This window comes from Heptranchias perlo, unplaced genomic scaffold, assembly GCF_035084215.1.
Source record: "Heptranchias perlo isolate sHepPer1 unplaced genomic scaffold, sHepPer1.hap1 HAP1_SCAFFOLD_112, whole genome shotgun sequence".
NCBI classification, from domain to species: Eukaryota; Metazoa; Chordata; class Chondrichthyes; order Hexanchiformes; family Hexanchidae; genus Heptranchias; species Heptranchias perlo.
The window spans coordinates 1,662,625-1,734,713 of NW_027138341.1; positions in this window are offsets into that span (position 1 = coordinate 1,662,625).

A 72,089-nucleotide genomic window follows, 5' to 3' on the forward strand; every position below is an offset into this window, starting at 1 on the left:
CTCTTTATTTACCTGCTCCTCTCCTCACTCTTTATTTATCTGCTCCACTCCTCACTCTTTATTGACCTGCTCTGCTCCTCACTCTTTATATATCTGCTCCTCTCCACGCTCTTTATTTACCTGCTCCTCTCCTCACTCTTTATTAAACTGCTCTCGTCCTCACTATTTATTTAACTGCTCATCTCCACGCTCTTTCTTTATCTGCTCCTCTCCTCACTCTTTATTTACCTGCTCCTCTCCTCGCTCTTTATTTATCTGCTCCGCTCCTCACTCTTTTTTTTGCTTGCACCTCTCCTCGTTCTTAATTTATCTGCTCGTCTCCTCGCTCTTTATTTACCTGCTCCTCTCCTCGCTCTTAATTTGCCTGCTCCTCTCCTCGCTCTTTATTTAACTGCTCTGCTCCTCACTCTTTATTAACGTGCTCCAATCCTCGCTCTTTTTTGATCTGATCCGCTCCTAACTCTATAATTACCAACTCCACGATGTGCTCTTAAATACCTGCTCCGCTCCTTGCACTTTATTTACCTGCTCCACTCCTCGCTCTTTATTTTCCTGCTCCTCTCCTCGCTCTTTATTTACCTGCTCCTCTCCTCGCTCTTTATGTATCTGGTCCTCTCCTCACTCTTTATTTACCTGCTCTGCTCCCCACTCTTTATATATCTGCTCCTCTCCACGCTCTTTATTTACCTGCTCGTCTCCTCACTCTGTATTTAACTGCTCTAGTCCTCACTCTTTATTGACCTACTCTGCTCCTCGCTCTTTATTTATCTGCTCCACTCCTCACTCTTTATTTACCTGCTCCTCTCCTCACTCTTTATTTGTCTGCTCCACTCCTCACTCTTTATTTACCTGCTCTGCTCCTCACTCTTTATATATCTGCTCCTCTCCAAGCTCTTTATTTACCTGCTCCTCTCCTCACTCTTTATTTAACTGCTCTAGTCCTCACTCTTTCTTTACCTGCTCCTCTCCTCGCTCTTTATTTATCTGCTCCTCTCCTCTCTCTTTATTTATCTGCTTCTCTCCTCACTCTTTATTTTCCTGCTCCTCTCCTCACTCTTAATTTATCTGCTCCACTCCTCACTCTTTATTTACCTGCTCCTCTCCTCACTCTTTATTTAACTGCTCGACTCCTAGCTCTTTATTTACTGCTCCTCTCCTCGCTCTTTATTTATCTGCTCCTCTCCTCGCTCTTTATTTATCTGCTCCTCTCCTCACTCTTTATTTGCCTGCTCCTCTCCTCGTTCTTTATTTATCTGCTCCTCTCCTCACTCTTTATTTACATGCTCCACTCCTCGCTCTTTATTTACCTGCTCCACTCCTCACTCTTCATTTACCTGCACCGCTCCTCACTTTATTTACCTGCTCCACTCCTCACTCATTATTTACCTGCTCCATCCTCACTCTTAATTTTCCTGCTCCGCTCCTCGCTCTTGATTTACCTGCTCTACTCCTCGCTCTTTAATTACCTGCTCGACTCCTCACTGTTTATTTACCTGCTCCATCCTCACTCTTCATTTATCTGCTCCGCTCCTCACTCTTTATTTACCTTCTCCGCTCCTCACTCTTCATTTACCTGCTCTGCTCCTCACACTTTATTTACCTGCTCCTCTCCTCACTCTTTATTTACCTGCTCCTCTCCTCACTCTTTATTTCCCTGCTCCTCTCCTCACTCTTTATTTATCTGCTCCTCTCCTCACTCTTTATTTACCTGCTCCGCTCCTCGCTCTTTATTTTCCTGCTCCCAGAGAGCAGCCAGTGATCTCAGAGTGCACCCAGGCACCCCACAATGATCCCAGTGTGCACAGTCACCCTAGAGCGACCCACAGAGCGGCTAGGGATCCCAGAGTGCACGAATCACCAAACAATGATACCAAATGCACCCAGTCACCCCACAATGATCCCAGAGTGCAGCCAGGGATCCCAGAGTGCACCCGATCACCCCACAATGATCCCAGAGTACACCCAGTCACCCCAGAGAGCAGCCAGGGATCCCAGAGTGCACTCGGTCACCCCACAATGATCCCAGAGTGCACCCAGGGATCCCAGACTACACACAGTCAACCCAGAGCGACCCACATAGCAGCTTGGGATCCAGAGTGCACGAACCACCCAACAATGATCCCAAATGCACCCAGTCACCCCACAATGATCCCAGAGTGCACCCAGGGTTCCCAGAGTGTACCCGGTCACCCCACAATGATCCCAGAGTGCACCCAGGGTTCCCAGAGTGTACCCAGTCACCCCACATTATCCCAGACTGCACCCAGGGTTCCCAGAGTGTACCCAGTCACCCCACATTATCCCAGAGTGCACCCAGGGTTCCCAGAGTGTACCCGGTCACCCCACAATGATCCCAGAGTGCACCCAGGGTTCCCAGAGTGTACCCAGTCACCCCACATTATCCCAGAGTGCACCCAGGGTTCCCAGAGTGTACCCAGTCACCCCACAATGATCCCAGAGTGCACCCAGGGTTCCCAGAGTGCATCAAGTCACCCCAGAGCGACCCAGAGTCCACCCAGGGATCGCAGAGTGCACCCAGTCACCCCAGGCGACCCAGATTGCAGCCACGGATCCCAGAGTGCACCTCATCACCCCACATTATCGCAGAGTGCAGCCAGGGATCCCAGAATATATTCAGTCAACCCAGAGCGACCCAGAGTGCAGCCAGGAATCCTCGAGTGCACCCAGTCACCCCACACTGATCCCAGAGTTCACCCAGTCACCCCAGAGTGCACACAGGGATTCTAGAGTGCACCCAGTCACCCCAGAGCGACCCAGAGTGCACACAGGGATTCTAGAGTGCACCCAGTCACCCAAGAGCGACCCAGATTGCAGCCACGGATCCCAGAGTGCACCTAGTCACCCCACATTATCCCAGAATGCACCCAGTCACCCCACAATGATCCCAGAGTGCACCCAGGGATCCCAGAGTGCACCCTGTCACCCCAGAGCGACCTAGAGTGCACCCAGGGATCCCGGAGTGCACCCAGTCACCCCACAATTATCCCAGAGTGCACCCAGGGATCCCAGAGTGCACCCAGTCACCCCACAATTATCCCAGTGTGCAGCCAGGGATCCCAGAGTGCACCCTGTCAGCCCACAATGATCCCAGAGTGCACCCAGGGATCCCGGAGTGCACCCAGTCACCCCACAATTATCCCAGTGTGCAGCCAGGGATCCCAGAGTGCACCTAGTCACCCCACAGTAACCCAGAGTGCACCCAGTCACCCCACAATGATCCCAGAGTGCACCCAGTCACCCCCCAATGATCCCAGAGTGCACCCAGCGATCCCAGAGTGCACCCTGTCACCCCACAATGATCCCAGAATGCAGCCAGGGATCCCAGAGTGCACCCAGTCACCCCAGATTGATCCCAGAGTGCAGCCAGGGATCCCGGAGTGCACCCAGTCACCCCAGAGCGACCCAGAGTGCACACAGGGATCCCAGAGTGCACCCCGTCACCCCACAATGATCCCAGAGTGCAGCCAGGGATCCCAGAGTGCACCCAGTCACCCCAGAGCGACCCAGAGTGCACACAGGGATCCCAGAGTGCACCCCGTCACCCCACAATGATCCCAGAATGCAGCCAGGGATCCCAGAGTGCACCCAGTCACCTCAGATTGATCCCAGAGTGCAGCCAGGGATCCCGAAGTGCACCCAGTCACCCCACAATGATCCCAGAGTGCAGCCATGGATCCCAGAGTGCACCCAGTCACCCCAGAGCGACCTAGACTGCACCCAGGGATCCCATAGTGCACCCAGTCACCCCACAATGATCCCAGAGTGCAGCCAGGGATCCCAGAGTGCACCCAGTCACCCCAGAGCGAACTAGAGTGCACCCAGCGTTCCCAGAGTGCACCCAGTAACCCCAGAGCGACCTAGAGTGCACCCAGGGGTGCCAGAGTACACCCAGTCACCCCAGAGGGACCCAGAGTGCACCCAGGGATCCCAGAATACACCCAGTCACCCCAGAGCGACCCAGATTGCAGCCACGGACCCCAGAGTGCAGCGATTCACCCCACATTAATCCAGAGTGCACCCAGGGATTCCAGATCGCACCCAGTCACTCCAGATTGATCCCAGAGTGCAGCTAGGAATCCCAGAGTGCAACCAGTCACCCCACAATGATCCCAGAGTGCACACACCCCACAATTATCCCAGAGAGCAGCCAGGGATCCCAGAGTGCATCCTGTCACCCCACAATGATCCCAGAGTGCACCCAGTGATCCCAGAGTGCACCCAGTCACCCCACAATGATCCCAGAGTGCAGCCATGGATCCCAGAGTGCACTCAGTCACGCCAGAGTGATCACAGATTGCAGCCAGGGATCCCAGAGTGCACTCAGGCACGCCAGAGTGATCACAGATTGCAGCCAGGGATCCCAGAGTGCACTCAGTCACTCCAAAGCGATACAGAGTGCAGCCACGGATCCCAGATTGCACCCAGTCACTCCAGATTGATCCCAGAGTGGCATTGAGACCACCACAATTATTACAACAACAGCAACTTGTATTTATAATATATTTCTCTCGAAATGTGTGTATCTGCACACGGACAGAATGGCGGCAAGTACGGCAGCCGGTTGGACAACATAGAGGCAATTGCGGTCGACATCTTGGACAAAATCGTGGCATCCAAGGCGGCCACCGTGGACAAAATGGCGGTAGGTACCCCACGGCGTGTCCCCAGCAACATCCTGGGGGTCACCATTGACCAGAAACTTAACTGGACCAGCCATATAAATACTGTGGCTACGAGAGCAGGTCAGAGGCTGGATATTCTGCAGCGAGTGACTCACCTCCTGATTCCCCAAAGCCTTCCCACCATCTACAAGGCACAAGTCAGGAGTGTGATGGAATACTCTCCACTTGCCTGGATGAGTGCAGCTCCAACAACACTCAAGAAGCTCGACACCATCCAGGACAAAACAGCCCGCTTGATTGGCACCCCATCCACCACCCTAAACATTCACTCCCTTCCCCACCAGTGCACTGTGGCTGCAGTGTGTACCATCCACAGGATGCACTGCAGCAGCTTGCCAAGGCTTCTTCGACAGCACCTCCCAAACCCGCGACCTCTACCACCTGGAAGGACAAGAGCAGAAGGCACATGGGAACAACACCACCTGCACGTTCCCCTCCAAGTCAAATATCATCCTGACTTGGAAATATAAAGGGATCCTAGAGGGGATGGCACTGCAGATCGGCTTGATGAGCTTCAGGGAAGCACTCCTGCTCCTTCGGGCCCACAAGCAGTGCAACAAAGGCACTTCCCTGCAGATCCGGGCCTTCTCACCTCCTCTGATGTGGCATTAATCTGAAGGCCTGGGAACCCAGGCCCCCAGGAGTTAAAAATAATAAAGCTGTAAAAATGGAGGCCGGCAGCCTCCTTATATGTAGTTGGTGCCGACCCTCCTCCTGATAGCGCGTTGGTCGCCCGACCCCACCCCCCGCAGACCCACACCCATTAAAACCGGAAGTGGGCGGGTTGGAGGCCAGTTGGGGTCGGATTTTAGTTTTTGACAAGATTTACCCAACATCCCATTTGTGGAATTAAAATTTAGACCTAAAAGGATCAGGAGTGTAGCGAGAGCGGGGATATAAAGTGTGGAGGCAGCGGAGAGCTGAGGTTAGAAGGAGTGGGAATATGATGTGCGGAGGGCCAAGACCAGACGGAGCGGGAGCCGAGACTGGACGGAGCGGGAGCCGAGATCAACTCAAACACAGGCAGAAATTTGAAAGATTAACGTCAGGGTGAGGTCAGAATCAGCGCAGAGAGGAAGGAGAGGCAGAACCCGAGGGAAGTAAGGTAATTATGGGGGAGAAGAATTGAGGTAAAGATCGAAGGTAAAGAAGTGGAATAATTAAACCGAGTTTAATATGGGTGAGATTTTACCAAAAGCGTTCATTCGGCTGGGTCAAGATCTTCCAGACCCGGTGAAGTCACAGGACATGAGGTTGGTGATTAATATATATTTTATATTCTCTAAGCTCAGGGAGTGGTTTCAACTAGGAACCTATAACTTGCTAATACTAAAAATAAATCAAGTGAATTAACGACATAAAATTATTTAAATAAATAAAACAAGGTTAGATAGAGATGGCAGTGCAGATTGTGTGTTGTGACTGCATCATGTGGGAGTTTGTGGAGACCAGTGTGGTCCTGAACCATCACATCTGCAGTAAGTGTCTGCAACTGGAGGAATTTCGGCTCAGAGTTGTTGAGCTGGCGTCCGATCTGCCGACATTGCGATGCATCATGTAGGGGGGAGAGTTATCTGGACACTTTGATCCAGAAGGCAATCATATCTCTTAGGTTAGGTAGTAGTTTAGATTTGGTTAGTGGCCCAGGGACAGGAGGATTTGCCTGCAAGTCAGGCAGGTATGGGGACCCCAGATGCAGTGGTGGAGGAGGCACAGTCTTTGCCCTTGTCCAACAGATACGAGGTTCTTACTACCTGTGTGGATGGGAACAAAAACTGCAGGGAGGATGGATAAACTGACCACAGAACCCTACTACAGGAGGCCATTCGAGTGGGGGGAGTACAAAGGAATGTGGTAGAGGTAGGTTACAGTGTGGTCAGGTGGATAGATATTATTCTCTTCATCCACGACCGGGATTCCCAAAGACTGTGTTGCCTGCCCAGTGCCAGGGTTAAGGACATCTTCTCATGGCTGGAGAAGAGCTTGGAGCATGAGGGAGAGGATCCAGTTGTCGTGGTCCACGTAGGAACCAATGTCATAAGTAGAACTAGGAATGGGGTTCTGCTACGGGCGTTCGAGGAGCGAGGCTCCAAATTAAAAATCAGAACCTCAAAGGTGATAACCTCTGAATTACTACCCGAACCACTTGCAAATTGGCATAGGGTGAAACAGATTAAATGGTGAAATGCATGGCTGAAAGGGTGAAGTGGGAGGCGGCGGTTCCAACTTCTTCCAGTTCAGACGAAAGGTCAAGGGCCTGAAACGTTAACTCTGCTTCTTTCTCCAGAGGCTGCCTGATTTGCTGAGTATTTCCAACATTTTCTGTTTTTATTGCAGGGGTTTCGATTCATGGGTCACTGGCACTGGTACTGGGGATCGAGGGAGCTGTTCTGTTGGGACGGGGCCCGCTTAAACCAGGCTGGGACCAGTGTCCTGGTGAATCGAATAACTAATAAATCTTTTCTGCACCCTCTGTAAGGCCTTCGCATCTTAGATAATGTGAGAGGAAACTAGTAAGAAACATAAAAACAGATTGTACGAGCTTCTAAAACGTAAAAATGTAAGGAATCTTACAACACCAGGTTACAGTCCAACAGTTTTATTTGAAAATCTCCACATCACAAGTACGTAAAAAGGAAGAGATTAGCGAAAGTAAACGCGGGTCCCTTAGAGGCAGAGACAAGAGAAATTATAATGGAAGATAAAGAAATGGCAGAGACGGTAAAAACATTTTTTGTATCTGTCTCCACAGCAGAAGACACACAATATATGCCGGAAATAATGGGGAACCAATGGTCCGATGAGAGTGAGGAACTTAAAGTAATTAATATCAGTAAAGGAAAAGTACTGGAGAAATTAATGGGACTAAAAGCCGATAAATACCCTGGACCTGATGGCCGACATCCGAGGGTTCTCAAAGAGGTGGCTGCAGAGATAGTGGATGCATTGGTTCTAGATTCTAGAACAGTCCACGTGGATTGGATGTCAGCAAATGCAAATCTGCTATTCAAAAAAAGAGGGAGGGAGAAAACAGGGAACAACAGGCCAGTTAGCCTGATATCAGTCATTGGGAAAATGCTGGAATCCATTATGAAGGAAGAAAATCATAATATGATTAGGCAGAGTCAACATGGTTTTTTGAAAAGGAAACCGTGTTTGACAAATTTATTAGAGTTATTTGAGGATGAAACGAGCAGGGTACATAAAGGGGAACCAGTGGATGGAGTATATTTGGATTTTCAAAAGGCATTCGATAAGGTGCCACATAAAAGGTTGCTCAAGCAGAGGAGATAGAGGGGCATTCTGGGAGAAGTCGGCTCAGTCACCTCCACTGAACAGTGGGTAGCAGAAGAAGCCCTTCAGTGACGACCAGGAGGAAAATCATCCAGCAGAGGGGCATTCTGGAAGAATTCGGCTCAGTCTCCTCCACTGAAGACTGGGTAGCAGAAGAAACCCGACAGTGACGATCAGGAGGAAAAGCATCCGGCGGAGGAGCATTCTGGGAGAAGTCGGCTCAGTCACCTCCACTGAACAGTGGGTAGCAGAAGAAGCCCTTCAGTGACAACGAGGAGAAAAGGCATCCGACAGAGGAGCATTTTGGTAGGAGTCGGCTCAGTCACCTCCACTGAACAGTGGGTAGCAGAAGAAGCCCTTCTGTGACGACCAGGAGGAAAAGCATCCAGCAGAGGCGCATTCTGGGAGAAGTCAGCTCAATCATCTCCACTGATCAGTGGGTAGCAGAAAACGACCTGCGGTGACTACCAGGAGGAAAAGCATCCAGCAGAGGAGATAGACGGGAATTCTGGGAGAAGTCGGCACGGTCACCTCCACTGAACAGTGGGTAGCAGAAGATGCCCTTCAGTGACAACCAGGAAAAAAGGCTCCCAGCAATGGAGACAGAGGGGCATTCTGGGAGAAGTCGGCTCAGTCATCTCCACTGAACAGAAAAAGCTCTTCAGTGACGACCAGGAAGCAAACCATCCAGCAGAGAAGACAGAGGGGCATTCTGAGAGAAGTCGGCTCAGTCACCTCCACTGAACAGCGGGTAGCAGAAGGTTTGCTTATTCGTGACTACGAGGAGGAAAAGTATCCAGCAAAGTGGCATTCTGGGCAATGTCTGCTCAGTCATCAACACTGAACAGTGGGTAGCAGAAGAAGCCCTTCAGTGACTACCAGAAGGAAAAGCATCCAGCAGAGGAGCATTCTGTGAGAAGTCGGCTCAGCCACCTCCACTGAACATGGGTACCAGAAGACGCCCTTTCGTGACGACCAGGAGGAAAAGCATCCAGCAGAGGAGATAGAGGGGCATTCTGGGAGAAGTCGGCTTAGTCACCTCCACTGAACAGTGGGTAGCTGAAGATGCCCTTAAGTGACAACCAGGAAAAAAGGCTCCCAGCAATGCAGATAGTGGGGCATTCTGGGAGAAGTCGGCTCAGTCACCTCCACTGAACAGTGGGTAGCAGAAGATGCCCTTCAGTGACAACCAGGAGAAAAGGCATCCGACAGAGGAGCATTTTGGGAGGAGTCGGCTCAGTCATCTCCACTGAATCGTGGGAGCAGAAGAAGCCCTTCAGTGACGATCAAGAGGAAAAGCATCCCGCAGCTGGGCATTCTGGGAGAAGTCGGTTAAGTCACCTCCAGTGAACAGTGGGTATCAGAAGAAGCCCTTCTGTGACGACCAGGAGGAAAAGCATCCAGCAGAGGGGCATTTTGGGAGAAGTCAGCTCAATCATCTCCACTGAACAGTGGGTAGCAGAAAACGACCTGCGGTGACTACCAGGAGGAAAAGCATCCAGCAGAGGAGATAGAGCGGCATTCTGGGAGAAGTCGGCTCGGTCACCTCCACTGAACAGTGGTCAGCAGAAAAACCGGTGTCGAGGAGCAGTTCAATCAGATAAAAATTACTGAAGGGGTTAGTGAATGGGTGACCAACAGACAAAGAAAGAGTTCGAAGGCAGTGCAGGGGTTCCCTGCGGCGATCTCCTTCCAAAACAGGTATACCATATTGGATAATTTTGGGGGAGATGGCTCACATGGGGAAGGAGACAGACGGGCATTCTGGGAGAAGTCGGCTCAGTCACCTCCTCCGAAGAGTGGGTAGCAGAAGAAGCCCTTCAGTGACTACGAGGAAGAAAAGCATCCAGCAGAGGGCCATTCTGGGAGAAGTCGGCTCAGTCACCTCCACTGAACAGTGGATAGCAGCAGAAGCCTTTCGGTGACTACCAGGAGGAAAAGCATCCAGCAGAGGGGCAATCTGGGAGAAGTCGGCTCAGTCACGCCGATTGAACAGTGGGTAGCAGAAGGAGCCCTTTTGTGACTACCAGGAGAAAAAGCAACCAGCAGAGCGGCATCCTGGGAGAAGTCGGCTCAGTCACCTCCACTGAACAGCGGGTAGCAGATGAAGCCCTTCAGTGATTACCAGGAGGAAATGCATCCAGCAGAGGAGACAGAGGGGCATTCTGGGAGAAGTCGGCTCAGTCACATCCACTGAACAGTGGGTAGCAGAAGATGCCCTTCAGTGACAACCAGGAAAAAAGGCTCCCAGCAATGGAGACAGAGGGGCATTCTGGGAGAAGTCGGCTCAGTCATCTCCACTGAACAGTGGGCAGCAGAAAAAGCCCTTCAGTGACTAAAAGGAGGAAAAGCATCCAGCAGAGAATCATTCTGGTTGAAGTTGGCTCAGTCGTCTCCACTGAACAGTGGGTAGCTGACGAAGTACTTCAGTGACTACCAGGAGGAAAGGCATCCAGCAGAGGGGCATTCTGGCAGAAGTCGGCTCAATCACCTCCACTGAACATTGGGGAGCAGAAGAAACCCTTCAATGACTCACAGGAGGAAAAGCATCCAGCAGAGGGGAATTCTGGGAGAAGTCGGCTCAGTCACCTCCACTGAACAGTGGTCAGCAGAAGAACTGGTGTCGAGGAGCAGTTCAATCAGATAAAAGTTACTGAAGGGGTTAGTGAATGGGTGACCAACAGACAGAGAAAGAGTTCGAAGGCAGTGCAGGGGTTCCCTGCGGCGATCTCCTTCCAAAACAGGTATACCATATTGGATAATTTTGGGGGAGATGGCTCACATGGGGAAGGAGACAGACGGGCATTCTGGGAGAAGTCGGCTCAGTCACCTCCACTGAACAGCGGGTAGCAGATGAAGCCCTTCAGTGATTACCAGGAGGAAATGCATCCAGCAGAGGAGACAGAGGGGCATTCTGGGAGAAGTCGGCTCAGTCACATCCACTGAACAGTGGGTAGCAGAAGATGCCCTTTAGTGACAACCAGGAAAAAAGGCTCCCAGCAATGGAGACAGTGGGGCATTCTGGGAGAAGTCGGCTCGGTCATCTCCACTGAACAGAAAAAGCTCTTCAGTGACGACCAGGAAGCAAACCATCCAGCAGAGAAGACAGAGGGGCATTCTGAGAGAAGTCGGCTCAGTCACCTCCACTGAACAGCGGGTAGCAGAAGGTAGCTTATTAGTGACTACGAGGAGGAAAAGTATCCAGCAAAGTGGCATTCTGGGCAATGTCTGCTCAGTCATCAACACTGAACAGTGGGTAGTAGAAGAAGCCCTTCAGTGACTACCAGAAGGAAAAGCATCCAGCAGAGGAGCATTCTGTGAGAAGTCGGCTCAGCCACCTCCACTGAACATGGGTCGCAGAAGACGCGCTTTAGTGACGACCAGGAGGAAAAGCATCCAGCAGAGGAGATAGAGGGGCATTCTGGGAGAAGTCGGCTCGGTCACCTCCACTGAACAGTGGGTAGCAGAAGATGCCCTTCAGTGACAACCAGGAAAAAAGCCTCCCAGCAATGGAGACAGTGGGGCATTCTGGGAGAAGTCGGCTCAGTCATCTCCACTGAACAGAAAAAGCTCTTCAGTGATGACCAGGAAGCAAAGCATCCAGCAGAGAAGACAGAGGGGCAGTCTGAGAGAAGTCGGCTCAGTCACCTCCACTGAACAGCGGGTAGCAGAAGGTAACCCTTCAGTGACTACGAGGAGGAAAAGCATCCAGCAAAGTGGCATTCTGGGCCATGTCTGCTCAGTCATCAACACTGAACAGTGGGTAGCAGAAGAAGCCCTTCAGTGACTACCAGAAGGAAAAGCATCCAGCAGAGGAGCATTCTGTGAGAATTCGGCTCAGCCACCTCCACTGAACATGGGTAGCAGAACACGCCCTTTAGTGACGACCAGGAGGAAAAGCATCCAACAAAGTAGACAGAGGGGCATTATGGGAGAATTCGGCTCAGTCACCTCCACTGAACAGAAGAAGCCCTTCTGTGACTACCAGGAAGCAAAGCATCCAGCAGAGGAGACAGAGGGGCATTCTGAGAGAAGTCGGCTCAGTCATCTCCACTGAACAGTGGGCAGCAGAAAAAGCCCTTCAGTGACTAAAAGGAGGAAAAGCATCCAGCAGAGAATCATTCTGGTTGAAGTCGGCTCAGTCGTCTCCACTGAACAGTGGGTAGCTGACGAAGTACTTCAGTGACTACCAGGAGGAAAGGCATCCAGCAGAGGGGCATTCTGGCAGAAGTCGGCTCAATCACCTCCACTGAACATTGGGGAGCAGAAGAAACCCTTCAATGACTCACAGGAGGAAAAGCATCCAGCAGAGGGGAATTCTGGGAGAAGTCGGCTCAGTCACCTCCACTGAACAGTGGTCAGCAGAAGAACTGGTGTCGATGAGCAGTTCAATCAGATAAAAATTACTGAAGGGGTTAGTGAATGGGTGACCAACAGACAGAGAAAGAGTTCGAAGGCAGTGCAGGGGTTCCCTGCGGCGATCTCCTTCCAAAACAGGTATACCATATTGGATAATTTTGGGGGAGATGGCTCACATGGGGAAGGAGACAGACGGGCATTCTGGGAGAAGTCGGCTCAGTCACCTCCTCCGAAGAGTGGGTAGCAGAAGAAGCCCTTCAGTGACTACGAGGAAGAAAAGCATCCAGCAGAGGGCCATTCTGGGAGAAGTCGGCTCAGTCACCTCCACTGAAGAGTGGATAGCAGCAGAAGCCTTTCGGTGACTACCAGGAGGAAAAGCATCCAGCAGAGGGGCAATCTGGGAGAAGTCGGCTCAGTCACGCCGATTGAACAGTGGATAGCAGAAGGAGCCCTTTTGTGACTACCAGGAGAAAAAGCAACCAGCAGAGCGGCATCCTGGGAGAAGTCGGCTCAGTCACCTCCACTGAACAGCGGGTAGCAGATGAAGCCCTTCAGTGATAACCAGGAGGAAATGCATCCAGCAGAGGAGACAGAGGGGCATTCTGGGAGAAGTCGGCTCAGTCACATCCACTGAACAGTGGGGAGCAGAAGATGCCCTTCAGTGACAACCAGGAAAAATGGCTCCCAGCAATGGAGACAGTGGGGCATTCTGGGAGAAGTCGGCTCAGTCATCTCCACTGAACAGAAAAAGCTCTTCAGTGACGACCAGGAAGCAAACCATCCAGCAGAGAAGACAGAGGGGCAGTCTGAGAGAAGTCGGCTCAGTCACCTCCACTGAACAGCGGGTAGCAGAAGGTAACCCTTCAGTGACTACGAGGAGGAAAAGCATCCAGCAAAGTGGCATTCTGGGCCATGTCTGCTCAGTCATCAACACTGAACAGTGGGTAGCAGAAGAAGCCCTTCAGTGACTACCAGAAGGAAAAGCATCCAGCAGAGGAGCATTCTGTGAGAAGTCGGCTCAGCCACCTCCACTGAACATGGGTCGCAGAAGACGCGCTTTAGTGACGACCAGGAGGAAAAGCATCCAGCAGAGGAGATAGAGGGGCATTCTGGGAGAAGTCGGCTCGGTCACCTCCACTGAACAGTGGGTAGCAGAAGATGCCCTTCAGTGACAACCAGGAAAAATGGCTCCCAGCAATGGAGACAGTGGGGCATTCTGGGAGAAGTCGGCTCAGTCATCTCCACTGAACAGAAAAAGCTCTTCAGTGACGACCAGGAAGCAAACCATCCAGCAGAGAAGACAGAGGGGCATTCTGAGAGAAGTCGGCTCAGTCACCTCCACTGAACAGCGGGTAGCAGAAGGTAGCTTATCAGTGACTACGAGGAGGAAAAGTATCCAGCAAAGTGGCATTCTGGGCAATGTCTGCTCAGTCATCAACACTGAACAGTGGGTCGGAGAAGAAGCCCTTCAGTGACTACCAGAAGTAAAAGCATGCAGCAGAGGGGCAATCTGGGAGAAGTCGGCTCAATCATCTCCACTGAACAGTGGGTAGCAGAAAACGACCTGCGGTGACTACCAGGAGGAAAAGCAACCAGCAGAGGAGATAGACGGGCATTCTGGGAGAAGTCGGCTCGGTCACCTCCACTGAACAGTGGGTAGCAGAAGATGCCCTTCAGTGACAACCAGGAAAAAAGGCTCCCAGCAATGGAGACAGAGGGGCATTCTGGGAGAAGTCGGCTCAGTCATCTCCACTGAACAGAAAAAGCTCTTCAGTGACGACCAGGAAGCAAACCATCCAGCAGAGAAGACAGAGGGGCAGTCTGAGAGAAGTCGGCTCAGTCACCTCCACTGAACAGCGGGTAGCAGAAGGTAGCCCTTCAGTGACTACGAGGAGGAAAAGCATCCAGCAAAGTGGCATTCTGGGCAATGTCTGCTCAGTCATCAACACTGAACAGCGGGTAGCAGAAGAAGCCCTTCAGTGACTACCAGAAGGAAAAGCATCCAGCAGAGGGATGCTTTTCCGGAACAGCAGACAGAGGGATCCGCGGTACAGCAACCGAAGAGGAAAGAGTCAAACTGGACTCCTCCGGAGGGTCGCTGCCCTCAGCTGGACATGTGTGCTCAAGCTGTCAGGAAATGCGTCAATGCCAGATTCATCAGCCGCACTCAGAAGACAGTCCAGAATGTCACCCGAGCACAACGCAACGCCATCAACGCTCTCAAGACCAACCGCAACATCGTCATCAAACCAGCGGACAAAGGAGGAGCCATAGTCATACAGAACAGAACAGACTATTGCAAAGAAGCATACCGACAACTGGACAACCAGGAACACTACAGACGGTTACCCGCAGATCCGACCAAAGAACACACCCACCAGCTCAACAAACTGATCAAGACCTTCGATCCAGACCTTCAAAGCATCCTACGCATTCTCATCCCACGTAATCCCCGCGTGGGAGACTTCTACTGCCTCCCAAAGATACACAAAGCCAACACACCCGGACGTCCCATCGTATCAGGCAACGGAACCCTGTGTGAGAACCTCTCTGGATACATCGAGGGCATCCTGAAACCCATCGTACAGGGAACCCCCAGCTTCTGTCGTGACACTACAGACTTCCTACAAAAACTCAGTACCCACGGACCAGTTGAACCAGGAACACTTCTCACCACGATGGACGTCTCGGCACTATACACCAGTATCCCCCACGATGACGGCATCGCTGCGACAGCATCAATACTCAACACCAACAACAGCCAATCTCCGGAAGCCATCCTACAACTCATCCGCTTCATCCTGGATCACAATGTCTTCACCTTCGATAACCAGTTCTTTACCCAAACACACGGAACAGCCATGGGGACCAAATTCGCACCCCAATACGCCAACATTTTCATGCTCAAGTTCGAGCAGGACTTCTTCACTGCACAAGACCTCCAACCAACGCTATACACCAGATACATCGACGACATTTTCTTTCTATGGACCCACGGCAAGGAATCACTAAAGAGACTACACGATAACATCAACAAGTTCCATCCCACCATCAAGCTCACCATGGACTACTCCTCAGAATCAGTTTCTTTCTTGGACACACGAATCTCCATCAAAGACGGGCACCTCAGCACCTCACTCTACCGCAAGCCCACGGACAATCTCACGATGCTCCACTTTTCCAGCTTCCACCCGAACCACGTCAAAGAGGCCATCCCCTATGGACAGGCCCTGCGAATACACAGGGTCTGCTCAGACGAGGAGGAACGCGATGGACACCTACAGACGCTGAAAGACGCCCTAGTAAGAACGGGATATGACGCTCGACTCATCGATCGACAGTTCCGACGGGCCACAGCAAAAAATCGCATAGACCTCCTCAGGAGACTAACACGGGACGCAACCAACAGAGTACCCTTTGTCGTCCAGTACTTCCCCGGAGCGGAGAAACTACGCCATGTTCTCCGCAGCCTTCAACATGTCATCAATGAGGACAAACACCTCGCTATGGCCATCCCCACACCTCCACTACTCGCCTTTAAACAGCCACCCAACCTCAAACAGACCATCGTTCGCAGCAAACTACCTAGCTTTCAAGAGAACAGCGTCCACGACGCCACACAACCCTGCCACGGTAACCTCTGCAAGACATGCCAGATCATCGACACAGATACCACCATCACACGAGAGGACACCACCCACCAGGTGCATGGTTCATACTCCTGTGACTCGGCCAACGTTGTCTACCTCATACGTTGCAGGAAAGGATGCCCCAGAGCATGGTACATTGGCGAGACCATGCAGACGCTGCGACAACGGATGAACGGACACCGCGCAACAATCGCCAAACAGGAGGGTTCCCTCCCAGTCGGGGAACACTTCAGCAGTCATGGACATTCATCCACCGACCTTCGGGTAAGCGTACTCCAAGGCGGCCTTCGAGACACACGACAACGCAAAATCGTCGAGCAGAAATTGATAGCCAAGTTCCGCACCCATGAGGACGGCCTCAACCGGGATCTTGGGTTCATGTCACGCTACACGTTACCCCACCATCGAACAAATGTTATCTGTTTTTAATATAATGGGTCATTTGCTGGCTCTCTCTGCCTTCCGGATGTTTCTGCCTCTCTCTGTGTTTTTTTTTCTCTGTATTTTTTCCCTGTTTGTTTTTTTGTTGAATGTGTATTCGGGGGTTCTGCAGGTGACACCTCTCTGTCTGAACACGGTGATTGCCTTGGCAACGGGCAGTTGCAGGGGCAGTCTGTAAACACCATGTATTGTTCTATATGTATAAATGCGTAGGCTTCAAGGAGCTCTTGAAACATTTGCCTGAGGAAGGAGAAAATCTCCGAAAGCTTGTGAATTTAAAATAAAATTGCTGGACTATAACTTGGTGTTGTAAAATTGTTTACAATTGTCAACCCCAGTCCATCACCGGCATCTCCACATCATGACTACCATCGACACCACAAACTGCCGGCTCACAGTGGAAAGGATATCCAAGAAGATCGCGCATTTAGACACAGACATCAAGTTTTTACAGAGCTGCAAGAAAGCAGACAAGATCCCGAAAGGACTCCAGATCACGAACCCACTCAAGTCCACATACAACTCGGATTACGCTGAGAGACTCTGCCGCCGTACCTCTCGCACACTCCGCAACCATCTCATACACCAACTCTACAGCAGACGCCACAACCTCAAAACCAAGATAGAGTCCATACTCTCAACCTGTACTCAGGACACAGCAGACCAGCTACGTTATACCGCCAAACAGACGAGGCAACGGAACTACGCTGCCTACATGAAAACCAAGAGCAGGAAGCTTGAGAAACTCGGCATCACCACCAGCAACGACCAAGCTTCCCCTGGTACCACGGTTGCAACCACAGGGAAGTCTATTGTCAATTTATCCGACCACACCCTTCAACCAGACGAAATCGAAGTTCTCAGCCGAGGGCTCAATTTCTGCCCCACTACCAAAATGGACCCCACTAGTCTCGCGGCGGACACAGAGGAATTCATCAGGAGAATGAGGCTCCGGGAATTCTACCACAAACCCCAAGATTTCAGCAGCGAACCCAATGAGACAATCGACGATCCGGAACAGCAGACAGAGGGATCCGCGGTACAGCAACCGAAGAGGAAAGAGTCAAACTGGACTCCTCCGGAGGGTCGCTGCCCTCAGCTGGACATGTATGCTCAAGCTGTCAGGAAATGCGTCAATGCCAGATTCATCAGCCGCACTCAGAAGACAGTCCAGAATGTCACCCGAGCACAACGCAACGCCATCAACGCTCTCAAGACCAACCGCAACATCGTCATCAAACCAGCGGACAAAGGAGGAGCCATAGTCATACAGAACAGAACAGACTATTGCAAAGAAGCATACCGACAACTGGACAACCAGGAACACTACAGACGGTTACCCGCAGATCCGACCAAAGAACACACCCACCAGCTCAACAAACTGATCAAGACCTTCGATCCAGACCTTCAAAGCATCCTACGCATTCTCATCCCACGTAATCCCCGCGTGGGAGACTTCTACTGCCTCCCAAAGATACACAAAGCCAACACACCCGGACGTCCCATCGTATCAGGCAACGGAACCCTGTGTGAGAACCTCTCTGGATACATCGAGGGCATCCTGAAACCCATCGTACAGGGAACCCCCAGCTTCTGTCGTGACACTACAGACTTCCTACAAAAACTCAGTACCCACGGACCAGTTGAACCAGGAACACTTCTCACCACGATGGACGTCTCGGCACTATACACCAGTATCCCCCACGATGACGGCATCGCTGCGACAGCATCAATACTCAACACCAACAACAGCCAATCTCCGGAAGCCATCCTACAACTCATCCGCTTCATCCTGGATCACAATGACTTCACCTTCGATAACCAGTTCTTTACCCAAACACACGGAACAGCCATGGGGACCAAATTCGCACCCCAATACGCCAACATTTTCATGCACAAGTTCGAGCAGGACTTCTTCACTGCACAAGACCTCCAACCAACACTATACACCAGATACATCGACGACATTTTCTTTCTATGGACCCACGGCAAGGAATCACTAAAGAGACTACACGATAACATCAACAAGTTCCATCCCACCATCAAGCTCACCATGGACTACTCCTCAGAATCAGTTTCTTTCTTGGACACACGAATCTCCATCAAAGACGGGCACCTCAGCACCTCACTCTACCGCAAGCCCACGGACAACCTCACGATGCTCCACTTTTCCAGCTTCCACCCTAACCACGTCAAAGAGGCCATCCCCTATGGACAGGCCCTGCGAATACACAGGGTCTGCTCAGACGAGGAGGAACGCGATGGACACCTACAGACGCTGAAAGACGCCCTAGTAAGAACGGGATATGACGCTCGACTCATCGATCGACAGTTCCGACGGGCCACAGCAAAAAATCGCATAGACCTCCTCAGGAGACTAACACGGGACGCAACCAACAGAGTACCCTTTGTCGTCCAGTACTTCCCCGGAGCGGAGAAACTACGCCATGTTCTCCGCAGCCTTCAACATGTCATCAATGAGGACAAACACCTCGCTATGGCCATCCCCACACCTCCACTACTCGCCTTTAAACAGCCACCCAACCTCAAACAGACCATCGTTCGCAGCAAACTACCTAGCTTTCAAGAGAACAGCGTCCACGACGCCACACAACCCTGCCACGGTAACCTCTGCAAGACATGCCAGATCATCGACACAGATACCACCATCACACGAGAGGACACCACCCACCAGGTGCATGGTTCATACTCCTGTGACTCGGCCAACGTTGTCTACCTCATACGTTGCAGGAAAGGATGCCCCAGAGCATGGTACATTGGCGAGACCATGCAGACGCTGCGACAACGGATGAACGGACACCGCGCAACAATCGCCAAACAGGAGGGTTCCCTCCCAGTCGGGGAACACTTCAGCAGTCATGGACATTCATCCACCGACCTTCGGGTAAGCGTACTCCAAGGCGGCCTTCGAGACACACGACAACGCAAAATCGTCGAGCAGAAATTGATAGCCAAGTTCCACACCCATGAGGACGGCCTCAACCGGGATCTTGGGTTCATGTCACGCTACACGTTACCCCACCATCGAACAAATGTTATCTGTTTTTAATATAATGAGTCATTTGCTGGCTCTCTCTGCCTTCCGGATGTTTCTGCCTCTCTCTGTTTTTTTTTCTCTGTTTTTTTTCCCTGTTTGTTTTTTTGTTGAATGTGTATTCGGGGGTTCTGCAGGTGACACCTCTCTGTCTGAACACGGTGATTGCCTTGGCAACGGGCAGTTGCAGGGGCAGTCTGTAAACACCATGTATTGTTCTATATGTATAAATGCGTAGGCTTCAAGGAGCTCTTGAAACATTTGCCTGAGGAAGGAGAAAATCTCCGAAAGCTTGTGAATTTAAAATAAAATTGCTGGACTATAACTTGGTGTTGTAAAATTGTTTACAATTGTCAACCCCAGTCCATCACCGGCATCTCCACATCATGACTACCATCGACACCACAAACTGCCGGCTCACAGTGGAAAGGATATCCAAGAAGATCGCGCATTTAGACACAGACATCAAGTTTTTACAGAGCTGCAAGAAAGCAGACAAGATCCCGAAAGGACTCCAGATCACGAACCCACTCAAGTCCACATACAACTCGGATTACGCTGAGAGACTCTGCCGCCGTACCTCTCGCACACTCCGCAACCATCTCATACACCAACTCTACAGCAGACGCCACAACCTCAAAACCAAGATAGAGTCCATACTCTCAACCTGTACTCAGGACACAGCAGACCAGCTACGTTATACCGCCAAACAGACGAGGCAACGGAACTACGCTGCCTACATGAAAACCAAGAGCAGGAAGCTTGAGAAACTCGGCATCACCACCAGCAACGACCAAGCTTCCCCTGGTACCACGGTTGCAACCACAGGGAAGTCTATTGTCAATTTATCCGACCACACCCTTCAACCAGACGAAATCGAAGTTCTCAGCCGAGGGCTCAATTTCTGCCCCACTACCAAAATGGACCCCACTAGTCTCGCGGCGGACACAGAGGAATTCATCAGGAGAATGAGGCTCCGGGAATTCTACCACAAACCCCAAGATTTCAGCAGCGAACCCAATGAGACAATCGACGATCCGGAACAGCAGACAGAGGGATCCGCGGTACAGCAACCGAAGAGGAAAGAGTCAAACTGGACTCCTCCGGAGGGTCGCTGCCCTCAGCTGGACATGTATGCTCAAGCTGTCAGGAAATGCGTCAATGCCAGATTCATCAGCCGCACTCAGAAGACAGTCCAGAATGTCACCCGAGCACAACGCAACGCCATCAACGCTCTCAAGACCAACCGCAACATCGTCATCAAACCAGCGGACAAAGGAGGAGCCATAGTCATACAGAACAGAACAGACTATTGCAAAGAAGCATACCGACAACTGGACAACCAGGAACACTACAGACGGTTACCCGCAGATCCGACCAAAGAACACACCCACCAGCTCAACAAACTGATCAAGACCTTCGATCCAGACCTTCAAAGCATCCTACGCATTCTCATCCCACGTAATCCCCGCGTGGGAGACTTCTACTGCCTCCCAAAGATACACAAAGCCAACACACCCGGACGTCCCATCGTATCAGGCAACGGAACCCTGTGTGAGAACCTCTCTGGATACATCGAGGGCATCCTGAAACCCATCGTACAGGGAACCCCCAGCTTCTGTCGTGACACTACAGACTTCCTACAAAAACTCAGTACCCACGGACCAGTTGAACCAGGAACACTTCTCACCACGATGGACGTCTCGGCACTATACACCAGTATCCCCCACGATGACGGCATCGCTGCGACAGCATCAATACTCAACACCAACAACAGCCAATCTCCGGAAGCCATCCTACAACTCATCCGCTTCATCCTGGATCACAATGTCTTCACCTTCGATAACCAGTTCTTTACCCAAACACACGGAACAGCCATGGGGACCAAATTCGCACCCCAATACGCCAACATTTTCATGCACAAGTTCGAGCAGGACTTCTTCACTGCACAAGACCTCCAACCAACACTATACACCAGATACATCGACGACATTTTCTTTCTATGGACCCACGGCAAGGAATCACTAAAGAGACTACACGATAACATCAACAAGTTCCATCCCACCATCAAGCTCACCATGGACTACTCCTCAGAATCAGTTTCTTTCTTGGACACACGAATCTCCATCAAAGACGGGCACCTCAGCACCTCACTCTACCGCAAGCCCACGGACAACCTCACGATGCTCCACTTTTCCAGCTTCCACCCTAACCACGTCAAAGAGGCCATCCCCTATGGACAGGCCCTGCGAATACACAGGGTCTGCTCAGACGAGGAGGAACGCGATGGACACCTACAGACGCTGAAAGACGCCCTAGTAAGAACGGGATATGACGCTCGACTCATCGATCGACAGTTCCGACGGGCCACAGCAAAAAATCGCATAGACCTCCTCAGGAGACTAACACGGGACGCAACCAACAGAGTACCCTTTGTCGTCCAGTACTTCCCCGGAGCGGAGAAACTACGCCATGTTCTCCGCAGCCTTCAACATGTCATCAATGAGGACAAACACCTCGCTATGGCCATCCCCACACCTCCACTACTCGCCTTTAAACAGCCACCCAACCTCAAACAGACCATCGTTCGCAGCAAACTACCTAGCTTTCAAGAGAACAGCGTCCACGACGCCACACAACCCTGCCACGGTAACCTCTGCAAGACATGCCAGATCATCGACACAGATACCACCATCACACGAGAGGACACCACCCACCAGGTGCATGGTTCATACTCCTGTGACTCGGCCAACGTTGTCTACCTCATACGTTGCAGGAAAGGATGCCCCAGAGCATGGTACATTGGCGAGACCATGCAGACGCTGCGACAACGGATGAACGGACACCGCGCAACAATCGCCAAACAGGAGGGTTCCCTCCCAGTCGGGGAACACTTCAGCAGTCATGGACATTCATCCACCGACCTTCGGGTAAGCGTACTCCAAGGCGGCCTTCGAGACACACGACAACGCAAAATCGTCGAGCAGAAATTGATAGCCAAGTTCCGCATCCATGAGGACGGCCTCAACCGGGATCTTGGGTTCATGTCACGCTACACGTTACCCCACCATCGAACAAATGTTATCTGTTTTTAATATAATGGGTCATTTGCTGGCTCTCTCTGCCTTCCGGATGTTTCTGCCTCTCTCTGTGTTTTTTTTTCTCTGTTTTTTTTCCCTGTTTGTTTTTTTGTTGAATGTGTATTCGGGGGTTCTGCAGGTGACACCTCTCTGTGTGAACACGGTGATTGCCTTGGCAACGGGCAGTTGCAGGGGCAGTCTGTAAACACCATGTATTGTTCTATATGTATAAATGCGTAGGCTTCAAGGAGCTCTTGAAACATTTGCCTGAGGAAGGAGAAAATCTCCGAAAGCTTGTGAATTTAAAATAAAATTGCTGGACTATAACTTGGTGTTGTAAAATTGTTTACAATTGTCAACCCCAGTCCATCACCGGCATCTCCACATCATCCAGCAGAGGAGCATTCTGTGAGAAGTCGGCTCAGCCACCTCCACTGAACATGGGGAGCAGAAGACGCCCTTTAGTGACGACCAGGAGGAAAAGCATCCAACAAAGGAGACAGAGGGGCATTATGGGAGAATTCGGCTCAGTCACCTCCACTGAACAGAAGAAGCCCTTCTGTGACTACCAGGAAACAAAGCATCCAGCAGAGGAGACAGAGGGGCATTCTGAGAGAAGTCGGCTCAGTCATCTCCACTGAACAGTGGGCAGCAGAAAAAGCCCTTCAGTGACTAAAAGGAGGAAAAGCATCCAGCAGAGAAACATTCTGGTTGAAATCGGCTCAGTCGTCTCCACTGAACAGTGGGTAGCTGACGAACTACTTCAGTGACTACCAGGAGGAAAGGCATCCAGCAGAGGGGCATTCTGGCAGAAGTCGGCTCAGTCACCTCCACTGTACAGTGGGTGGCAGAAGAAGCCTTTCAGTGAGTACTGGGAGGAAATGTATCCAGCAGAGGATACATAGGAGCATTTTGAGAGAGGTCGGCTCAATCACCTCCACTGAACATTGGGGAGCAGAAGAAACCCTTCAATGACTCACAGGAGGAAAAGCATCCAGCAGAGGGGAATTCTGGGAGAAGTCGGCTCAGTCACCTCCACTGAACAGTGGTCAGCAGAAGAACTGGTGTCGAAGAGCAGTTCAATCAGATAAAAATTATTGAAGGGGTTAGTGAATGGGTGACCAACAGACAAAGAGTTCGAAGGCAGTGCAGGGGTTCCCTGCGGCGATCTCCTTCCAAAACAGGTATACCATATTGGATAATTTTGGGGGAGATGGCTCACATGGGGAAGGAGACAGACGGGCATTCTGGGAGAAGTCGGCTCAGTCACCTCCTCCGAAGAGTGGGTAGCAGAAGAAGCCCTTCAGTGACTACGAGGAAGAAAAGCATCCAGCAGAGGGCCATTCTGGGAGAAGTCGGCTCAGTCACCTCCACTGAACAGTGGATAGCAGCAAAAGCCTTTCGGTGACTACCAGGAGGAAAAGCATCCAGCAGAGGGGCAATCTGGGAGAAGTCGGCTCAGTCACGCCGATTGAACAGTGGATAACAGAAGGAGCCCTTTTGTGACGACCAGGAGAAAAAGCAACCAGCAGAGCGGCATCCTGGGAGAAGTCGGCTCAGTCACCTCCACTGAACAGCGGGTAGCAGATGAAGCCCTTCAGTGATTACCAGGAGGAAATGCATCCAGCAGAAGAGACAGAGGGGCATTCTGGGAGAAGTCGGCTCAGTCACATCCACTGAACAGTGGGTAGCACTCTTTATTTACCTGCTCCTCTCCTCACTCTTTATTTATCTGCTCTGCTCCTCACTCTTTATATATCTGCTCCACTCCTCACTCTTTATGTACCTGCTCTGCTCCTCACTCTTTATTTCCTGGCTCCTCTCCTCGCTCTTTACTTACCTGCTCCGCTCCTCACACTTTATTTACCTGTTCTACTCCTCACTCTTTATTTACCTGGTCCTCTCCTCGCTCTTTATTTACCTGCTCCACTCATCACTCTTTATTTACCTGCTCTGCTCCTCAATCTTGATTTACCTACTCCTCTCCTCGCTCTTTATTTATCTGCTCCACTCCTCACTCTTTATTTACCTGCTCTGCTCCCCACTCTTTATATATCTGCTCCTCTCCACGCTCTTTATTTATATGCTCGTCTCCTCACTCTTTATTTAACTGCTCTAGTCCTCACTCTTTATTGCACCCAGTCACCCCACAATGATCCCAGAGTGCAGCCAGGGATCCCAGAGTGCACCCAGTCACCCCACAATGATCCCAGAGTGCACCTAGGGATCCCAGAGTGCACCCAGTCACCCCAGAGCGACCTAGAGTGCACCCGGGGATCCCAGAGTGCACCCAGTCACCCTACAATGATCCCAGAGTGCAGCCATGGATCCCAGAGTGCACCCAGTTACCCCAGAGCGACCTAGAGTGCACCCAGCGTTCCCAGAGTGCTCCCAGTCACCCCAGAGCGACCTAGAGTGCACCCAGAGGTGCCAGAGTGTACCCAGTCATCCCACAATGGTCCCAGAGTGCAGCCAGGGATCCCAGAGTGCACCCAGCCATCCCACATTGATCCCAGAGAGTGCACCCAGGGATCCCAGAGTGCACCTAGGGATCCCAGAGTGCACCCAGTCACCCCTGAGCGACCCAGAGTGCACACAGGGATCCCAGAGTGCACCCAGTCACCCAGAGTGCACCCAATCACCCCAGAGCGACCCAGATTGCAGCCACGGATCCCAGAGTGCACCTGGTCACCCCACATGATCCCAGATTGCACCCAGTCACCCCGCAATGATCCCAGAATGCACCCAGGTATCCCAGAGTGCACCCTGTCACTCCACAATGATCCCAGAGTGCAGCCAGGGATCCCAGAGTGCACCCAGTCACCTCAGATTGATCCCAGAGTGCGGCCAGGGAACCCGGAGTGCACCCAGTCACCCCACAGTTATCCCAGAGTGCGGCCAGGGATCCCAGAGTGCACCCAGTTACCCCAGAGCGACCTGGAGTGCTCCAAGGGATGCCAGAGAACACCCATTCAACCCAGAGCGACCCAGAGTGCAGCCATGGATCCCAGAGTGCACCCAGTTACCCCAGAGCGACCTAGAGTGCACCCAGCGTTCCCAGAGTGCACCCAGTCACCCCAGAGCGACCTAGAGTGCACCCAGAGGTGCCAGAGTGTACCCAGTCATCCCACAATGGTCCCAGAGTGCAGCCAGGGATCCCAGATTGCACCCAGCCATCCCACATTGATCCCAGAGAGTGCACCCAGGGATCCCAGAGTGCACCTAGGGATCCCAGAGTGCACCCAGTCACCCCTGAGCGACCCAGAGTGCACACAGGGATCCCAGAGTGCACCCAGTCACCCAGAGTGCACCCAATCACCCCAGAGCGACCCAGATTGCAGCCACGGATCCCAGAGTGCACCTAGTCACCCCACATGATCCCAGATTGCACCCAGTCACCCCGCAATGATCCCAGAATGCACCCAGGTATCCCAGAGTGCACCCTGTCACTCCACAATGATCCCAGAGTGCAGCCAGGGATCCCAGAGTGCACCCAGTCACCTCAGATTGATCCCAGAGTGCGGCCAGGGATCCCGGAGTGCACCCAGTCACCCCACAGTTATCCCAGAGTGCGGCCAGGGATCCCAGAGTGCACCCAGTCACCCCAGAGCGACCTAGAGTGCACCCAGGGATCCCAGAGTGCACCCATTTACCCCAGAGCGACCTGGAGTGCTCCAAGGGATGCCAGAGAACACCCATTCAACCCAGAGCGACCCAGATTGCAGCCACGGATCCCAGAGTGCACCCAGTCACCCCAGATTGATCCCAGAGTGCAGCCAGGAATCCCAGTGTGCACCCGTTCACCCCAGAGCCACCCCGAGTGCACCCAGGGATCCCAGAGTGCACCCAGTCACGCCACAATGATCCCAGAGTGCAGCCTAGGATCCCAGAGTGCACCCAGGCACCCCACAATGATTCCAGAGTGCAGTCAGGGATCCCAGAGTGCACCCAGTCACCCCCCAATGAACCCAGAGTGCACCCAGGGATCCCAGATTGCACCCAGTCACCCCAGAGCGACCCGGAGTGCACGCACGGATCCCAGAGTGCACCCAGCCACTCCACAATGATCCCAGAGTGCAGCCAGGAATTCCAGAGTGCACCCAGTCACCCCAGATTGATCCCAGAGTGCAGCCAGGAATCCCAGAGTGCACCCAGTCACCCCACAATGATCCCAGAGAGCAGCCAGAGATCCCAGAGTGCACTCAGTCACGCCAGAGTGATCACAGATTGCAGCCAGGGATCCCAGAGTGCACTCAGTCACGCCAGAGTGATCACAGATTGCAGCCAGGGATCCCAGAGTGCACTCAGTCACTCCAAAGCGATACAGAGTGCAGCCACGGATCCCAGATTGCACCCAGTCACTCCAGATTGATCCCAGAGTGGCATTGAGACCACCACAATTATTACAACAACAGCAACTTGTATTTATAATATATTTCTCTCGAAATGTGTGTATCTGCACACGGACAGAATGGCGGCAAGTACGGCAGCCGGTTGGACAACATAGAGGCAATTGCGGTCGACATCTTGGACAAAATCGTGGCATCCAAGGCGGCCACCGTGGACAAAATGGCGGTAGGTACCCCACGGCGTGTCCCCAGCAACATCCTGGGGGTCACCATTGACCAGAAACTTAACTGGACCAGCCATATAAATACTGTGGCTACGAGAGCAGGTCAGAGGCTGGATATTCTGCAGCGAGTGACTCACCTCCTGATTCCCCAAAGCCTTCCCACCATCTACAAGGCACAAGTCAGGAGTGTGATGGAATACTCTCCACTTGCCTGGATGAGTGCAGCTCCAACAACACTCAAGAAGCTCGACACCATCCAGGACAAAACAGCCCGCTTGATTGGCACCCCATCCACCACCCTAAACATTCACTCCCTTCCCCACCAGTGCACTGTGGCTGCAGTGTGTACCATCCACAGGATGCACTGCAGCAGCTTGCCAAGGCTTCTTCGACAGCACCTCCCAAACCCGCGACCTCTACCACCTGGAAGGACAAGAGCAGAAGGCACATGGGAACAACACCACCTGCACGTTCCCCTCCAAGTCAAACATCATCCTGACTTGGAAATATAAAGGGATCCTAGAGGGGATGGCACTGCAGATCGGCTTGTTGAGCTTCAGGGAAGCACTCCTGCTCCTTCGGGCCCACAAGCAGTGCAACAAAGGCACTTCCCTGCAGATCCGGGCCTTCTCACCTCCTCTGATGTGGCATTAATCTGAAGGCCTGGGAACCCAGGCCCCCAGGAGTTAAAAATAATAAAGCTGTAAAAATGGAGGCCGGCAGCCTCCTTATATGCAGTTGGTGACCGACCCTCCTCCTGATAGCGCGTTGGTCGCCCGCCCCCACCCCCCGCAGACCCACACCCATTAAAACCGGAAGTGGGCGGGTTGGAGGCCAGTTGGGGTCGGATTTTAGTTTTTGACAAGATTTACCCAACATCCCATTTGTGGAATTAAAATTTAGACCTAAAAGGATCAGGAGTGTAGCGAGAGCGGGGATATAAAGTGTGGAGGCAGCAGAGAGCTGAGGTTAGAAGGAGTGGGAATATGATGTGCGGAGGGCCAAGACCAGACGGAGCGGGAGCCGAGACTGGACGGAGCGGGAGCCGAGATCAACTCAAACACAGGCAGAAATTTGAAAGATTAACGTCAGGGTGAGGTCAGAATCAGCGCAGAGAGGAAGGAGAGGCAGAACCCGAAGGAAGTAAGGTAATTATGGGGTAGAAGAATTGAGGTAAAGATCGAAGGTAAAGAAGTGGAATAATTAAACCGAGTTTAATATGGGTGAGATTTTACCAAAAGCGTTCATTCGGCTGGGTCAAGATCTTCCAGACCCGGTGAAGTCACAGGACATGAGGTTGGTGATTAATATATATTTTATATTCTCTAAGCTCAGGGAGTGGTTTCAACTAGGAACCTATAACTTGCTAATACTAAAAATAAATCAAGTGAATTAACGACATAAAATTATTTAAATAAATAAAACAAGGTTAGATAGAGATGGCAGTGCAGATTGTGTGTTGTGACTGCATCATGTGGGAGTTTGTGGAGACCAGTGTGGTCCTGAACCATCACATCTGCAGTAAGTGTCTGCAACTGGAGGAATTTCGGCTCAGAGTTGTTGAGCTGGCGTCCGATCTGCCGACATTGCGATGCATCATGTAGGGGGGAGAGTTATCTGGACACTTTGATCCAGAAGGCAATCATATCTCTTAGGTTAGGTAGTAGTTTAGATTTGGTTAGTGGCCCAGGGACAGGAGGATTTGCCTGCAAGTCAGGCAGGTATGGGGACCCCAGATGCAGTGGTGGAGGAGGCACAGTCTTTGCCCTTGTCCAACAGATACGAGGTTCTTACTACCTGTGTGGATGGGAACAAAAACTGCAGGGAGGATGGATAAACTGACCACAGAACCCTACTACAGGAGGCCATTCGAGTGGGGGGAGTACAAAGGAATGTGGTAGAGGTAGGTTACAGTGTGGTCAGGTGGATAGATATTATTCTCTTCATCCACGACCGGGATTCCCAAAGACTGTGTTGCCTGCCCAGTGCCAGGGTTAAGGACATCTTCTCATGGCTGGAGAAGAGCTTGGAGCATGAGGGAGAGGATCCAGTTGTCGTGGTCCAAGTAGGAACCAATGTCATAAGTAGAACTAGGAATGGGGTTCTGCTACGGGCGTTCGAGGAGCGAGGCTCCAAATTAAAAATCAGAACCTCAAAGGTGATAACCTCTGAATTACTACCCGAACCACTTGCAAATTGGCATAGGGTGAAACAGATTAAATGGTGAAATGCATGGCTGAAAGGGTGAAGTGGGAGGCGGCGGTTCCAACTTCTTCCAGTTCAGACGAAAGGTCAAGGGCCTGAAACGTTAACTCTGCTTCTTTCTCCAGAGGCTGCCTGATTTGCTGAGTATTTCCAACATTTTCTGTTTTTATTGCAGGGGTTTCGATTCATGGGGCACTGGCACTGGTACTGGGGATCGAGGGAGCTGTTCTGTTGGGACGGGGCCCGCTTAAACCAGGCTGGGACCAGTGTCCTGGTGAATCGAATAACTAATAAATCTTTTCTGCACCCTCTGTAAGGCCTTCGCATCTTAGATAATGTGAGAGGAAACTAGTAAGAAACATAAAAACAGATTGTACGAGCTTCTAAAACGTAAAAATGTAAGGAATCTTACAACACCAGGTTACAGTCCAACAGTTTTATTTGAAAATCTCCACATCACAAGTACGTAAAAAGGAAGAGATTAGCGAAAGTAAACGCGGGTCCCTTAGAGGCAGAGACAAGAGAAATTATAATGGAAGATAAAGAAATGGCAGAGACGGTAAAAACATTTTTTGTATCTGTCTCCACAGCAGAAGACACACAATATATGCCGGAAATAATGGGGAACCAATGGTCCGATGAGAGTGAGGAACTTAAAGTAATTAATATCAGTAAAGGAAAAGTACTGGAGAAATTAATGGGACTAAAAGCCGATAAATACCCTGGACCTGATGGCCGACATCCGAGGGTTCTCAAAGAGGTGGCTGCAGAGATAGTGGATGCATTGGTTCTAGATTCTAGAACAGTCCACGTGGATTGGATGTCAGCAAATGCAAATCTGCTATTCAAAAAAAGAGGGAGGGAGAAAACAGGGAACAACAGGCCAGTTAGCCTGACATCAGTCATTGGGAAAATGCTGGAATCCATTATGAAGGAAGAAAATCATAATATGATTAGGCAGAGTCAACATGGTTTTTTGAAAAGGAAACCGTGTTTGACAAATTTATTAGAGTTATTTGAGGATGAAACGAGCAGGGTACATAAAGGGGAACCAGTGGATGGAGTATATTTGGATTTTCAAAAGGCATTCGATAAGGTGCCACATAAAAGGTTGCTCAAGCAGAGGAGATAGAGGGGCATTCTGGGAGAAGTCGGCTCAGTCACCTCCACTGAACAGTGGGTAGCAGAAGAAGCCCTTCAGTGACGACCAGGAGAAAAATCATCCAGCAGAGGGGCATTCTGGAAGAATTCGGCTCAGTCTCCTCCACTGAAGACTGGGTAGCAGAAGAAACCCGACAGTGACGACCAGGAGGAAAAGCATCCAGCAGAGGAGCATTCTGTGAGAAGTCGGCTCAGCCACCTCCACTGAACATGGGTAGCAGAAGACGCCCTTTAGTGACGACCAGGAGGAAAAGCATCCAACAAAGGAGACAGAGGGGCATTATGGGAGAATTCGGCTCAGTCACCTCCACTGAACAGAAGAAGCCCTTCTGTGACGACCAGGAAGCAAAGCATCCAGCAGAGGAGCATTCTGAGAGAAGTCGGCTCAGTCATCTCCACTGAACAGTGGGCAGCAGAAAAAGCCCTTCAGTGACTAAAAGGAGGAAAAACATCCAGCAGAGAATCATTCTGGTTGAAGTCGGCTCAGTCGTCTCCACTGAACAGTGGGTAGCTGACGAAGTACTTCAGTGACTACCAGGAGGAAAGGCATCCAGCAGAGGGGCATTCTGGCAGAAGTCGGCTCAGTCACCTCCACTGTACAGTGGGTGGCAGAAGAAGCCTTTCAGTGAGTACTGGGAGGAAATGTATCCAGCAGAGGATACATAGGAGCATTTTGGGAGAGGTCGGCTCAATCACCTCCACTGAACATTGGGGAGCAGAAGAAACCCTTCAATGACTCACAGGAGGAAAAGCATCCAGCAGAGGGGAATTCTGGGAGAAGTCGGCTCAGTCACCTCCACTGAACAGTGGTCAGCAGAAGAACTGGTGTCGATGAGCAGTTCAATCAGATAAAAATTACTGAAGGGGTGAGTGAATGGGTGACCAACAGACAGAGAAAGAGTTCGAAGGCAGTGCAGGGGTTCACTGCGGCGATCTCCTTCCAAAACAGGTATACCATATTGGATAATTTTGGGGGAGATGGCTCACATGGGGAAGGAGACAGACGGGCATTCTGGGAGAAGTCGGCTCAGTCACCTCCTCCGAAGAGTGGGTAGCAGAAGAAGCCCTTCAGTGACTACGAGGAAGAAAAGCATCCAGCAGAGGGCCATTCTGGGAGAAGTCGGCTCAGTCACCTCCACTGAACAGTGGATAGCAGCAGAAGCCTTTCGGTGACTACCAGGAGGAAAAGCATCCAGCAGAGGGGCAATCTGGGAGAAGTCGGCTCAGTCACGCCGATTGAACAGTGGATAGCAGAAGGAGCCCTTTTGTGACTACCAGGAGAAAAAGCAACCAGCAGAGCGGCATCCTGGGAGAAGTCGGCTCAGTCACCTCCACTGAACAGCGGGTAGCAGATGAAGCCCTTCAGTGATTACCAGGAGGAAATGCATCCAGCAGAGGAGACAGAGGGGCATTCTGGGAGAAGTCGGCTCAGTCGCATCCACTGAACAGTGGGTAGCAGAAGATGCCCTTCAGTGACAACCAGGAAAAATGGCTCCCAGCAATGGAGACAGTGGGGCATTCTGGGAGAAGTCGGCTCAGTCATCTCCACTGAACAGAAAAAGCTCTTCAGTGACGACCAGGAAGCAAACCATCCAGCAGAGAAGACAGAGGGGCATTCTGAGAGAAGTCGGCTCAGTCACCTCCACTGAACAGCGGGTAGCAGAATGTAGCTTATCAGTGACTACGAGGAGGAAAAGTATCCAGCAAAGTGGCATTCTGGGCAATGTCTGCTCAGTCATCAACACTGAACAGTGGGTCGGAGAAGAAGCCCTTCAGTGACTACCAGAAGGAAAAGCATCCAGCAGAGGGGCAATCTGGGAGAAGTCGGCTCAATCATCTCCACTGAACAGTGGGTAGCAGAAAACGACCTGCGGTGACTACCAGGAGGGAAAGCATCCAGCAGAGGAGATAGAGGGGCATTCTGGGAGAAGTCGGCTCGGTCACCTCCACTGAACAGTGGGTAGCAGAAGATGCCCTTCAGTGACAACCAGGAAAAAAGGCTCCCAGCAATGGAGACAGAGGGGCATTCTGGGAGAAGTCGGCTCAGTCATCTCCACTGAACAGAAAAAGCTCTTCAGTGACGACCAGGAAGCAAACCATCCAGCAGAGAAGACAGAGGGGCAGTCTGAGAGAAGTCGGCTCAGTCACCTCCACTGAACAGCGGGTAGCAGAAGGTAGCCCTTCAGTGACTACGAGGAGGAAAAGCATCCAGCAAAGTGGCATTCTGGGCAATGTCTGCTCAGTCATCAACACTGAACAGTGGGTAGCAGAAGAAGCCCTTCAGTGACGACCAGAAGGAAAAGCATCCAGCAGAGGAGCATTCTGTGAGAACTCGGCTCAGCCACCTCCACTGAACATGGGTAGCAGAAGACGCCCTTCAGTGACGACCAGGAGGAAAAGCATCCAACAAAGGAGACAGAGGGGCATTATGGGAGATTTCGGCTCAGTCACCTCCACTGAACAGAAGAAGCCCTTCTGTGACTACCAGGAAGCAAAGCATCCAGCAGAGGAGACAGAGGGGCATTCTGAGAGAAGTCGGCTCAGTCATCTCCACTGAACAGTGGGCAGCAGAAAAAGCCCTTCAGTGACTAAAAGGAGGAAAAGCATCCAGCAGAGAAACATTCTGGTTGAAATCGTCTCAGTCGTCTCCACTGAACAGTGGGTAGCTGACGAACTACTTCAGTGACGACCAGGAGGAAAGGCATCCAGCAGAGGGGCATTCTGGCAGAAGTCGGCTCAGTCACCTCCACTGTACAGTGGGTGGCAGAAGAAGCCTTTCAGTGAGTACTGGGAGGAAATGTATCCAGCAGAGGATACATAGGAGCATTTTGAGAGAGGTCGGCTCAATCACCTCCACTGAACATTGGGGAGCAGAAGAAACCCTTCAATGACTCACAGGAGGAAAAGCATCCAGCAGAGGGGAATTCTGGGAGAAGTCGGCTCAGTCACCTCCACTGAACAGTGGTCAGCAGAAGAACTGGTGTCGAAGAGCAGTTCAATCAGATAAAAATTATTGAAGGGGTTAGTGAATGGGTGACCAACAGACAAAGAGTTCGAAGGCAGTGCAGGGGTTCCCTGCGGCGATCTCCTTCTAAAACAGGTATACCATATTGGATAATTTTGGGGGAGATGGCTCACATGGGGAAGGAGACAGACGGGCATTCGGGGAGAAGTCGGCTCAGTCACCTCCTCCGAAGAGTGGGTAGCAGAAGAAGCCCTTCAGTGACTACGAGGAAGAAAAGCATCCAGCAGAGGGCCATTCTGGGAGAAGTCGGCTCAGTCACCTCCACTGAACAGTGGATAGCAGCAAAAGCCTTTCGGTGACGACGAGGAAGAAAAGCATCCAGCAGAGGGCCATTCTGGGAGAAGTCGGCTCAGTCACCTCCACTGAACAGTGGATAGCAGCAAAAGCCTTTCGGTGACTACCAGGAAGCAAAGCATCCAGCAGAGGAGACAGAGGGGCATTCTGAGAGAAGTCGGCTCAGTCATCTCCACTGAACAGTGGGCAGCAGAAAAAGCCCTTCAGTGACTAAAAGGAGGAAAAGCATCCAGCAGAGAAACATTCTGGTTGAAATCGTCTCAGTCGTCTCCACTGAACAGTGGGTAGCTGACGAACTACTTCAGTGACTACCAGGAGGAAAGGCATCCAGCAGAGGGGCATTCTGGCAGAAGTCGGCTCAGTCACCTCCACTGTACAGTGGGTGGCAGAAGAAGCCTTTCAGTGAGTACTGGGAGGAAATGTATCCAGCAGAGTATACATAGGAGCATTTTGAGAGAGGTCGGCTCAATCACCTCCACTGAACATTGGGGAGCAGAAGAAACCCTTCAATGACTCACAGGAGGAAAAGCATCCAGCAGAGGGGAATTCTGGGAGAAGTCGGCTCAGTCACCTCCACTGAACAGTGGTCAGCAGAAGAACTGGTGTCGAAGAGCAGTTCAATCAGATAAAAATTATTGAAGGGGTTAGTGAATGGGTGACCAACAGACAAAGAGTTCGAAGGCAGTGCAGGGGTTCCCTGCGGCGATCTCCTTCCAAAACAGGTATACCATATTGGATAATTTTGGGGGAGATGGCTCACATGGGGAAGGAGACAGACGGGCATTCTGGGAGAAGTCGGCTCAGTCACCTCCTCCGAAGAGTGGGTAGCAGAAGAAGCCCTTCAGTGACTACGAGGAAGAAAAGCATCCAGCAGAGGGCCATTCTGGGAGAAGTCGGCTCAGTCACCTCCACTGAACAGTGGATAGCAGCAAAAGCCTTTCGGTGACTACCAGGAGGAAAAGCATCCAGCAGAGGGGCAATCTGGGAGAAGTCGGCTCAGTCACGCCGATTGAACAGTGGATAGCAGAAGGAGCCCTTTTGTGACGACCAGGAGAAAAAGCAACCAGCAGAGCGGCATCCTGGGAGAAGTCGGCTCAGTCACCTCCACTGAACAGCGGGTAGCAGATGAAGCCCTTCAGTGATTACCAGGAGGAAATGCATCCAGCAGAAGAGACAGAGGGGCATTCTGGGAGAAGTCGGCTCAGTCACATCCACTGAACAGTGGGTAGCACTCTTTATTTACCTGCTCCTCACTCTTTATTTATCTGCTCTGCTCCTCACTCTTTATATATCTGTTCCACTCCTCACTCTTTATTTTCCTGCTCTGCTCCTCACTCTTTATTTCCTTGCTCCTCTCCTCGCTCTTTACTTACCTGCTCCGCTCCTCACACTTTATTTACCTGTTCTACTCCTCACTCTTTATTTACCTGGTCCTCTCCTCGCTCTTTATTTATCTGCTCCACTCCTCACTCTTTATTTACCTGCTCTGCTCCTCACTCTTGATTTACCTGCTCCTCTCCTCGCTCTTTATTTATCTGCTCCACTCCTCACTCTTTATTTACCTGCTCTGCTCCCCACTCTTTATATATCTGCTCCTCTCCACGCTCTTTATTTATATGCTCGTCTCCTCACTCTTTATTTAACTGCTCTAGTCCTCACTCTTTATTGACCTAATGCGCTCCACGCTCTTTATTTATCTGCTCCACTTCTCACTCTTTATTTATCTGCTCCAATCCTCACTCTTTATTTCCTTGCTCCTCTCCTCACTCTTTATTTATCTGCTCCACTCCTCACTCTTTATTTACCTGCTCCTCTCCTCACTCTTTATTTATCTGCTCTGCTCCTCGCTCTTTATTTATCTGCTCCTCTCCTCGCTCTTTATTTATCTGCTTCTCTCCTCACTCTTTATTTTCCTGCTCTACTCCTCGCTCTTTGTTTACCTGCTCCTTGCCTCGCTCTTTATTTATCTGCTCCTCTCCTCACTCTTTATTGACCTGCTCCACTCCTCACTCTTTATTTACCTGCTCCTCTCCTCGCTCTTTATTTATCTGCTCCGCTCCTCACTCTTTTTTTTGCTTGCTCTTCTCCTCACTCCATATTTACCTGCTCCTCTCCTCGCTCTTTATTCAACTGCTCTGCTCCTCACTCTTCATTTACCTGCACCTCTCCTCGCTCTTTATTCACTTGCTGCTCTCCTCGCTCTTTATTTACCTGCTCCGCTCCTCACTCATTATTTCCCTGCTCCTCTCCTCACTCTTAATTTATCTGCTCCTCTCCTCGCTCTTTATTTACCGGCTCCTCTCCTCGCTCTTAATTTATCTGCTCCACTCCTCACTCTTTATTGACCTGCACCTCTCCTCGCTCTTTATTTACCTGCTCCGCACCTCGCTCTTTATTTACCTGCTCCTCTCCTCACTCTTTATTAAACTGCTCCACTCCTCGCTCTTTATTGATCTGATCCGCTCCGAACTCTATAATTACCAACTCCACGATGTGCTCTTAAATGTCCTGCTCCGCTCCTCACTCTTTATTTACCTGCTCCGCTCCTCGCACTTTATTTACCTGCTCTACTCCTCACTCTTTATTTACCTGCTCCACTCCTCGCTCTTTATTTATCTGCTCCACTCCTCACTCTTTGTTTACCTGCTCCTCTCCTCACACTTTATTTATCTGCTCTGCTCCTCACTCTTCATATATCTGCTCTGCTCCTCGCTCTTTATTTACCTGCTCCTCTCCTCGCTCTTTATTTATCTGCTCCTCTCCTCGCTCTTTATTTATCTGCTTCTCTCCTCACTCTTTATTTTCCTGCTCTACTCCTCGCTCTTTGTTTACCTGCTCCTTGCCTCGCTCTTTATTTATCTGCTCCTCTCCTCACTCTTTATTGACCTGCTCCTCTCCTCACTCTTTATTTACCTGCTCCTCTCCACGCTCTTTCTTTATCTGCTCCTCTCCTCAATATTTATTTCCCTGCTCCTCTCCTCGCTCTTTATTTTTCTGCTCCTCTCCTCACTCTTTATTTACCTGCTCCTCTCCTCACTCTTTATTTACCTGCTCCTCTCCTCGCTCTTTATTTAACTGCTCTGCTCCTCACTCTTCATTTACCTGCACCTCTCCTCGCTCTTTATTCACCTGCTGCTCTCCTCGCTCTTTATTTACCTGCTCCGCTACTCACTCTTTATTTCGCTGCTCCTCTCCTCACTGTTAATTTATCTTCTCCTCTCCTCGCTCTTTATTTACCTGCTCCTCTCCTCGCTCTTAATTTATCTGCTCCTCTCCTCGCTCTTCATTTACCTGCTCCTCTGCTCGCTCTTTATTTACCTGCTCCTCTCCTCGCTCTTAATTTATCTGCTCCTCTCCTCGCTCTTCATTTACCTGCTCGTCTGCTCGCTCTTTGTTTACCTGCTCCTCTGCTCGCTCTTTATTTACCTGCTCTTCTCCTCGCTCTTTATTTACCTGCTCCGCTCCTCGCTATTTATTTACCTGCTCCTCTCCTCGCACTTTATTTACCTGCTCCATTCCTCGCTGTTTATTGATCTGATCCGCTCCTCACTCTGTATTTACCAGCTCCACGATGTGCTCTGAAATTTCCTGCTCCGCTCCTCACTCTTTAATTACCTGCTACTCTCCTCACTCTTTGTTTACCTGCTCTACTCCTCGCTCTTTATTTACCTGCTCATATCCTCGCTCTTGATTTACCTACTCCGCTCCACGCTCTTTATTTATCTGCTCCACTCCTCACTCTTTATTTATCTGCTCCACTCCTCACTCTTTATTTACCTGCTCCTCTCCTCACTCTTTATTTATCTGCTCCACTCCTCACTCTTTGTTGACCTGCACTGCTCCTCACTCTTTATATATCTGCTCCTCTCCACGCTCTTTATTTACCTGCTCCTCTCCTCACTCTTTATTAAACTGCTCTCGTCCTCACTATTTATTTAACTGCTCCTCTCCACGCTCTTTCTTTATCTGCTCCTCTCCTCACTCTTTATTTACCTGCTCCTCTCCTCGCTCTTTATTTATCTGCTCCGCTCCTCACTCTTTTTTTTGCTTGCACCTCTCCTCGTTCTTAATTTATCTGCTCGTCTCCTCGCTCTTTATTTCGCTGCTCCTCTCCTCGCTCTTAATTTGCCTGCTCCTCTCCTCGCTCTTTATTTAACTGCTCTGCTCCTCACTCTTTATTAACGTGCTCCAATCCTCGCTCTTTTTTGATCTGATCCGCTCCTAACTCTATAATTACCAACTCCACGATGTGCTCTTAAATGTCCTGCTCCGCTCCTCACTCTTTATTTACCTGCTCCGCTCCTTGCACTTTATTTACCTGCTCCACTCCTCGCTCTTTATTTACCTGCTCCACTCCTCGCTCTTTATTTTCCTGCTCCTCTCCTCGCTCTTTATTTACCTGCTCCTCTCCTCGCTCTTTATGTATCTGGTCCTCTCCTCACTCTTTATTTACCTGCTCTGCTCCCCACTCTTTATATATCTGCTCCTCTCCACGCTCTTTATTTACCTGCTCGTCTCCTCACTCTTTATTTAACTGCTCTAGTCCTCACTCTTTATTGACCTACTCTGCTCCTCGCTCTTTATTTATCTGCTCCACTCCTCACTCTTTATTTACCTGCTCCTCTCCTCACTCTTTATTTGTCTGCTCCACTCCTCACTCTTTATTTACCTGCTCTGCTCCTCACTCTTTATATATCTGCTTCTCTCCTCACTCTTTATTTTCCTGCTCCTCTCCTCACTCTTAATTTATCTGCTCCACTCCTCACTCTTTATTTACCTGCTCCTCTCCTCACTCTTTATTTAACTGCTCGACTCCTCGCTCTTTATTTACTGCTCCTCTCCTCGCTCTTTATTTATCTGCTCCTCTCCTCGCTCTTTATGTATCTGCTCCTCTCCTCACTCTTTATTTGCCTGCTCCTCTCCTCGTTCTTTATTTATCTGCTCCTCTCCTCACTCTTTATTTACATGCTCCACTCCTCGCTCTTTATTTACCTGCTCCACTCCTCACTCTTCATTTACCTGCACCGCTCCTCACTTTATTTACCTGCTCCACTCCTCACTCATTATTTACCTGCTCCATCCTCACTCTTAATTTTCCTGCTCCGCTCCTCGCTCTTGATTTACCTGCTCTACTCCTCGCTCTTTAATTACCTGCTCGACTCCTCACTCTTTATTTACCTGCTCCATCCTCACTCTTCATTTATCTGCTCCGCTCCTCACTCTTTATTTACCTTCTCCGCTCCTCACTCTTCATTTACCTGCTCTGCTCCTCACACTTTATTTACCTGCTCCTCTCCTCACTCTTTATTTACCTGCTCCTCTCCTCACTCTTTATTTCCCTGCTCCTCTCCTCACTCTTTATTTATCTGCTCCTCTCCTCACTCTTTATTTACCTGCTCCGCTCCTCGCTCTTTATTTTCCTGCTCCCAGAGAGCAGCCAGGGATCTCAGAGTGCACCCAGGCACCCCACAATGATCCCAGAGTGCACAGTCACCCCAGAGCGACCCACAGAGCGGCTAGGGATCCCAGAGTGCACGAATCACCAAACAATGATACCAAATGCACCCAGTCACCCCACAATGATCCCAGAGTGCAGCCAGGGATCCCAGAGTGCACCCGATCACCCCACAATGATCCCAGAGTACACCCAGTCACCCCAGAGCGACCCAGAGAGCAGCCAGGGATCCCAGAGTGCACTCGGTGACCCCACAATGATCCCAGAGTGCACCCAGGGATCCCAGACTACACACAGTCAACCCAGAGCGACCCACATAGCAGCTTGGGATCCCAGAGTGCACGAACCACCCAACAATGATCCCAAATGCACCCAGTCACCCCACAATGATCCCAGAGTGCACCCAGGGTTCCCAGAGTGTACCCGGTCACCCCACAATGATCCCAGAGTGCACCCAGGGTTCCCAGAGTGTACCCGGTCACCCCACAATGATCCCAGAGTGCACCCAGGGTTCCCAGAGTGTACCCAGTCACCCCACATTATCCCAGAGTGCACCCAGGGTTCCCAGAGTGTACCCAGTCACCCCACATTATCCCAGAGTGCACCCAGGGTTCCCAGAGTGTACCCGGTCACCCCACAATGATCCCAGAGTGCACCCAGGGTTCCCAGAGTGTACCCAGTCACCCCACATTATCCCAGAGTGCACCCAGGGTTCCCAGAGTGTACCCAGTCACCCCACAATGATCCCAGAGTGCACCCAGGGTTCCCAGAGTGCATCAAGTCACCCCAGAGCGACCCAGAGTCCACCCAGGGATCGCAGAGTGCACCCAGTCACCCCAGGGCGACCCAGATTGCAGCCACGGATCCCAGAGTGCACCTCGTCACCCCACATTATCGCAGAGTGCAGCCAGGGATCCCAGAATATACTCAGTCAACCCAGAGCGACCCAGAGTGCAGCCAGGAATCCTCGAGTGCACCCAGTCACCCACACTGATCCCAGAGTTCACCCAGTCACCCCACACTGATCCCAGAGTTCACCCAGTCACCCCAGAGTGCACACAGGGATTCTAGAGTGCACCCAGTCACCCCAGAGCGACCCAGAGTGCACACAGGGATTCTAGAGTGCACCCAGTCACCCAAGAGCGACCCAGATTGCAGCCACGGATCCCAGAGTGCACCCAGTCACCCCACGTTATCCCAGAATGCACCCAGTCACCCCACAATGATCCCAGAGTGCACCCAGGGATCCCAGAGTGCACCCTGTCACCCCAGAGCGACCTAGAGTGCACCCAGGGATCCCGGAGTGCACCCAGTCACCCCACAATTATCCCAGAGTGCACCCAGGGATCCCAGAGTGCACCCAGTCACCCCACAATTATCCCAGTGTGCAGCCAGGGATCCCAGAGTGCACCCTGTCAGCCCACAATGATCCCAGAGTGCACCCAGGGATCCCGGAGTGCACCCAGTCACCACACAATTATCCCAGTGTGCAGCCAGGGATCCCAGAATGCACCTAGTCACCCCACAGTAACCCAGAGTGCACCCAGTCACCCCACAATGATCCCAGAGTGCACCCAGTCACCCCCCAATGATCCCAGAGTGCACCCAGCGATCCCAGAGTGCACCCTGTCACCCCACAATGATCCCAGAATGCAGCCAGGGATCCCAGAGTGCACCCAGTCACCCCAGATTGATCCCAGAGTGCAGCCAGGGATCCCGGAGTGCACCCAGTCACCCCAGAGCGACCCAGAGTGCACACAGGGATCCCAGAGTGCACCCCGTCACCCCACAATGATCCCAGAGTGCAGCCAGGGATCCCAGAGTGCACCCAGTCACCCCAGAGCGACCCAGAGTGCACACAGGGATCCCAGAGTGCACCCCGTCACCCCACAATGATCCCAGAATGCAGCCAGGGATCCCAGAGTGCACCCAGTCACCTCAGATTGATCCCAGAGTGCAGCCAGGGATCCCGGAGTGCACCCAGTCACCCCACAATGATCCCAGAGTGCAGCCATGGATCCCAGAGTGCACCCAGTCACCCCAGAGCGACCTAGAGTGCACCCAGGGATCCCATAGTGCACCCAGTCACCCCACAATGATCCCAGAGTGCAGCCAGGGATCCCAGAGTGCACCCAGTCACCCCAGAGCGACCTAGAGTGCACCCAGGGTTCCCAGAGTGCACCCAGTCACCCCAGAGCGACCTAGAGTGCACCCAGGGGTGCCAGAGTACACCCAGTCACCCCAGAGGGACCCAGAGTGCACCCAGGGATCCCAGAATACACCCAGTCACCCCAGAGCGACCCAGATTGCACACAGGGATCCCAGAGTGCAGCGATTCACCCCACATTAATCCAGAGTGCACCCAGGGATTCCAGATCGCACCCAGTCACTCCAGATTGATCCCAGAGTGCAGCTAGGAATCCCAGAGTGCAACCAGTCACCCCACAATGATCCCAGAGTGCACACACCCCACAATTATCACAGAGAGCAGCCAGGGATCCCAGAGTGCATCCTGTCACACCACAATGATCCCAGAGTGCACCCAGTGAACCCAGAGTGCACCCAGTCACCCCACAATGATCCCAGAGTGCAGCCAGGGATCCCAGAGTGCACCCAGTCACCCCACAATGATCCCAGAGTGCACCTAGGGATCCCAGAGTGCACCCAGTCACCCCAGAGCGACCTAGAGTGCACCCGGGGATCCCAGAGTGCACCCATTCACCCTACAATGATCCCAGAGTGCAGCCATGGATCCCAGAGTGCACCCAGTTACCCCAGAGCGACCTAGAGTGCACCCAGCGTTCCCAGAGTGCACCCACTCACCCCAGAGCGACCTAGAGTGCACCCAGAGGTGCCAGAGTGTACCCAGTCATCCCACAATGGTCCCAGAGTGCAGCCAGGGATCCCAGAGTGCACCCAGCCATCCCACATTGATCCCAGAGAGTGCACCCAGGGATCCCAGAGTGCACCTAGGGATCCCAGAGTGCACCCAGTCACCCCTGAGCGACCCAGAGTGCACAGAGGGATCCCAGAGTGCACCCAGTCACCCAGAGTGCACCCAATCACCCCAGAGCGACCCAGATTGCAGCCACGGATCCCAGAGTGCACCTAGTCACCCCACATGATCCCAGATTGCACCCAGTCACCCCGCAATGATCCCAGAATGCACCCAGGTATCCCAGAGTGCACCCTGTCACTCCACAATGATCCCAGAGTGCAGCCAGGGATCCCAGAGTGCACCCAGTCACCTCAGATTGATCCCAGAGTGCGGCCAGGGATCCCGGAGTGCACCCAGTCACCCCACAGTTATCCCAGAATGCGGCCAGGGATCCCAGAGTGCACCCAGTCACCCCAGAGCGACCTAGAGTGCACCCAGGGATCCCAGAGTGCACCCAGTTACCCCAGAGCGACCTGGAGTGCTCCAAGGGATGCCAGAGAACACCCATTCAACCCAGAGCGACCCAGATTGCAGCCACGGATCCCAGAGTGCACCGATTCACCCCACATTAATCCAGAGTGCACCCAGGGAACCCAGAGTGCACCCAGTCACCCCAGATTGATCCCAGAGTGCAGCCAGGAATCCCAGTGTGCACCCGGTCACCCCAGAGCCACCCCGAGTGCACCCAGGGATCCCAGAGTGCACCCAGTCACGCCACAATGATCCCAGAGTGCAGCCTAGGATCCCAGAGTGCACCCAGGCACCCCACAATGATTCCAGAGTGCAGTCAGGGATCCCAGAGTGCACCCAGTCACCCCCCAATGAACCCAGAGTGCACCCAGGGATCCCAGATTGCACCCAGTCACCCCAGAGCGACCCGGAGTGCACGCACGGATCCCAGAGTGCACCCAGCCACTCCACAATGATCCCAGAGTGCAGCCAGGAATTCCAGAGTGCACCCAGTCACCCCAGATTGATCCCAGAGTGCAGCCAGGAATCCCAGAGTGCACCCAGTCACCCCACAATGATCCCAGAGAGCAGCCAGAGATCCCAGAGTGCACTCAGTCACGCCAGAGTGATCACAGATTGCAGCCAGGGATCCCAGAGTGCACTCAGTCACGCCAGAGTGATCACAGATTGCAGCCAGGGATCCCAGAGTGCACTCAGTCACTCCAAAGCGATACAGAGTGCAGCCACGGATCCCAGATTGCACCCAGTCACTCCAGATTGATCCCAGAGTGGCATTGAGACCACCACAATTATTACAACAACAGCAACTTGTATTTATAATATATTTCTCTCGAAATGTGTGTATCTGCACACGGACAGAATGGCGGCAAGTACGGCAGCCGGTTGGACAACATAGAGGCAATTGCGGTCGACATCTTGGACAAAATCGTGGCATCCAAGGCGGCCACCGTGGACAAAATGGCGGTAGGTACCCCACGGCGTGTCCCCAGCAACATCCTGGGGGTCACCATTGACCAGAAACTTAACTGGACCAGCCATATAAATACTGTGGCTACGAGAGCAGGTCAGAGGCTGGATATTCTGCAGCGAGTGACTCACCTCCTGATTCCCCAAAGCCTTCCCACCATCTACAAGGCACAAGTCAGGAGTGTGATGGAATACTCTCCACTTGCCTGGATGAGTGCAGCTCCAACAACACTCAAGAAGCTCGACACCATCCAGGACAAAACAGCCCGCTTGATTGGCACCCCATCCACCACCCTAAACATTCACTCCCTTCCCCACCAGTGCACTGTGGCTGCAGTGTGTACCATCCACAGGATGCACTGCAGCAGCTTGCCAAGGCTTCTTCGACAGCACCTCCCAAACCCGCGACCTCTACCACCTGGAAGGACAAGAGCAGAAGGCACATGGGAACAACACCACCTGCACGTTCCCCTCCAAGTCAAACATCATCCTGACTTGGAAATATAAAGGGATCCTAGAGGGGATGGCACTGCAGATCGGCTTGTTGAGCTTCAGGGAAGCACTCCTGCTCCTTCGGGCCCACAAGCAGTGCAACAAAGGCACTTCCCTGCAGATCCGGGCCTTCTCACCTCCTCTGATGTGGCATTAATCTGAAGGCCTGGGAACCCAGGCCCCCAGGAGTTAAAAATAATAAAGCTGTAAAAATGGAGGCCGGCAGCCTCCTTATATGCAGTTGGTGACCGACCCTCCTCCTGATAGCGCGTTGGTCGCCCGCCCCCACCCCCCGCAGACCCACACCCATTAAAACCGGAAGTGGGCGGGTTGGAGGCCAGTTGGGGTCGGATTTTAGTTTTTGACAAGATTTACCCAACATCCCATTTGTGGAATTAAAATTTAGACCTAAAAGGATCAGGAGTGTAGAGAGAGCGGGGATATAAAGTGTGGAGGCAGCGGAGAGCTGAGGTTAGAAGGAGTGGGAATATGATGTGCGGAGGGCCAAGACCAGACGGAGCGGGAGCCGAGACTGGACGGAGCGGGAGCCGAGATCAACTCAAACACAGGCAGAAATTTGAAAGATTAACGTCAGGGTGAGGTCAGAATCAGCGCAGAGAGGAAGGAGAGGCAGAACCCGAGGGAAGTAAGGTAATTATGGGGGAGAAGAATTGAGGTAAAGATCGAAGTTAAAGAAGTGGAATAATTAAACCGAGCTTAATATGGGTGAGATTTTACCAAAAGCGTTCATTCGGCTGGGTCAAGATCTTCCAGACCCGGTGAAGTCACAGGACATGAGGTTGGTGATTAATATATATTTTATATTCTCTAAGCTCAGGGAGTGGTTTCAACTAGGAACCTATAACTTGCTAATACTAAAAATAAATCAAGTGAATTAACGACATAAAATTATTTAAATAAATAAAACAAGGTTAGATAGAGATGGCAGTGCAGATTGTGTGTTGTGACTGCATCATGTGGGAGTTTGTGGAGACCAGTGTGGTCCTGAACCATCACATCTGCAGTAAGTGTCTGCAACTGGAGGAATTTCGGCTCAGAGTTGTTGAGCTGGCGTCCGATCTGCCGACATTGCGATGCATCATGTAGGGGGGAGAGTTATCTGGACACTTTGATCCAGAAGGCAATCATATCTCTTAGGTTAGGTAGTAGTTTAGATTTGGTTAGTGGCCCAGGGACAGGAGGATTTGCCTGCAAGTCAGGCAGGTATGGGGACCCCAGATGCAGTGGTGGAGGAGGCACAGTCTTTGCCCTTGTCCAACAGATACGAGGTTCTTACTACCTGTGTGGATGGGAACAAAAACTGCAGGGAGGATGGATAAACTGACCACAGAACCCTACTACAGGAGGCCATTCGAGTGGGGGGAGTACAAAGGAATGTGGTAGAGGTAGGTTACAGTGTGGTCAGGTGGATAGATATTATTCTCTTCATCCACGACCGGGATTCCCAAAGACTGTGTTGCCTGCCCAGTGCCAGGGTTAAGGACATCTTCTCATGGCTGGAGAAGAGCTTGGAGCATGAGGGAGAGGATCCAGTTGTCGTGGTCCACGTAGGAATCAATGTCATAAGTAGAACTAGGAATGGGGTTCTGCTACGGGCGTTCGAGGAGCGAGGCTCCAAATTAAAAATCAGAACCTCAAAGGTGATAACCTCTGAATTACTACCCGAACCACTTGCAAATTGGCATAGGGTGAAACAGATTAAATGGTGAAATGCATGGCTGAAAGGGTGAAGTGGGAGGCGGCGGTTCCAACTTCTTCCAGTTCAGACGAAAGGTCAAGGGCCTGAAACGTTAACTCTGCTTCTTTCTCCAGAGGCTGCCTGATTTGCTGAGTATTTCCAACATTTTCTGTTTTTATTGCAGGGGTTTCGATTCATGGGTCACTGGCACTGGTACTGGGGATCGAGGGAGCTGTTCTGTTGGGACGGGGCCCGCTTAAACCAGGCTGGGACCAGTGTCCTGGTGAATCGAATAACTAATAAATCTTTTCTGCACCCTCTGTAAGGCCTTCGCATCTTAGATAATGTGAGAGGAAACTAGTAAGAAACATAAAAACAGATTGTACGAGCTTCTAAAACGTAAAAATGTAAGGAATCTTACAACACCAGGTTACAGTCCAACAGTTTTATTTGAAAATCTCCACATCACAAGTACGTAAAAAGGAAGAGATTAGCGAAAGTAAACGCGGGTCCCTTAGAGGCAGAGACAAGAGAAATTATAATGGAAGATAAAGAAATGGCAGAGATGGTAAAAACATTTTTTGTATCTGTCTCCACAGCAGAAGACACACAATATATGCCGGAAATAATGGGGAACCAATGGTCCGATGAGAGTGAGGAACTTAAAGTAATTAATATCAGTAAAGGAAAAGTACTGGAGAAATTAATGGGACTAAAAGCCGATAAATACCCTGGACCTGATGGCCGACATCCGAGGGTTCTCAAAGAGGTGGCTGCAGAGATAGTGGATGCATTGGTTCTAGATTCTAGAACAGTCCACGTGGATTGGATGTCAGCAAATGCAAATCTGCTATTCAAAAAAAGAGGGAGGGAGAAAACAGGGAACAACAGGCCAGTTAGCCTGACATCAGTCATTGGGAAAATGCTGGAATCCATTATGAAGGAAGAATATCATAATATGATTAGGCAGAGTCAACATGGTTTTTTGAAAAGGAAACCGTGTTTGACAAATTTATTAGAGTTATTTGAGGATGAAACGAGCAGGGTACATAAAGGGGAACCAGTGGATGGAGTATATTTGGATTTTCAAAAGGCATTCGATAAGGTGCCACATAAAAGGTTGCTCAAGCAGAGGAGATAGAGGGGCATTCTGGGAGAAGTCGGCTCAGTCACCTCCACTGAACAGTGGGTAGCAGAAGAAGCCCTTCAGTGACGACCAGGAGGAAAATCATCCAGCAGAGGGGCATTCTGGAAGAATTCGGCTCAGTCTCCTCCACTGAAGACTGGGGAGCAGAAGAAACCAGACAGTGACGACCAGGAGGAAAAGCATCCGGCGGAGGAGCATTCTGGGAGAAGTCGGCTCAGTCACCTCCACTGAACAGTGGGTAGCAGAAGAAGCCCTTCAGTGACAACCAGGAGAAAAGGCATCCGACAGAGGAGCATTTTGGTAGGAGTCGGCTCAGTCATCTCCACTGAATCGTGGGAGCAGAAGAAGACCTTCAGTGACGATCAAGAGGAAAAGCATCCCGCAGCTGGGCATTCTGGGAGAAGTCGGCTAAGTCACCTCCAGTGAACAGTGGGTAGCAGAAGAAGCCCTTCTGTGACGACCAGGAGGAAAAGCATCCAGCAGAGGCGCATTCTGGGAGAAGTCAGCTCAATCGTCTCCACTGAACAGTGGGTAGCAGAAAACGACCTGCGGTGACTACCAGGAGGAAAAGCATCCAGCAGAGGAGATAGAGGGGCATTCTGGGAGAAGTCGGCTCGGTCACCTCCACTGAACAGTGGGTAGCAGAAGATGCCCTTCAGTGACAACCAGGAAAAAAGGCTCCCAGCAATGGAGACAGAGGGGCATTCTGGGAGAAGTCGGCTCAGTCATCTCCACTGAACAGAAAAAGCTCTTCAGTGACGACCAGGAAGCAAACCATCCAGCAGAGAAGACAGAGGGGCAGTCTGAGAGAAGTCGGCTCAGTCACCTCCACTGAACAGCGGGGAGCAGAAGGTAGCCCTTCAGTGACTACGAGGAGGAAAAGCATCCAGCAAAGTGGCATTCTGGGCAATGTCTGCTCAGTCATCAACACTGAACAGTGGGTAGCAGAAGAAGCCCTTCAGTGACTACCAGAAGGAAAAGCATCCAGCAGAGGAGCATTCTGTGAGAAGTCGGCTCAGCCACCTCCACTGAACATGGGTAGCAGAAGACGCCCTTTAGTGACGACCAGGAGGAAAAGCATCCAGCAGAGGAGATAGAGGGGCATTCTGGGAGAAGTCGGCTCAGTCACCTCCACTGAACAGTGGGTAGCAGAAGATGCCCTTCAGTGACATCCAGGAAAAAAGGCTCCCAGCAATGCAGACAGTGGGGCATTCTGGGAGAAGTCGGCTCAGTCACCTCCACTGAACAGTGGGTAGCAGAAGATGCCCTTCAGTGACAACCAGGAGAAAAGGCATCCGACAGAGGAGCATTTGGGATGAGTCGGCTCAGTCATCTCCACTGAATCGTGGGAGCAGAAGAAGCCCTTCTGTGACGACCAGGAGGAAAAGCATCCAGCAGAGGGGCATTTTGGGAGAAGTCAGCTCAATCATCTCCACTGAACAGTGGGTAGCAGAAAACGACCTGCGGTGACTACCAGGAGGAAAAGCATCCAGCAGAGGAGATAGAGCGGCATTCTGGGAGAAGTCGGCTCGGTCACCTCCACTGAACAGTGGTCAGCAGAAGAACTGGTGTCGAGGAGCAGTTCAATCAGATAAAAATTATTGAAGGGGTTCGTGAATGGGTGACCAACAGACAAAGAAAGAGTTCGAAGGCAGTGCAGGGGTTCCCTGCGGCGATCTCCTTCCAAAACAGGTATACCATATTGGATAATTTTGGGGGAGATGGCTCACATGGGGAAGGAGACAGACGGGCATTCTGGGAGAAGTCGGCTCAGTCACCTCCTCCGAAGAGTGGGTAGCAGAAGAAGCCCTTCAGTGACTACGAGGAAGAAAAGCATCCAGCAGAGGGCCATTCTGGGAGAAGTCGGCTCAGTCACCTCCACTGAACAGTGGATAGCAGCAGAAGCCTTTCGGTGACTACCAGGAGGAAAAGCATCCAGCAGAGGGGCAATCTGGGAGAAGTCGGCTCAGTCACGCCGATTGAACAGTGGATAGCAGAAGGAGCCCTTTTGTGACTACCAGGAGAAAAAGCAACCAGCAGAGCGGCATCCTGGGAGAAGTCGGCTCAGTCACCTCCACTGAACAGCGGGTAGCAGATGAAGCCCTTCAGTGATTACCAGGAGGAAAGGCTCCCAGCAATGGAGACAGTGGGGCATTCTGGGAGAAGTCGGCTCAGTCACATCCACTGAACAGTGGGTAGCAGAAGATGCCCTTCAGTGACAACCAGGAAAAAAGGCTCCCAGCAATGGAGACAGTGGGGCATTCTGGGAGAAGTCGGCTCAGTCATCTCCACTGAACAGAAAAAGCTCTTCAGTGACGACCAGGAAGCAAACCATCCAGCAGAGAAGACAGAGGGGCATTCTGAGAGAAGTCGGCTCAGTCACCTCCACTGAACAGCGGGTAGCAGAAGGTAGCTTATCAGTGACAACGAGGAGGAAAAGTATCCAGCAAAGTGGCATTCTGGGCAATGTCTGCTCAGTCATCAACACTGAACAGTGGGTAGTAGAAGAAGCCCTTCAGTGACGACCAGAAGGAAAAGCATCCAGCAGAGGGGCAATCTGGGAGAAGTCGGCTCAATCATCTCCACTGAACAGTGGGTAGCAGAAAACGACCTGCGGTGACTACCAGGAGGAAAAGCATCCAGCAGAGGAGATAGACGGGAATTCTGGGAGAAGTCGGCTCGGTCACCTCCACTGAACAGTGGGTAGCAGAAGATGCCCTTCAGTGACAACCAGGAAAAAAGGCTCCCAGCAATGGAGACAGAGGGGCATTCTGGGAGAAGTCGGCTCAGTCATCTCCACTGAACAGAAAAAGCTCTTCAGTGACGACCAGGAAGCAAACCATCCAGCAGAGAAGACAGAGGGGCAGTCTGAGAGAAGTCGGCTCAGTCACCTCCACTGAACAGCGGGTAGCAGAAGGTAGCCCTTCAGTGACTACGAGGAGGAAAAGCATCCAGCAAAGTGGCATTCTGGGAAATGTCTGCTCAGTCATCAACACTGAACAGTGGGTAGCAGAAGAAGCCCTTCAGTGACTACCAGAAGGAAAAGCATCCAGCAGAGGAGCATTCTGTGAGAAGTCGGCTCAGCCACCTCCACTGAACATGGGTAGCAGAAGACGCCCTTTAGTGACGACCAGGAGGAAAAGCATCCAACAAAGGAGACAGAGGGGCATTATGGGAGAATTCGGCTCAGTCACCTCCACTGAACAGAAGAAGCCCTTCTGTGACCACCAGGAAGCAAAGCATCCAGCAGAGGAGACAGAGGGGCATTCTGAGAGAAGTCGGCTCAGTCATCTCCACTGAACAGTGGGTAGCTGACGAAGTACTTCAGTGACTACCAGGAGGAAAGGCATCCAGCAGAGGGGCATTCTGGCAGAAGTCGGCTCAATCACCTCCACTGAACATTGGGGAGCAGAAGAAACCCTTCAATGACTCACAGGAGGAAAAGCATCCAGCAGAGGGGAATTCTGGTTGAAGTCGGCTCAGTCGTCTCCACCGAACAGTGGGTAGCTGACGAAGTACTTCAGTGACTACCAGGAGGAAAGGCATCCAGCAGAGGGGCATTCTGGCAGAAGTCGGCTCAATCACCTCCACTGAACATTGGGGAGCAGAAGAAACCCTTCAATGACTCACAGGAGGAAAAGCATCCAGCAGAGGGGAATTCTGGGAGAAGTCGGCTCAGTCACCGCCACTGAACAGTGGTCAGCAGAAGAACTGGTGTCGAGGAGCAGTTCAATCAGATAAAAATTACTGAAGGGGTTAGTGAATGGGTGACCAACAGACAGAGAAAGAGTTCGAAGGCAGTGCAGGGGTTCCCTGCGGCGATCTCCTTCCAAAACAGGTATACCATATTGGATAATTTTGGGGGAGATGGCTCACATGGGGAAGGAGACAGACGGGCATTCTGGGAGAAGTCGGCTCAGTCACCTCCTCCGAAGAGTGGGTAGCAGAAGAAGCCCTTCAGTGACTACGAGGAAGAAAAGCATCCAGCAGAGGGCCATTCTGGGAGAAGTCGGCTCAGTCACCTCCACTGAACAGTGGATAGCAGCAGAAGCCTTTCGGTGAATACCAGGAGAAAAAGCAACCAGCAGAGCGGCATCCTGGGAGAAGTCGGCTCAGTCACCTCCACTGAACAGTGGGTAGCAGATGAAGCCCTTCAGTGATTACCAGGAGGAAATGCATCCAGCAGAGGAGACAGAGGGGCATTCTGGGAGAACTCGGCTCAGTCACATCCACTGAACAGTGGGTAGCAGAAGATGCCCTTCAGTGACAACCAGGAAAAAAGGCTCCCAGCAATGGAGACAGTGGGGCATTCTGGGAGAAGTCGGCTCGGTCATCTCCACTGAACAGAAAAAGCTCTTCAGTGACGACCAGGAAGCAAACCATCCAGCAGAGAAGACAGAGGGGCATTCTGAGAGAAGTCGGCTCAGTCACCTCCACTGAACAGCGGGTAGCAGATGGCAGCTTATTAGTGACTACGAGGAGGAAAAGTATCCAGCAAAGTGGCATTCTGGGCAATGTCTGCTCATTCATCAACACTGAACAGTGGGTAGTAGAAGAAGCCCTTCAGTGACTACCAGAAGGAAAAGCATCCAGCAGAGGAGCATTCTGTGAGAAGTCGGCTCAGCCACCTCCACTGAACATGGGTAGCAGAAGACGCGCTTTTGTGACGACCAGGAGGAAAAGCATCCAGCAGAGGAGATAGAGGGGCATTCTGGGAGAAGTCGGCTCGGTCACCTCCACTGAACAGTGGGTAGCAGAAGATGCCCTTCAGTGACAACCAGGAAAAAAGCCTCCCAGCAATGGAGACAGTGGGGCATTCTGGGAGAAGTCGGCTCAGTCATCTCCACTGAACAGAAAAAGCTCTTCAGTGATGACCAGGAAGCAAACCATCCAGCAGAGAAGACAGAGGGGCAGTCTGAGAGAAATCGGCTCAGTCACCTCCACTGAACAGCGGGTAGCAGAAGGTAACCCTTCAGTGACTACGAGGAGGAAAAGCATCCAGCAAAGTGGCATTCTGGGCAATGTCTGCTCAGTCATCAACACTGAACAGTGGGTAGCAGAAGAAGCCCTTCAGTGACTACCAGAAGGAAAAGCATCCAGCAGAGGAGCATTCTGTGAGAAGTCGGCTCAGCCACCTCCACTGAACATGGGTAGCAGAAGACGCCCTTTAGTGACGACCAGGAGGAAAAGCATCCAGCAGAGGAGACAGAGGGGCATTCTGAGAGAAGTCGGCTCAGTCATCTCCACTGAACAGTGGGCAGCAGAAAAAGCCCTTCAGTGACAAAAAGGAGGAAAAGCATCCAGAAGAGAATCATTCTGGTTGAAGTCGGCTCAGTCGTCTCCACTGAACAGTGGGTAGCTGACGAAGTACTTCAGTGACTACCAGGAGGAAAGGCATCCAGCAGAGGGGCATTCTGGCAGAAGTCGGCTCAGTCACCTCCACTGTACAGTGGGTGGCAGAAGAAGCCTTTCAGTGAGTACTGGGAGGAAATGTATCCAGCAGAGGATACATAGGAGCATTTTGGGAGAGGTCGGCTCAATCACCTCCACTGAACATTGGGGAGCAGAAGAAACCCTTCAATGACTCACAGGAGGAAAAGCATCCAGCAGAGGGGAATTCTGGGAGAAGTCGGCTCAGTCACCTCCACTGAACAGTGGTCAGCAGAAGAACTGGTGTCGATGAGCAGTTCAATCAGATAAAAATTACTGAAGGGGTTAGTGAATGGGTGACCAACAGACAGAGAAAGAGTTCGAAGGCAGTGCAGGGGTTCCCTGCGGCGATCTCCTTCCAAAACAGGTATACCATATTGGATAATTTTGGGGGAGATGGCTCACATGGGGAAGGAGACAGACGGGCATTCTGGGAGAAGTCGGCTCAGTCACCTCCTCCGAAGAGTGGGTAGCAGAAGAAGCCCTTCAGTGACGACGAGGAAGAAAAGCATCCAGCAGAGGGCCATTCTGGGAGAAGTCGGCTCAGTCACCTCCACTGAACAGTGGATAGCAGCAGAAGCCTTTCGGTGACTACCAGGAGGAAAAGCATCCAGCAGAGGGGCAATCTGGGAGAAGTCGGCTCAGTCACGCCGATTGAACAGTGGATAGCAGAAGGAGCCCTTTTGTGACTACCAGGAGAAAAAGCAACCAGCAGAGCGGCATCCTGGGAGAAGTCGGCTCAGTCACCTCCACTGAACAGCGGGTAGCAGATGAAGCCCTTCAGTGATTACCAGGAGGAAATGCATCCAGCAGAGGAGACAGAGGGGCATTCTGGGAGAAGTCGGCTCAGTCACATCCACTGAACAGTGGGTAGCAGAAGATGCCCTTCAGTGACAACCAGGAAAAATGGCTCCCAGCAATGGAGACAGTGGGGCATTCTGGGAGAAGTCGGCTCAGTCATCTCCACTGAACAGAAAAAGCTCTTCAGTGACGACCAGGAAGCAAACCATCCAGCAGAGAAGACAGAGGGGCATTCTGAGAGAAGTCGGCTCAGTCACCTCCACTGAACAGCGGGTAGCAGAATGTAGCTTATCAGTGACTACGAGGAGGAAAAGTATCCAGCAAAGTGGCATTCTGGGCAATGTCTGCTCAGTCATCAACACTGAACAGTGGGTCGGAGAAGAAGCCCTTCAGTGACTACCAGAAGGAAAAGCATCCAGCAGAGGGGCAATCTGGGAGAAGTCGGCTCAATCATCTCCACTGAACAGTGGGTAGCAGAAAACGACCTGCGGTGACTACCAGGAGGAAAAGCATCCAGCAGAGGAGATAGACTGGCATTCTGGGAGAAGTCGGCTCGGTCACCTCCACTGAACAGTGGGTAGCAGAAGATGCCCTTCAGTGACAACCAGGAAAAAAGGCTCCCAGCAATGGAGACAGAGGGGCATTCTGGGAGAAGTCGGCTCAGTCATCTCCACTGAACAGAAAAAGCTCTTCAGTGACGACCAGGAAGCAAACCATCCAGCAGAGAAGACAGAGGGGCAGTTTGAGAGAAGTCGGCTCAGTCACCTCCACTGAACAGCGGGTAGCAGAAGGTAGCCCTTCAGTGACTACGAGGAGGAAAAGCATCCAGCAAAGTGGCATTCTGGGCAATGTCTGCTCAGTCATCAACACTGAACAGTGGGTAGCAGAAGAAGCCCTTCAGTGACGACCAGAAGGAAAAGCATCCAGCAGAGGAGCATTCTGTGAGAAGTCGGCTCAGCCACCTCCACTGAACATGGGGAGCAGAAGACGCCCTTCAGTGACGACCAGGAGGAAAAGCATCCAACAAAGGAGACAGAGGGGCATTATGGGAGAATTCGGCTCAGTCACCTCCACTGAACAGAAGAAGCCCTTCTGTGACTACCAGGAAGCAAAGCATCCAGCAGAGGAGACAGAGGGGCATTCTGAGAGAAGTCGGCTCAGTCATCTCCACTGAACAGTGGGCAGCAGAAAAATGCCCTTCAGTGACTAAAAGGAGGAAAAGCATCCAGCAGAGAATCATTCTGGTTGAAATCGTCTCAGTCGTCTCCACTGAACAGTGGGTAGCTGACGAACTACTTCAGTGACTACCAGGAGGAAAGGCATCCAGCAGAGGGGCATTCTGGCAGAAGTCGGCTCAGTCACCTCCACTGTACAGTGGGTGGCAGAAGAAGCCTTTCAGTGAGTACTGGGAGGAAATGTATCCAGCAGAGGATACATAGGAGCATTTTGAGAGAGGTCGGCTCAATCACCTCCACTGAACATTGGGGAGCAGAAGAAACCCTTCAATGACTCACAGGAGGAAAAGCATCCAGCAGAGGGGAATTCTGGGAGAAGTCGGCTCAGTCACCTCCACTGAACAGTGGTCAGCAGAAGAACTGGTGTCGAAGAGCAGTTCAATCAGATAAAAATTATTGAAGGGGTTAGTGAATGGGTGACCAAAAGACAAAGAGTTCGAAGGCAGTGCAGGGGTTCCCTGCGGCGATCTCCTTCCAAAACAGGTATACCATATTGGATAATTTTGGGGGAGATGGCTCACATGGGGAAGGAGACAGACGGGCATTCTGGGAGAAGTCGGCTCAGTCACCTCCTCCGAAGAGTGGGTAGCAGAAGAAGCCCTTCAGTGTCTACGAGGAAGAAAAGCATCCAGCAGAGGGCCATTCTGGGAGAAGTCGGCTCAGTCACCTCCACTGAACAGTGGATAGCAGCAAAAGCCTTTCGGTGACTACCAGGAGGAAAAGCATCCAGCAGAGGGGCAATCTGGGAGAAGTCGGCTCAGTCACGCCGATTGAACAGTGGATAGCAGAAGGAGCCCTTTTGTGACGACCAGGAGAAAAAGCAACCAGCAGAGCGGCATCCTGGGAGTAGTCGGCTCAGTCACCTCCACTGAACAGTGGGTAGCACTCTTTATTTACCTGCTTCTCTCCTCACTCTTTATTTATCTGCTCTGCTCCTCACTCTTTATATATCTCCTCCACTCCTCACTCTTTATTTACCTGCTCTGCTCCTCACTCTTGATTTACCTGCTCCTCTCCTCGCTCTTTATTTATCTGCTCCACTCCTCACTCTTTATTTACCTGCTCTGCTCCCCACTCTTTATATATCTGCTCCTCTCCACGCTCTTTATTTATATGCTCGTCTCCTCACTCTTTATTTAACTGCTCTAGTCCTCACTCTTTATTGACCTAATGCGCTCCACGCTCTTTATTTATCTGCTCCACTTCTCACTCTTTATTTATCTGCTCCACTCCTCACTCTTTATTTCCTTGCTCCTCTCCTCACTCTTTATTTATCTGCTCTGCTCCTCACTCTTTATATATCTGCTCTGCTCCTCGCTCTTTATTTACCTGCTCCTCTCCTCGCTCTTTATTTATCTGCTCCTCTCCTCGCTCTTTATTTATCTGCTTCTCTCCTCACTCTTTATTTTCCTGCTCTACTCCTCGCTCTTTGTTTACCTGCTCCTTGCCTCGCTCTTTATTTATCTGCTCCTCTCCTCACTCTTTATTGACCTGCTCCACTCCTCACTCTTTATTTACCTGCTCCTCTCCTCGCTCTTTATTTATCTGCTCCGCTCCTCACTCTTTTTTTTGCTTGCTCTTCTCCTCACTCTATATTTACCTGCTCCTCTCCTCGCTCTTTATTCAACTGCTCTGCTCCTCACTCTTCATTTACCTGCACCTCTCCTCGCTCTTTATTCACCTGCTGCTCTCCTCGCTCTTTATTTACCTGCTCCGCTCCTCACTCATTATTTCCCTGCTCCTCTCCTCACTCTTAATTTATCTGCTCCTCTCCTCGCTCTTTATTTACCGGCTCCTCTCCTCGCTCTTAATTTATCTGCTCCACTCCTCGCTCTTTATTGACCTGCACCTCTCCTCGCTCTTTATTTACCTGCTCCGCACCTCGCTCTTTATTTACCTGCTCCTCTCCTCACTCTTTATTAATCTGCTCCACTCCTCGCTCTTTATTGATCTGATCCGCTCCGAACTCTATAATTACCAACTCCACGATGTGCTCTTAAATGTCCTGCTCCGCTCCTCACTCTTTATTTACCTGCTCCGCTCCTCGCACTTTATTTACCTGCTCTACTCCTCACTCTTTATTTACCTGCTCCACTCCTCGCTCTTTATTTATCTGCTCCACTCCTCACTCTTTATTTACCTGCTCCTCTCCTCACACTTTATTTATCTGCTCTGCTCCTCACTCTTCATATATCTGCTCTGCTCCTCGCTCTTTATTTACCTGCTCCTCTCCTCGCTCTTTATTTATCTGCTCCTCTCCTCGCTCTTTATTTATCTGCTCCTCTCCTGGCTCTTTATTTTTCTGCTCCTCTCCTCACTCTTTATTTACCTGATCCTCTCCTCACTCTTTTTTTACCTGCTCCTCTCCTCGCTCTTTATTTAACTGCTCTGCTCCTCACTCTTCATTTACCTGCTCCTCTCCTCACTCTTAATTTATCTGCTCCTCTCCTCGCTCTTCATTTACCTGCTCCTCTGCTCGCTCTTTATTTACCTGCTCCTCTCCTCGCTCTTAATTTATCTGCTCCTCTCCTCGCTCTTCATTTACCTGCTCGTCTGCTCGCTCTTTGTTTACCTGCTCCTCTGCTCGCTCTTTATTTACCTGCTCTTCTCCTCGCTCTTTATTTACCTGCTCCGCTCCTTGCTATTTATTTACCTGCTCCTCTCCTCGCACTTTATTTACCTGCTCCATTCCTCGCTGTTTATTGATCTGATCCGCTCCTCACTCTGTATTTACCAGCTCCACGATGTGCTCTGAAATTTCCTGCTCCGCTCCTCACTCTTTAATTACCTGCTACTCTCCTCACTCTTTGTTTACCTGCTCTACTCCTCGCTCTTTATTTACCTGCTCATATCCTCGCTCTTGATTTACCTACTCCGCTCCACGCTCTTTATTTATCTGCTCCACTCCTCACTCTTTATTTATCTGCTCCACTCCTCACTCTTTATTTACCTGCTCCTCTCCTCACTCTTTATTTATCTGCTCCACTCCTCACTCTTTATTGACCTGCTCTGCTCCTCACTCTTTATATATCTGCTCCTCTCCACGCTCTTTATTTACCTGCTCCTCTCCTCACTCTTTATTAAACTGCTCTCGTCCTCACTATTTATTTAACTGCTCCTCTCCACGCTCTTTCTTTATCTGCTCCTCTCCTCACTCTTTATTTACCTGCTCCTCTCCTCGCTCTTTATTTATCTGCTCCGCTCCTCACTCTTTTTTTTGCTTGCACCTCTCCTCGTTCTTAATTTATCTGCTCGTCTCCTCGCTCTTTATTTACATGCTCCTCTCCTCGCTCTTAATTTGCCTGCTCCTCTCCTCGCTCTTTATTTAACTGCTCTGCTCCTCACTCTTTATTAACGTGCTCCAATCCTCGCTCTTTTTTGATCTGATCCGCTCCTAACTCTATAATTACCAACTCCACGATGTGCTCTTAAATGTCCTGCTCCGCTCCTCACTCTTTATTTACCTGCTCCGCTCCTTGCACTTTATTTACCTGCTCCACTCCTCGCTCTTTATTTTCCTGCTCCTCTCCTCGCTCTTTATTTACCTGCTCCTCTCCTCGCTCTTTATGTATCTGGTCCTCTCCTCACTCTTTATTTACCTGCTCTGCTCCCCACTCTTTATATATCTGCTCCTCTCCACGCTCTTTATTTACCTGCTCGTCTCCTCACTCTTTATTTAACTGCTCTAGTCCTCACTCTTTATTGACCTACTCTGCTCCTCGCTCTTTATTTATCTGCTCCACTCCTCACTCTTTATTTACCTGCTCCTCTCCTCACTCTTTATTTGTCTGCTCCACTCCTCACTCTTTATTTACCTGCTCTGCTCCTCACTCTTTATATATCTGCTCCTCTCCTCGCTCTTTATTTACCTGCTCCTCTCCTCACTCTTTATTTAACTGCTCTAGTCCTCACTCTTTATTTACCTGCTCCTCTCCTCGCTCTTTATTTATCTGCTCCTCTCCTCTCTCTTTATTTATCTGCTTCTCTCCTCACTCTTTATTTTCCTGCTCCTCTCCTCACTCTTAATTTATCTGCTCCACTCCTCACTCTTTATTTACCTGCTCCTCTCCTCACTCTTTATTTAACTGCTCGACTCCTCGCTCTTTATTTACTGCTCCTCTCCTCGCTCTTTATTTATCTGCTCCTCTCCTCGCTCTTTATTTATCTGCTCCTCTCCTCACTCTTTATTTGCCTGCTCCTCTCCTCGTTCTTTATTTATCTGCTCCTCTCCTCACTCTTTATTTACATGCTCCACTCCTCGCTCTTTATTTACCTGCTCCACTCCTCACTCTTCATTTACCTGCACCGCTCCTCACTTTATTTACCTGCTCCACTCCTCACTCATTATTTACCTGCTCCATCCTCACTCTTAATTTTCCTGCTCCGCTCCTCGCTCTTGATTTACCTGCTCTACTCCTCGCTCTTTAATTACCTGCTCGACTCCTCACTCTTTATTTACCTGCTCCATCCTCACTCTTCATTTATCTGCTCCGCTCCTCACTCTTTATTTACCTTCTCCGCTCCTCACTCTTCATTTACCTGCTCTGCTCCTCACACTTTATTTACCTGCTCCTCTCCTCACTCTTTATTTACCTGCTCCTCTCCTCACTCTTTATTTCCCTGCTCCTCTCCTCACTCTTTATTTATCTGCTCCTCTCCTCACTCTTTATTTACCTGCTCCGCTCCTCGCTCTTTATTTTCCTGCTCCCAGAGAGCAGCCAGGGATCTCAGAGTGCACCCAGGCACCCCACAATGATCCCAGAGTGCACAGTCACCCCAGAGCGACCCACAGAGCGGCTAGGGATCCCAGAGTGCACGAATCACCAAACAATGATACCAAATGCACCCAGTCACCCCACAATGATCCCAGAGTGCAGCCAGGGATCCCAGAGTGCACCCGATCACCCCACAATGATCCCAGAGTACACCCAGTCACCCCAGAGCGACCCAGAGAGCAGCCAGGGATCCCAGAGTGCACTCGGTGACCCCACAATGATCCCAGAGTGCACCCAGGGATCCCAGACTACACACAGTCAACCCAGAGCGACCCACATAGCAGCTTGGGATCCCAGAGTGCACGAACCACCCAACAATGATCCCAAATGCACCCAGTCACCCCACAATGATCCCAGAGTGCACCCAGGGTTCCCAGAGTGTACCCGGTCACCCCACAATGATCCCAGAGTGCACCCAGGGTTCCCAGAGTGTACCCGGTCACCCCACAATGATCCCAGAGTGCACCCAGGGTTCCCAGAGTGTACCCAGTCACCCCACATTATCCCAGAGTGCACCCAGGGTTCCCAGAGTGTACCCAGTCACCCCACATTATCCCAGAGTGCACCCAGGGTTCCCAGAGTATACCCGGTCACCCCACAATGATCCCAGAGTGCACCCAGGGTTCCCAGAGTGTACCCAGTCACCCCACATTATCCCAGAGTGCACCCAGGGTTCCCAGAGTGTACCCAGTCACCCCACAATGATCCCAGAGTGCACCCAGGGTTCCCAGAGTGCATCAAGTCACCCCAGAGCGACCCAGAGTCCACCCAGGGATCGCAGAGTGCACCCAGTCACCCCAGGGCGACCCAGATTGCAGCCACGGATCCCAGAGTGCACCTCGTCACCCCACATTATCGCAGAGTGCAGCCAGGGATCCCAGAATATACTCAGTCAACCCAGAGCGACCCAGAGTGCAGCCAGGAATCCTCGAGTGCACCCAGTCACCCCACACTGATCCCAGAGTTCACCCAGTCACCCCACACTGATCCCAGAGTTCACCCAGTCACCCCAGAGTGCACACAGGGATTCTAGAGTGCACCCAGTCACCCCAGAGCGACCCAGAGTGCACACAGGGATTCTAGAGTGCACCCAGTCACCCAAGAGCGACCCAGATTGCAGCCACGGATCCCAGAGTGCACCTAGTCACCCCACATTATCCCAGAATGCACCCAGTCACCCCACAATGATCCCAGAGTGCACCCAGGGATCCCAGAGTGCACCCTGTCACCCCAGAGCGACCTAGAGTGCACCCAGGGATCCCGGAGTGCACCCAGTCACCCCACAATTATCCCAGAGTGCACCCAGGGATCCCAGAGTGCACCCAGTCACCCCACAATTATCCCAGTGTGCAGCCAGGGATCCCAGAGTGCACCCTGTCAGCCCACAATGATCCCAGAGTGCACCCAGGGATCCCGGAGTGCACCCAGTCACCCCACAATTATCCCAGTGTGCACCCAGTCACCCCCCAATGATCCCAGAGTGCACCCAGCGATCCCAGAGTGCACCCTGTCACCCCACAATGATCCCAGAATGCAGCCAGGGATCCCAGAGTGCACCCAGTCACCCCAGATTGATCCCAGAGTGCAGCCAGGGATCCCGGAGTGCACCCAGTCACCCCAGAGCGACCCAGAGTGCACACAGGGATCCCAGAGTGCACCCCGTCACCCCACAATGATCCCAGAGTGCAGCCAGGGATCCCAGAGTGCACCCAGTCACCCCAGAGCGACCCAGAGTGCACACAGGGATCCCAGAGTGCACCCCGTCACCCCACAATGATCCCAGAATGCAGCCAGGGATCCCAGAGTGCACCCAGTCACCTCAGATTGATCCCAGAGTGCAGCCAGGGATCCCGGAGTGCACCCAGTCACCCCACAATGATCCCAGAGTGCAGCCATGGATCCCAGAGTGCACCCAGTCACCCCAGAGCGACCTAGAGTGCACCCAGGGATCCCATAGTGCACCCAGTCACCCCACAATGATCCCAGAGTGCAGCCAGGGATCCCAGAGTGCACCCAGTCACCCCAGAGCGACCTAGAGTGCACCCAGGGTTCCCAGAGTGCACCCAGTCACCCCAGAGCGACCTAGAGTGCACCCAGGGGTGCCAGAGTACACCCAGTCACCCCAGAGGGACCCAGAGTGCACCCAGGGATCCCAGAATACACCCAGTCACCCCAGAGCGACCCAGATTGCAGCCACGGATCCCAGAGTGCAGCGATTCACCCCACATTAATCCAGAGTGCACCCAGGGATTCCAGATCGCACCCAGTCACTCCAGATTGATCCCAGAGTGCAGCTAGGAATCCCAGAGTGCAACCAGTCACCCCACAATGATCCCAGAGTGCACACACCCCACAATTATCACAGAGAGCAGCCAGGGATCCCAGAGTGCATCCTGTCACCCCACAATGATCCCAGAGTGCACCCAGTGATCCCAGAGTGCACCCAGTCACCCCACAATGATCCCAGAGTGCAGCCAGGGATCCCAGAGTGCACCCAGTCACCCCAGAGCGACCTAGAGTGCACCCAGGGTTCCCAGAGTGCACCCAGTCACCCCAGAGCGACCTAGAGTGCACCCAGGGGTGCCAGAGTACACCCAGTCACCCCAGAGGGACCCAGAGTGCACCCAGGGATCCCAGAATACACCCAGTCACCCCAGAGCGACCCAGATTGCAGCCACGGACCCCAGAGTGCAGCGATTCACCCCACATTAATCCAGAGTGCACCCAGGGATTCCAGATCGCACCCAGTCACTCCAGATTGATCCCAGAGTGCAGCTAGGAATCCCAGAGTGCAACCAGTCACCCCACAATGATCCCAGAGTGCACCCAGTGATCCCAGAGTGCACCCAGTCACCCCACAATGATCCCAGAGTGCAGCCAGGTATCCCAGAGTGCACCCAGTCACCCCACAATGATCCCAGAGTGCACCTAGGGATCCCAGAGTGCACCCAGTCACCCCAGAGCGACCTAGAGTGCACCCGGGGATCCCAGAGTGCACCCAGTCACCCTACAATGATCCCAGAGTGCAGCCATGGATCCCAGAGTGCACCCAGTTACCCCAGAGCGACCTAGAGTGCACCCAGCGTTTCCAGAGTGCACCCAGTCACCCCAGAGCGACCTAGAGTGCACCCAGAGGTGCCAGAGTGTACCCAGTCATCCCACAATGGTCCCAGAGTGCAGCCAGGGATCCCAGAGTGCACCCAGCCATCCCACATTGATCCCAGAGAGTGCACCCAGGGATCCCAGAGTGCACCTAGGGATCCCAGAGTGCACCCAGTCACCCAGAGTGCACCCAATCACCCCAGAGCGACCCAGATTGCAGCCACGGATCCCAGAGTGCACCTAGTCACCCCACATGATCCCAGATTGCACCCAGTCACCCCGCAATGATCCCAGAATGCACCCAGGTATCCCAGAGTGCACCCTGTCACTCCACAATGATCCCAGAGTGCAGCCAGGGATCCCAGAGTGCACCCAGTCACCTCAGATTGATCCCAGAGTGCGGCCAGGGATCCCGGAGTGCACCCAGTCACCCCACAGTTATCCCAGAGTGCGGCCAGGGATCCCAGAGTGCACCCAGTCACCCCAGAGCGACCTAGAGTGCACCCAGGGATCCCAGAGTGCACCCAGTTACCCCAGAGCGACCTGGAGTGCTCCAAGGGATGCCAGAGAACACCCATTCAACCCAGAGCGACCCAGATTGCAGCCACGGATCCCAGAGTGCACCGATTCACCCCACATTAATCCAGAGTGCACCCAGGGAACCCAGAGTGCACCCAGTCACCCCAGATTGATCCCAGAGTGCAGCCAGGAATCCCAGTGTGCACCCGGTCACCCCAGATCCACCCCGAGTGCACCCAGGGATCCCAGAGTGCACCCAGTCACGCCACAATGATCCCAGAGTGCAGCCTAGGATCCCAGAGTGCACCCAGGCACCCCACAATGATTCCAGAGTGCAGTCAGGGATCCCAGAGTGCACCCAGTCACCCCCCAATGAACCCAGAGTGCACCCAGGGATCCCAGATTGCACCCAGTCACCCCAGAGCGACCCGGAGTGCACGCACGGATCCCAGAGTGCACCCAGCCACTCCACAATGATCCCAGAGTGCAGCCAGGAATTCCAGAGTGCACCCAGTCACCCCAGATTGATCCCAGAGTGCAACCAGGAATCCCAGAGTGCACCCAGTCACCCCACAATGATCCCAGAGAGCAGCCAGAGATCCCAGAGTGCACTCAGTCACGCCAGAGTGATCACAGATTGCAGCCAGGGATCCCAGAGTGCACTCAGTCACTCCAAAGCGATACAGAGTGCAGCCACGGATCCCAGATTGCACCCAGTCACTCCAGATTGATCCCAGAGTGGCATTGAGACCACCACAATTATTACAACAACAGCAACTTGTATTTATAATATATTTCTCTCGAAATGTGTGTATCTGCACACGGACAGAATGGCGGCAAGTACGGCAGCCGGTTGGACAACATAGAGGCAATTGCGGTCGACATCTTGGACAAAATCGTGGCATCCAAGGCGGCCACCGTGGACAAAATGGCGGTAGGTACCCCACGGCGTGTCCCCAGCAACATCCTGGGGGTCACCATTGACCAGAAACTTAACTGGACCAGCCATATAAATACTGTGGCTACGAGAGCAGGTCAGAGGCTGGATATTCTGCAGCGAGTGACTCACCTCCTGATTCCCCAAAGCCTTCCCACCATCTACAAGGCACAAGTCAGGAGTGTGATGGAATACTCTCCACTTGCCTGGATGAGTGCAGCTCCAACAACACTCAAGAAGCTCGACACCATCCAGGACAAAACAGCCCGCTTGATTGGCACCCCATCCACCACCCTAAACATTCACTCCCTTCCCCACCAGTGCACTGTGGCTGCAGTGTGTACCATCCACAGGATGCACTGCAGCAGCTTGCCAAGGCTTCTTCGACAGCACCTCCCAAACCCGCGACCTCTACCACCTGGAAGGACAAGAGCAGAAGGCACATGGGAACAACACCACCTGCACGTTCCCCTCCAAGTCAAACATCATCCTGACTTGGAAATATAAAGGGATCCTAGAGGGGATGGCACTGCAGATCGGCTTGTTGAGCTTCAGGGAAGCACTCCTGCTCCTTCGGGCCCACAAGCAGTGCAACAAAGGCACTTCCCTGCAGATCCGGGCCTTCTCACCTCCTCTGATGTGGCATTAATCTGAAGGCCTGGGAACCCAGGCCCCCAGGAGTTAAAAATAATAAAGCTGTAAAAATGGAGGCCGGCAGCCTCCTTATATGCAGTTGGTGACCGACCCTCCTCCTGATAGCGCGTTGGTCGCCCGCCCCCACCCCCCGCAGACCCACACCCATTAAAACCGGAAGTGGGCGGGTTGGAGGCCAGTTGGGGTCGGATTTTAGTTTTTGACAAGATTTACCCAACATCCCATTTGTGGAATTAAAATTTAGACCTAAAAGGATCAGGAGTGTAGCGAGAGCGGGGATATAAAGTGTGGAGGCAGCAGAGAGCTGAGGTTAGAAGGAGTGGGAATATGATGTGCGGAGGGCCAAGACCAGACGGAGCGGGAGCCGAGACTGGACGGAGCGGGAGCCGAGATCAACTCAAACACAGGCAGAAATTTGAAAGATTAACGTCAGGGTGAGGTCAGAATCAGCGCAGAGAGGAAGGAGAGGCAGAACCCGAAGGAAGTAAGGTAATTATGGGGTAGAAGAATTGAGGTAAAGATCGAAGGTAAAGAAGTGGAATAATTAAACCGAGTTTAATATGGGTGAGATTTTACCAAAAGCGTTCATTCGGCTGGGTCAAGATCTTCCAGACCCGGTGAAGTCACAGGACATGAGGTTGGTGATTAATATATATTTTATATTCTCTAAGCTCAGGGAGTGGTTTCAACTAGGAACCTATAACTTGCTAATACTAAAAATAAATCAAGTGAATTAACGACATAAAATTATTTAAATAAATAAAACAAGGTTAGATAGAGATGGCAGTGCAGATTGTGTGTTGTGACTGCATCATGTGGGAGTTTGTGGAGACCAGTGTGGTCCTGAACCATCACATCTGCAGTAAGTGTCTGCAACTGGAGGAATTTCGGCTCAGAGTTGTTGAGCTGGCGTCCGATCTGCCGACATTGCGATGCATCATGTAGGGGGGAGAGTTATCTGGACACTTTGATCCAGAAGGCAATCATATCTCTTAGGTTAGGTAGTAGTTTAGATTTGGTTAGTGGCCCAGGGACAGGAGGATTTGCCTGCAAGTCAGGCAGGTATGGGGACCCCAGATGCAGTGGTGGAGGAGGCACAGTCTTTGCCCTTGTCCAACAGATACGAGGTTCTTACTACCTGTGTGGATGGGAACAAAAACTGCAGGGAGGATGGATAAACTGACCACAGAACCCTACTACAGGAGGCCATTCGAGTGGGGGGAGTACAAAGGAATGTGGTAGAGGTAGGTTACAGTGTGGTCAGGTGGATAGATATTATTCTCTTCATCCACGACCGGGATTCCCAAAGACTGTGTTGCCTGCCCAGTGCCAGGGTTAAGGACATCTTCTCATGGCTGGAGAAGAGCTTGGAGCATGAGGGAGAGGATCCAGTTGTCGTGGTCCAAGTAGGAACCAATGTCATAAGTAGAACTAGGAATGGGGTTCTGCTACGGGCGTTCGAGGAGCGAGGCTCCAAATTAAAAATCAGAACCTCAAAGGTGATAACCTCTGAATTACTACCCGAACCACTTGCAAATTGGCATAGGGTGAAACAGATTAAATGGTGAAATGCATGGCTGAAAGGGTGAAGTGGGAGGCGGCGGTTCCAACTTCTTCCAGTTCAGACGAAAGGTCAAGGGCCTGAAACGTTAACTCTGCTTCTTTCTCCAGAGGCTGCCTGATTTGCTGAGTATTTCCAACATTTTCTGTTTTTATTGCAGGGGTTTCGATTCATGGGTCACTGGCACTGGTACTGGGGATCGAGGGAGCTGTTCTGTTGGGACGGGGCCCGCTTAAACCAGGCTGGGACCAGTGTCCTGGTGAATCGAATAACTAATAAATCTTTTCTGCACCCTCTGTAAGGCCTTCGCATCTTAGATAATGTGAGAGGAAACTAGTAAGAAACATAAAAACAGATTGTACGAGCTTCTAAAACGTAAAAATGTAAGGAATCTTACAACACCAGGTTACAGTCCAACAGTTTTATTTGAAAATCTCCACATCACAAGTACGTAAAAAGGAAGAGATTAGCGAAAGTAAACGCGGGTCCCTTAGAGGCAGAGACAAGAGAAATTATAATGGAAGATAAAGAAATGGCAGAGACGGTAAAAACATTTTTTGTATCTGTCTCCACAGCAGAAGACACACAATATATGCCGGAAATAATGGGGAACCAATGGTCCGATGAGAGTGAGGAACTTAAAGTAATTAATATCAGTAAAGGAAAAGTACTGGAGAAATTAATGGGACTAAAAGCCGATAAATACCCTGGACCTGATGGCCGACATCCGAGGGTTCTCAAAGAGGTGGCTGCAGAGATAGTGGATGCATTGGTTCTAGATTCTAGAACAGTCCACGTGGATTGGATGTCAGCAAATGCAAATCTGCTATTCAAAAAAAGAGGGAGGGAGAAAACAGGGAACAACAGGCCAGTTAGCCTGACATCAGTCATTGGGAAAATGCTGGAATCCATTATGAAGGAAGAAAATCATAATATGATTAGGCAGAGTCAACATGGTTTTTTGAAAAGGAAACCGTGTTTGACAAATTTATTAGAGTTATTTGAGGATGAAACGAGCAGGGTACATAAAGGGGAACCAGTGGATGGAGTATATTTGGATTTTCAAAAGGCATTCGATAAGGTGCCACATAAAAGGTTGCTCAAGCAGAGGAGATAGAGGGGCATTCTGGGAGAAGTCGGCTCAGTCACCTCCACTGAACAGTGGGTAGCAGAAGAAGCCCTTCAGTGACGACCAGGAGAAAAATCATCCAGCAGAGGGGCATTCTGGAAGAATTCGGCTCAGTCTCCTCCACTGAAGACTGGGTAGCAGAAGAAACCCGACAGTGACGACCAGGAGGAAAAGCATCCAGCAGAGGAGCATTCTGTGAGAAGTCGGCTCAGCCACCTCCACTGAACATGGGTAGCAGAAGACGCCCTTTAGTGACGACCAGGAGGAAAAGCATCCAACAAAGGAGACAGAGGGGCATTATGGGAGAATTCGGCTCAGTCACCTCCACTGAACATAGAATCATAGAATCATAGAATCATAGAAGTTACAACATGGAAACAGGCCCTTCGGCCCAACATGTCCATGTCGCCCAGTTTATACCACTAAGCTAGTCCCAATTGCCTGCACTTGGCCCATATCCCTCGATACCCATCTTCCCCATGTAACTGTCCAAATGCTTTTTAAAAGACAAAATTGTACCCGCCTCTACTACTGCCTCTGGCAGCTCGTTCCAGACACTCACCACCCTTTGAGTGAAAAAATTGCCCCTCTGGATCCTTTTGTATCTCTCCCCTCTCACCTTAAATCTGTGCCCCCTCGTTATAGACTCCCCTACCTTTGGGAAAAGATTTTGACTATCGACCTTATCTATGCCCCTCATTATTTTATAGACTTCTATAAGATCACCCCTTAACCTCCTACTCTCCAGGGAATAAAGTCCCAGTCTGTCTAACCTCTCCCTGTAAGTCAAACCATCAAGTCCCGGTAGCATCCTAGTAAATCTTTTCTGCACTCTTTCTAGTTTAATAATATCCTTTCTATAATAGGGTGACCAGAACTGTACACAGTACTCCAAGTGTGGCCTCACCAATGCCCTGTACAACTTCAACAAGACATCCCAACTCCTGCATTCAATGTTCTGACCAATGAAACCAAGCATGCTGAATGCCTTCTTCACCACCCTATCCACCTGTGACTCCACTTTCAAGGAGCTATGAATCTGTACTCCTAGATCTCTTTGTTCTATAACTCTCCCCAACGCCCTACCATTAACGGAGTAGGTCCTGGCCCCACCTCCACTGAACAGCGGGTAGCAGATGAAGCCCTTCAGTGATTACCAGGAGGAAATGCATCCAGCAGAGGAGACAGAGGGGCATTCTGGGAGAAGTCGGCTCAGTCACATCCACTGAACAGTGGGTAGCAGAAGATGCCCTTCAGTGACAACCAGGAAAAAAGGCTCCCAGCAATGGAGACAGTGGGGCATTCTGGGAGAAGTCGGCTCAGTCATCTCCACTGAACAGAAAAAGCTCTTCAGTGACGACCAGGAAGCAAACCATCCAGCAGAGAAGACAGAGGGGCATTCTGAGAGAAGTCGGCTCAGTCACCTCCACTGAACAGCGGGTAGCAGAAGGTAGCTTATCAGTGACAACGAGGAGGAAAAGTATCCAGCAAAGTGACATTCTGGGCAATGTCTGCTCACTCATCAACACTGAACAGTGGGTAGTAGAAGAAGCCCTTCAGTGACTACCAGAAGGAAAAGCATCCAGCAGAGGGGCAATCTGGGAGAAGTCGGCTCAATCATCTCCACTGAACAGTGGGTAGCAGAAAACGACCTGCGGTGACTACCAGGAGGAAAAGCATCCAGCAGAGGAGATAGACGGGAATTCTGGGAGAAGTCGGCTCGGTCACCTCCACTGAACAGTGGGTAGCAGAAGATGCCCTTCAGTGACAACCAGGAAAAAAAGCTCCCAGCAATGGAGACAGAGGGGCATTCTGGGAGAAGTCGGCTCAGTCATCTCCACTGAACAGAAAAAGCTCTTCAGTGACGACCAGGAAGCAAACCATCCAGCAGAGAAGACAGAGGGGCAGTTTGAGAGAAGTCGGCTCAGTCACCTCCACTGAACTGAAAAAGCTCTTCAGTGACGACCAGGAAGCAAACCATCCAGCAGAGAAGACAGAGGGGCATTCTGAGAGAAGTCGGCTCAGTCACCTCCACTGAACAGCGGGTAGCAGAAGGTAGCTTATCAGTGACAACGAGGAGGAAAAGTATCCAGCAAAGTGGCATTCTGGGCAATGTCTGCTCAGTCATCAACACTGAACAGTGGGTAGTAGAAGAAGCCCTTCAGTGACGACCAGAAGGAAAAGCATCCAGCAGAGAGGCAATCTGGGAGAAGTCGGCTCAATCATCTCCACTGAACAGTGGGTAGCAGAAAACGACCTGCGGTGACTACCAGGAGGAAAAGCATCCAGCAGAGGAGATAGACGGGAATTCTGGGAGAAGTCGGCTCGGTCACCTCCACTGAACAGTGGGTAGCAGAAGATGCCCTTCAGTGACAACCAGGAAAAAAGGCTCCCAGCAATGGAGACAGAGGGTCATTCTGGGAGAAGTCGGCTCAGTCATCTCCACTGAACAGAAAAAGCTCTTCAGTGACGACCAGGAAGCAAACCATCCAGCAGAGAAGACAGAGGGGCAGTCTGAGAGAAGTCGGCTCAGTCACCTCCACTGAACAGCGGGTAGCAGAAGGTAGCCCTTCAGTGACGACGAGGGGGAAAAGCATCCAGCAAAGTGGCATTCTGGGCAATGTCTGCTCAGTCATCAACACTGAACAGTGGGGAGCAGAAGAAGCCCTTCAGTGACTACCAGAAGGAAAAGCATCCAGCAGAGGAGCATTCTGTGAGAAGTCGGCTCAGCCACCTCCACTGAACATGGGTAGCAGAAGACACCCTTTAGTGACGACCAGGAGGAAAAGCATCCAACAAAGGAGACAGAGGGGCATTATGGGAGAATTCGGCTCAGTCACCTCCACTGAACAGAAGAAGCCCTTCTGTGACCACCAGGAAGCAAAGCATCCAGCAGAGGAGACAGAGGGGCATTCTGAGAGAAGTCGGCTCAGCCACCTCCACTGAACATGGGTAGCAGAAGACGCGCTTTTGTGACGACCAGGAGGAAAAGCATCCAGCAGAGGAGATAGAGGGGCATTCTGGGAGAAGTCGGCTCGGTCACCTCCACTGAACAGTGGGTAGCAGAAGATGCCCTTCAGTGACAACCAGGAAAAAAGCCTCCCAGCAATGGAGACAGTGGGGCATTCTGGGAGAAGTCGGCTCAGTCATCTCCACTGAACAGAAAAAGCTCTTCAGTGATGACCAGGAAGCAAACCATCCAGCAGAGAAGACAGAGGGGCAGTCTGAGAGAAGTCGGCTCAGTCACCTCCACTGAACAGCGGGTAGCAGAAGGTAACCCTTCAGTGACTACGAGGAGGAAAAGCATCCAGCAAAGTGGCATTCTGGGCAATGTCTGCTCAGTCATCAACACTGAACAGTGGGTAGCAGAAGAAGCCCTTCAGTGACTACCAGAAGGAAAAGCATCCAGCAGAGGAGCATTCTGTGAGAAGTCGGCTCAGCCACCTCCACTGAACATGGGTAGCAGAAGACGCCCTTTAGTGACGACCAGGAGGAAAAGCATCCAACAAAGGAGACAGAGGGGCATTATGGGAGAATTCGGCTCTGTCACCTCCACTGAACAGAAGAAGCCCTTCTGTGACTACCAGGAAGCAAAGCATCCAGCAGAGGAGACAGAGGGGCATTCTGAGAGAAGTCGGCTCAGTCATCTCCACTGAACAGTGGGCAGCAGAAAAAGCCCTTCAGTGACAAAAAGGAGGAAAAGCATCCAGCAGAGAATCATTCTGGTTGAAGTCGGCTCAGTCGTCTCCACTGAACAGTGGGTAGCTGACGAAGTACTTCAGTGACTACCAGGAGGAAAGGCATCCAGCAGAGGGGCATTCTGGCAGAAGTCGGCTCAGTCACCTCCACTGTACAGTGGGTGGCAGAAGAAGCCTTTCAGTGAGTACTGGGAGGAAATGTATCCAGCAGAGGATACATAGGAGCATTTTGGGAGAGGTCGGCTCAATCACCTCCACTGAACATTGGGGAGCAGAAGAAACCCTTCAATGACTCACAGGAGGAAAAGCATCCAGCAGAGGGGAATTCTGGGAGAAGTCGGCTCAGTCACCTCCACTGAACAGTGGTCAGCAGAAGAACTGGTGTCGATGAGCAGTTCAATCAGATAAAAATTACTGAAGGGGTTAGTGAATGGGTGACCAACAGACAGAGAAAGAGTTCGAAGGCAGTGCAGGGGTTCCCTGCGGCGATCTCCTTCCAAAACAGGTATACCATATTGGATAATTTTGGGGGAGATGGCTCACATGGGGAAGGAGACAGACGGGCATTCTGGGAGAAGTCGGCTCAGTCACCTCCTCCGAAGAGTGGGTAGCAGAAGAAGCCCTTCAGTGACGACGAGGAAGAAAAGCATCCAGCAGAGGGCCATTCTGGGAGAAGTCGGCTCAGTCACCTCCACTGAACAGTGGATAGCAGCAGAAGCCTTTCGGTGACTACCAGGAGGAAAAGCATCCAGCAGAGGGGCAATCTGGGAGAAGTCGGCTCAGTCACGCCGATTGAACAGTGGATAGCAGAAGGAGCCCTTTTGTGACTACCAGGAGAAAAAGCAACCAGCAGAGCGGCATCCTGGGAGAAGTCGGCTCAGTCACCTCCACTGAACAGCGGGTAGCAGATGAAGCCCTTCAGTGATTACCAGGAGGAAATGCATCCAGCAGAGGAGACAGAGGGGCATTCTGGGAGAAGTCGGCTCAGTCGCATCCACTGAACAGTGGGTAGCAGAAGATGCCCTTCAGTGACAACCAGGAAAAATGGCTCCCAGCAATGGAGACAGTGGGGCATTCTGGGAGAAGTCGGCTCAGTCATCTCCACTGAACAGAAAAAGCTCTTCAGTGACGACCAGGAAGCAAACCATCCAGCAGAGAAGACAGAGGGGCATTCTGAGAGAAGTCGGCTCAGTCACCTCCACTGAACAGCGGGTAGCAGAATGTAGCTTATCAGTGACTA